Below are 71,199 nucleotides of genomic sequence, written 5' to 3' on the forward strand. Positions count from 1 at the left end.
TCGTAGAAATAGTCCACGTGAGTGTCGACCGTGCCTTATAAGACCGTCAGTGTCTAAGTCAGCGATTTCTAGCCAAAATTGATCGAAATGACTTAATTGATAAATTGGCAAAATTTTTGTGGATAAATTGGTCAAATTAAAAAGTCAATGACTGAATTGGCATCCGTATAACAGGTTTAGAACTTTTTGATAATTTTTCCTCTTTCTCTATGTATGATTATATCTAGCAAAATAGGCATTGTATATAACTGAAAACGAAAATTAATAGAAGCATGACAAAGTGAAATTTGTCTTATTTCAATAAATTAAAATAGTTAATAATTCAAAGTACCATTAAATTCTAAAATTGTAAGAGATTAATGTGATTTTATGGTTATTATAGGGAAAAGGATATTAGAAGTGTTATAACTTTTATATGGCGCTCTCTTGGGTGTCATAACTATTCAATTGATCACTAGAGTATTGTAACTTTTAAAAAAAAGTTGACGCGGTCTCATAATATTTACTGCCATGTAAAATTTTTGGTAAGGGAAATTGCCAATGTCACTCAAATAAGCATTTTTTCTTTTGTGAAAAAGTATATCATTCAAAAAATTTATGTAACCAAAGTGAACGTTGTACAAAAATTAGGACACTTCTAATCATCTTTTCCCATTGTTATGTATGTGGATCCTTTTGAATTATTACCTTTATGCATTGTTTAAAAATATGTGGTCATGATTCATTATGATGTTACCAGAACTTTTTCCACAAAAGTTTGAGATTTAAAACCGTGTTGTATTTGCTTTATAATAAAAGAAGATAGATAGAGATATGCTCGGTTAACATGACCATCGTCTTGGAAAGCTGAAAGAAACTATTGATATACATTAGATGCCATCACAAGGTTCGCATTCTAGTTTTGTAATGTAGCTCGAAAATCATGTTATAGTAAATTGTTTCGAGATAATCGCTTCGATATTAGATTCTAAAGTCTCTCGATAATTTTTTTTCTTGTATTCACATTGTTAGATTGTGTTATTTTTTGATGCCCACTTTCAATAGATGACCACAAGAAGAACACAAACCTCAACAAAGATTTGATGGGCTCAATGTGCAATTTCACACAAAAAGTCATTTAGAGTTTGTTTTCTGACCATGGCATTTAGCTAGACGGGGCGAGCAGAGATGGTTCGGTGGGCAATATAACGTCATTTTTGTGTATATGCCAAAGACATTCTTTAATTTGTTTTTTGTACAATAAGCATATGACAAAGAATATCATTAGTTTGATAAAGTCAACTTTTCTTGTTAGAGAATATGATGAGAATAGCTGCTTTGTGACAAAGTTTATCATAGATTGAATTTGCTGGAGGTGCCGAAACTTTTTATTTTATTTTAATTTTGTACTTTTGTTCCCTTTTTTATTTCTTCGTAAAATTCTTTGTTTTCTTTTTTCTCAACTAACATAAGATTTTTTCTACAACTTTATTAATTTATTGATATTTCCTCTTTAGTTTGTTAATCCAATCAAAGAAAAAATAAACCTTTCAATTTTGCCAGTATAAAAAAAATTATGCCAATATAATTCTAAACATTTTGACGATTTGCCAATTTTGTCCTAGACCTTTTAACAATCTGTCAATATAGTCATTTCGGCTAATTATCCAAATAATAAATTTAGGACTTAATTGGCAAAACTTGCAAAATTTAGAACTAAACTGGCAAATTGTAAAAAAATTTAGACTAAATTGACACAATTAAAATGTTTAGGGCTGAATGGCCGCTGTATAATAGGTTTATGATTTTTTGGACAAGTATCCTGTTGTTTTGTCACTTCTCGGTAAAATTTTGTCTTTTCTTTTCTTCTCAACTAACATAAGATTTCCTACGACTTTTTTTCTTTATTTGTTTTCCTCTTTAGTTTGTTAATCGGTCAAAGAAATAATAATCTTTTTCTTTTTACTTTGTTGATAGCCCTTCGAAAGTATTGTGCAATTGAATTCAAATACAAAACGGTCATTTCGATTTTGTTGAATGCACTTATGTGTGACAAAACGAAATTAGGACAATAAACAAATACTTTCGTATTATTGTCACAATAATATTCATCCCAATTAACATGTATTCCAGTGACGGGTGTCTACGTGTCAATTTTGTATTTCTCTTGAAACCGCTAACAATTAAAGTGTTAATGTATTCTTTTAATATACGGTCTAAATAACAGGATGAAGCTCATACTTTTGTATAAATTATTTTTTTTTACACAATTGATTTTCTCTTATCCAATCAGTTCATTTTATCAAACTAAAGCAAAAAACAAAAACAAAACAAAATATAAGTAAATCTTTTTAACTTACTTTAATTAACTCGCTGATAAAAAAAATTAGTTCCCTTCACCTAATTAGTTTACTTTACTTTTTTTTTTTATCGAATCATGCAAATGTCTTTCTATATGAGTAAATCTTTTTAACTTACTTCAAATCATTTTTGATATCACATCTGATACAACATGGGAAAGAAATCCTAGAGTTTAGTTTTTTATTTATGGAAAGAAAACATTAAGATAGTCTCTTTGAATAATAGGGCTATTAAATTCTATTGTGTCATTGTAATTGCATATATGTTACATTTTAAATCTAATTATAATATGGCTTACATGTCACTCAGATTTTACCTTAGTTCATCGATGCATATTTGCCACCGGCATCGCATATTGCTTGTCAGTGGCTTAAGGTTAATTCAAAAATATTTTTGAAATAAAATAAAATAATCCGAAAGGGCCTTATATTTATCTTGTGTAATCAAGTTCTCATATTCATGAAATCTTTAGTTTGCAAAAGTAAAATATTATCTCACATTTTAATTGGGTTTCTAATTGATCTATGATAGATTCGTGGCGACTCCAAAATGAATTGATTTTCATGTTTAAGTATGTAAATAAGAACTCCAAAGTTATAATTGGTATGGACTTGAGAGTATTTGTGTTAAGTGTTTGCTTCGTAATCATTGGCTTTCTCTTAGTAGTTCACCACTAGGAAGGTAGCAACACGAAGGCCCTAGGCGATGGAAAAATATTTGAATAGGATTTTTTGATAGTTTTCCCTCTTTCTCTGTGTATGATTTACACAAGATAATATATATATATATATATATATATATATATATATATATATATATATATGTATATGTATATAGGCACATAGCAAAAAAGGCATTGTATATAACCGAAAAAAGAAAATGAATAGATGCATGACAAAGTGAAATTTGTCTTATTTCAATAAATAAATTTAAATAGTTGATAATTTGAAGTAATCTTAAATTCTAACATTTTAAGAGATTTATGTGATTGTATGATTGTTTTAGGGTTAAGGACGCCAAAAGTAACAACAACACTCTTTTTTTTTTGTCAAATATAGCACTCTTTTGGGTGTCATAATTTTTCAATCGATCATTTGAATCCCGTAACTTTTAAAAAATTATTCAAGTGAAAAATTATAGTATTTAAGTGATCGATTGAAAAAATATGTAACCAAAGTAAGCGTTGTACAAAAGTTATGGCACTTGTAGTCACTTTTCCCCTTATTATATATGTTGACCTTTTAAATCACCATTTTATGCATTGTTTAGGAATACGTGGTCACGATTGATTATAATGTTACCAGAAGTTTTTCCACAAAAGTTTGAGATGTAAAATTATGTTGTATTCGCTTTATAATAAAAAGAATAGAGATAGATAAATGCATGGTTAACATGATCATCGTCTTGGAAAGCTAGAGAAAACCATCAATATACATTAGAAGCCATCACAAGGGTTGCATTCGTTTCCTCCCGCGAAATCATGCGAACATTTTAATCTAGTATTACGGAAAGCAAGATTCTCTTTTCTAGGTTTGTAATGTAGCTCGGAAATCATGTTCCGGTAATTTGTTTCGGGATAATCACTTCAATATCAGATTCTAAAGCCTCTCAACAATTTTACTTCTTGTATTCACCTTGTTAGATCGTGTTATTTTGTGAAGCCCACTTTCAATTGATGACCGCGAGAAGAACACAAGCCTCAACAAAGATTTGATGGGTTCAATGTGTAATGTCGTACAAGAAGGGTCATTTAGTTAGACGGGGCGAGCAGAAAAGGTTTGGTCGGATATATGACGTTATTCTTGTGTATATGCCTAAGACATTCTTTAATTTGTTTTTTGTACAATAAGCATATGACAAAGAATATCATTAAGTTTGATAAAGTCAAATTTGGTTGTTAGAGAATATGATGAGAATAGCTGCTTTGGTACAAAGTTTATCCTCGGTTTAGATTGAATTTGCTGGAGGTGCCGAAACTTTTTTATTTATTAATTTTGTACTGTCGTTTTTTTTTATTTCTTTGTCTTTTTTATTTTTTAACTGACACAGGATTTTTCCTACAACTTTATTTATTTATTTATTTATCCTCTTTAGTTTGTTAATCCAATCAAAGCAAAAATTTGTCTTTTGTTTTCGGCCAACTTATCTATATCATGCGTCTTTTATGGTTTTGGATTTTGCTTTGTCGACAGCACTAAAAAGTATTGTGCAGTTGAATCCAAATATGCAAAAATAATTTCGATTTTGTTGAATGTACTTATGCGTACAAATCAAATTTAGGACAATAAACAAATACTTTAATATTATCGTCGCAATAATTTTTATCCCAATTAATATGTATCCACTAACGGATGCATCATATAGAATGGGCTGCCGTGTACGTGCCACGTGTCGATTTTCTTTTATTTCTCTTGAAACCGGTAACAATAAAGTGCGTATTTATTCTTTTAATAGTCGATCTAAATAAGAAGATAAAGTTCATACTTTTGTAGAAATTAGTTTTATTCTTATATGATTGATTTTCTCTTATCAAATTAGTTCATTATACGAAACTAAAGCAAAGAAGAAGAAGAAGAAGAAGAAGAAGGATTAGTCTGATAAATGAGTATCAGCAAAAACATTTAAATTAAATTGCCGAGAAAAATTTAGTTTTCTTCGCCAAATTAGTTTGTCTTATGTTTTTCTTATCGATTTATACAAATGTGTGTCTACACAAGTAAATCTTTTGAACTTACTTTTGTCCGCACCCATATCACTTTCGTCGTCACGTCTAACACAACATGGAAAAGAAACACTTTCATAGGAGGGCCGAGATAAATTATCGGGGAAATTTATCGTTTTTAAATAATTTTTATCTTTTTCTTTTTCTTCTCTTTCTTTTTTATCCTCCCTCCTTCTTCCTCCAGCCGGTTGGCGGGCTTGGGCAATAGCCGGTGATCAGCCAAAGGAAACAACTGACAAGGGTCGCCCTTGCCAAAGGCCAATGCATGCAAGACCGGCCCTTGCCGGCCTTCGACAAGGATTGCCCTTGCCAGAGGCTAGCAAGGGTAGCCTTGCCAAAGGCTAGCGAGGATTGCCTCGCCAGATTTGTCGAGGTCAAGCCTTGCCCCAAGCGGGCAAGGCCGACCCACACTGAGCATCGGCAAGGGGCGACCTCGCTTGGGCCTGACGACAGACTGGAGGAAGAAGAAGGGAGCAAAAGGAAAGAAAAAAAATAATTCGAAAAATATTTAAAATATTGCTAAAAATTATTCACGCGCCACGTAGGACAACCGGCCGTGTCGCGTAGGACAGTTGGCGTCTACATCAGCAATTTCCGGTCAAAATTGGCCGAATGCACTCAATTGACAAAACGTGAAAATGATTAGGACTCATTTAACAAGATTAAAAGTTTTAGAACTGAATTGGCAAAAGTTCAATAGGTTTATGACTTTTCTCGAGACAATTTTCCCTAAATCATCGAATGTCGCGAAAAACTCAAAGATCTCCGTCCGGTACGTAACCTGAAAAGGGCGCGTAGCCCGAGAGGCGACACATTTTCTTAGCAAGCAAGCCAATGTTCTCCGAATCATACATTGAAACCTCGACAAGGCCCCTTCAAACCTCGACACATTTACGCTTTGTTTTTCCTCACCAAGCTAATGCTGCTTCCCGTTTGGACATTAGGAAGCTTCCCCATATGCCCAAATCCGGGGCGGGCCCCGCTTCACGAGCCAATGACCGGACGGTTGTTTAGCTGCTTTCCCCAGAACACCGAAAAAGAACTATATTATTCCTAGAATTGGGTTTTTTCCTTCCTTCGGTCACCAACTTTCCATCACCCAATAAGCTAAATTTTCCAAGTTCTTTAATGGTAGATTCCTCAGCAGATTCCTCGGAATCATCCGCTTTCAACCTCAGTGCTGCTCCGAACAACGTGACGGGAACGCTTTCCTCACGGCCGCCACCCCGCCGGATCGGGGGGGGGGGGGAGGGCGCGGGCCGACGGCGAGCCACGGGCGCCGTGACCCGAGCGGCGGAGGCAGGTTTGGGGCCCGGTTCGAATTGTCGTCGTTTCACGACGGCCCGAGGAAAAGTCGTTCGGTTCCTCGCGTTCCTACTCCTGTTGTTCCGGTCGTAAAGCGCGACTCTCTAGGAACCGAATATGCTGGGGAATTCTCTGACTTCAACGACTCGCATTTATGCCTTTTTCTACTCGCCACTTCATCACGCCAAGCATATGCCCTCCAAATATTCTACTAAACCATCCAGCTTAATATATATAAAAAAAAAAAACACACCCACTTCTCGTCCTCTCTCTCCCTCTCTCTCTCTCTCTCTCCTGCATTCGCACGTACCCGAGAAACTCTCGCTCTCCTTCCCTTTGATCCATAGCTTGGGTCGATCCCTCTTGGTGGGTTTCAGTTGACAGGAGTCCCTTGTCTTCTTAGATTGGTTTATCCATGAAATTTGGCAAGTGGCTGAAGCAGCAGATCCAAGAGACATTGCCCGGATGGTGCGACAAGTTCCTGTCCTACAAGGAACTGAAGAAGCTGGTGAGGCTCATCTCCTCGGCGCCCCCCCGCGGCGGCGCCGGCGCCGGACACCCGGCGTACGGCAGGGCCGAGGCCGAGTTCATGTACCTGCTGCACGGCGAGATCGAGAAGTTCAACTCCTTCTTCGTGGAGAAGGAGGAGGACTTCATCATCCGGCACAGGGTGAGTTCCCTCTCCCTCCCCTTCTCTGCTCTCCTGATTTTCCAAAGTTCATGCAGCGCAAATTTGGACATAGGCGTGTCCAGTTTGCGAAAGGAAAGCCAATATTTTTTTTTTGGGGCACACGAGTTGGCTGAGTCAGCTGTGAGTTGACCCATCGGGAAACTCGGTGACTAGGTTCGATTTGGTTGCATTTCGAACTTAGTGAAGCGCTGGCCGTGTTGAAATTGGTTCTTGGGGGTTGGCCAAGATATAGGGGGAGCGAATTAGGTGAGCCGATTCTATTAATCTACACTATTTTTAGGCAGTCCATCTCCGCCGTCGAAAGTGCGATGCGACGTCACGACATGTATGAGTGGACCCCGCAACGCGTACTCGGATCATCGATGGGTCCCGCGTATAGAGTAGGTATGAGCTAAATTAATGATCATGTGAGTTTATACGTGTTTGGCAAAACTGATGTTGGCACTTCGATCGATGTTAGATGCAACGATTTGGGTCGCGTGCATGCGAGGTTGGGCATAGGAGAAAACGCGTCGTCTCGGTTTATGACCCTAGAATATCCGACTTTGGTTAACGGTCTAACTTGACAGCCGAGATAAAATAAATCCCGATTCGACGGCCGAATCATACGTGAGATCCATAGAATCAATAAGGTAGACCGAGTTGACTCGTTGACTGTAGAGGTCTGTCGTATGAATCTAACTTGACAGCGCAGGTGTACAAGTCTTATTCGACGGCTAAGTCGTGCGTGGGACCCACCGCGCGATACCGTCGGCTGAGTTGACTCGTTGACTATAGAGGTCCGCCGTATGGGGCCCAATGTACATGCGAATCCGTGTTCTATGCTTCGGGGAGCAAAAACATGTCAAGAAGGTTAGAGATTAAACTACTATAAACCCAACGAGACAATTTTCTTGGTTTCAAAACCCACCTAACGAGTGTATCACATTCACAAACTCAAGTGTACTTTACAGCACTTGGTGAAAACGCCCATCAGAAACATGTACTACCACGTCAAGAAGATGAAGAATGTTAGGGATGTTTTGCGACTTGGGAGAGGATGAGCGTAGCAGCAGCACAAGTTAGATATCCCTGTTGTCAAAGCTTTGGCGAAACTAAGATTTCCCGCGTCCTGTTACGAAAATCTCTCCGATCTTTCTCTATTCGCTGAACCGTCGGAGTCGTTTTGTTTCAATAGCCGATCTGCAGAGAAGGTTTCGATTGGACAAACTAAGTCGAGTCCGACGATCCTGACCGGATATGTCCGAGCTGAAATGCCTAGTTCCTGTTCAAGTCCCTTGTAAGCAATGTCTATACTGAATATGAGACCAAATCTCCATTCTTGCCCACTTGAGAACGATATGACAGCATTCAATCTGGTTTTTTTCTCATAGAGGGTGTGCGAGCACGGGGCGATCTTCGCATCGAGAGATGGCGACTGCCGACATGTATGAGTTTAGCAAAAGTAGTAATCATCTCAAGGTGATTGAATTCGCAGGAGCTTCAGCAGAGGATCCAGAAAGTGGTTAGCACCTGGGGAGACAAAGGAAGTCACCCTTCAGAGAAGCTTTACAAGGAGGAGATGACCAAGATCAGGAAGGACATCGTCGACTTCCACGGCGAGATGGTGCTGCTGATGAACTACAGCAACATCAACTACACAGGTAGGTACTCAAATCCGACATGGCCCTTGTCGTCGAGAAGCAATCACGCGAATTAGAAACACATCGCCGCGATACCAATCGTTAAATCCACTGGACTTTCGTTTTCGCAGGGCTCGCCAAAATACTCAAGAAGTATGACAAGCGGACGGGCGGGCTGCTGCGCCTGCCGTTCATACAGAAGGTCCTGCAGCAACCCTTCTTCACAACCGACCTCGTGTCAAAGCTGATCAAGGAATGCGAGGGCACGATCGACGCGGTTTTCCCTATGGAGGAGCGCAAGAAGGCGAGACCCGAAGAGGAGGCAGGAGTCTCCGACCCCGTGGCTGGAGACGGGATCTTCCGGAACACCGTGGTCGCGCTGAGGACGATGCAGGAGATGAGGAAAGGGAGCTCGACGATCAGCCAATTCTCTCTGCCCCCTCTCAACCTGCCGGACTCCGATCTCGCCCGATTCTTGCAGCTTAATTCTCCTATACAGATTTCTTGATGGCTGGGACACTTTGTCATTACCGCTATACGTATGATGCTAGTAGAAATCAGCGACGTCGCGTGACGCGTTCTTATGTGCCGTTCAAGATGCGTACCATCCGCGACGAGTAAGCTACAGGCATTTTTATAAGTAGAGATCAGAGAGAAACTGACTTGTATGATCCGAACCTTTGCCACAATCTAAGGGGTATTGATAATTAAGTCGTGCTATCATCAAACCCGTCCATTAATTTCGTTTATCGCCTCTAAACTGGACCCGAAAAGTTAGAAATTAAGGCGTGTCATAGTTTAGATTCTATCTCTCAACCTTCACTTGGAGCTTAGCTAGGCCCGGCATTCTAAATGCTCGAGCTTGACTTCAATTCGGCTTGATTAGTAAAAGCTCAAATATACACGTAAATCCGAGCACCAATTTAAATCGGCATAAGGAAAAAAAAAAAACAGGGAAATTCGTATACATATGTAATCTGCACGCAATTCCAAGTACTCGGGAGCTTCTCCCAGATTTCCTTCCATTTGTCCCAGCTCATCCTAATTCTTAAAAATTATTCTTGATTAATCATGTCATGTTAGCAAAGCATATTGTTAATAAATTAGACAATAATTGTTCAAAAGAGAATTTCTATTCTATATGCGGGTAATATGTATTTTGACTTAATTTTTTTTTTATGACTCTACCAAACTTTCCGTATATGGTTTCCGGTGGAGGAATTTGAATCCCAACTTTCAAAATCCCGAACTTCTCATTTTTAGGGTAGCATAGAAGACCAAATTGCTCTTCCTCCGAGCTGGGATTAGAAGATGGTAGGGGTCTTCATGATAAGAAAAGCGTCAATTCGGTCCAATCCGACTCTTGATGATAAAACTCGAGGTGCAAATCGAAAACGTTTTCGAAGGTAAGGGATGCAATTGCAAATTTATAGGTGGACAAAAGTGAAACGGGAAACAAACTTGAGTAACCATTTTGTAGTTTTTTCTCACCATGATGGGAGAATTAAGGAAGGCTATTATATATAAAACGTACAAGTCGAAGCCGCAAGTACAGAGCAGGTTGCTGAAGTCTGACCGGGGAGCTCCAGCCTTCTGCTCCAAAACTCCAAGAGACGCAGCTATCCAGAGCGAGGTGAGTCCGAATTGAATCTTGTGACCTCCAATTCATAAACCCTTTTCTCCTCTGCTCTTCTTTGCACTCTGCTTCGTTGTGGAGGATCGATGTGAGAGTACTCTTTGCTCTGTCGTCAATTAGGTTCTGTTTTTGCTCTTTTCTGTCTTGGGTATGACAATCTGCTAGCGCTTGAGATTTGGAATTCTTATTCGTTTTCTTGAAAGTAGGTGCTCTTTGTCCATTTCAGTTTTATGATTAGTACAAGCTCTGCCTCATCAATCCACAGTAAATAAAATAAATTATGTTTGTTGGGTCTGAGACAGAGTCATTACCAAGGTGATGACATTGGATTTCATGGTCAGATAAGGAATTTGTTGCCTACATCAATTGGTGAAGCTTGCTGAATCATTCATACAAGAAGAAACAAATGATTGAAACGTGATATAATGGCGATTAGTGCCTTCCAGGCTCATATTGCTTCATGCGTTTTAAGTTCGCCTTACCCTGTCTTCATCGATGGTCGATGAAATAATTGCTAGTGTTATTGAGGTGCTTAGCTGACCTGTAAGGCAGAACTGGCGATTGTTTGTTATCGGCTTATATTGTGTTCATATATTTTAGCATTCGAGGATTTTTTAAACTCTGATGATTGCGAGTCGTGTGCCTGTGTATTTCTAGATCTGAAATTTCACTTCATGTTCACACTGGACTTGTCAATATTAGGCCTTTGAGATCAAGCGGGTAGCTGCAAGAAAAACTGTGAAGATCCAACTAAGATTCAAAACTATGAATCAAGGAGCAGCGATTTTAGCTCACGGTCCATCTGCTATGTCTACTGCTGCAGTCAGAACCCATTCTCAGAGATGGAAATGTTTGAGCTTGAAATCATCATGTCTTCTCCATATTCGTGGCTTCTGTCTTCCAGGTAAATTTCCCGTTATCCGCTGTCAAAAGACGTCTCAGTGGGAACCTTCGCCAAATATTTATTCACCGAGAGAGGATGGAGATAACCTTGTTACTAAAACCACCAACTTATTTGAAAACTTGAGCTCCGAGAGCGCGTCTGAGGCACTGGAAGTGAAAAAGGCGGAGGAGCTTTCTGGCACGAATAATCAGAATTTGTTAAAGACTATGTTTTTTAGATGGCCAATGTGGCTTCTGGGTCCTTCTGTCCTCCTTTTGACAGGCATGATGCCAACGTTATGGCTGCCGATATCTTCAGTCTTCCAAGGCCCTAACATCGCCAGCTTGCTTTCATTGGTTGGGCTGGATTGCATCTTTAACTTGGGTGCTACGCTTTTTTTCCTCATGGCCGATTCTTGTGCCCAGCCGACAAAATTGGTGCAGGAGCGGTACAGCAAGGTTCCTTTTAGCTATCAATTCTGGAATGTGGTTGCTGCTATTGTGGGAGTTACTGTTCCCTCGATGATACTCTTTGGATGTCAAAAGGGCTTGTTCCAACCTCAACTGCCACTCATCTCATTCACAGTACTGTTGGGCCCATACATGTTGCTTTTGTTTGTGCAAATTCTGACTGAGATGCTGACGTGGCATTGGCAATCTCCTGTTTGGCTAGTGACACCGGTTGTTTATGAGGCTTACCGGGTATTACAGCTGATGAGGGGTTTGAAGCTTGGGACTGAAATGAATGCTCCTGGGTGGATGTTGCATACGCTTAGGGGCCTGGTGTGTTGGTGGGTGCTTATACTTGGTGTGCAGCTCATGAGGGTTGCTTGGTTCGCTGGTGCCTCTGATCAAACACGTTGGAGAGGATCTGCTTCTGCTGATGGTTAGGTTGTATATAGTTAGTCATGGTTGGATGGTAAGTTCTCACAATCAAACATGTAGATAACTCAGCATATTATCAACTATATTGCGTTGGAACTTGAAAATATGTGGTTCATTGGCATTCTTCGTGTTTTCTGGTGTATATCTGCTGACATATTACCAATACAATCAAAGATTCTTGTGCCTTAAGGTTCAAGCCAGTTGCTTTTCTACAGTTCATCCCAAGAACAGGTTGTTTGTCTTTGTCCTGCAGATGTGTGTTATGTTATTCCAATGAGTAGAAGGGCAAATGGGCAATTTTATTTTGGTTCTTGAGTATAAATGACTTTTTTTCGTATCTTTTCCATTCTATACCCCGCGTCCCAATTCAAGTGTGGCCTGTCAACCAATTGTGCCCGACTCGAAATTCAATCTTGGGTCCTGTCTTGGACTGTCGTATGTCGTGCCATTTCACCACGCCCCCACTGTGGTGAAAGAACAAAGGAGGCATGTTATCCCTTCTAAGGCTTACATTGCTCACAACAGGACAGATGTGACTTATATTCCTTAAGGAATACATTGCCCCCTTCTGTCTCAGTGGTAAAGAAAAAAGATGACTATTCAGGTTAAAACTTGATCTTTGACAGTCTGCATGACGGGTACTTATAGTCCTCGGCATTGTGCATGCCCTGCAGTCTCACCAGGATAATCATGATTAGGCAGGTGCTAAACCATTGTTTAGCCTCTAAGTCGAAGCTGACTTGATGTTAGTCACCTTACTCCTTGGAAAAAAAAAAGGTGACTTCTGCCGGCAATCTGTTAAGCTTTAGATACAGTGTTCTTCTGCTTTGCATCGGTCTTGTCTTGGCATATGGCGTCCCCTTTTCTACTCGTAGCTTGAATTGAGTCATGGCCACATCTGTGAGATGCCGTTTCGATTTGTTTGGAAATAGCCATTCATTCGGTGCAAAGTCGCGTTCTGATATCACTGCAGTGCACAAAGCCGGCAACATATGATCCACAATTTTATCAGAATTAATGTGCAATCACCCGTTTCGCTGTACTGTGATTAATGATTATTCTGCACAGGTAATCCTTTGACTGTCTTGCTCTTGAGTTTATCTGAAATGTTGGTGCGATAATATAAAGTTGTAAGTGTGATATTCGTCCGATTTGCCACCTTGATTAAAAACAAAGCTCGGTGATGCTGTTACTGATAAGAGAGATTTGTATTGTTGGCCAAAACCTGCCTTGGCGTATGCATGACTGCTTGAAAATGTTCTGTACTGGAACCAAATCAGAATCGACTCTCAAGCCTTCGAACCGGATATTGCGATCGGATTAGAAACACACTTCCCTGTGATCTCAACCTTATCGTTTGCCCATATTTGAAAATGCTTACCACATGTGTCGATTTCGGTTGTTTTTGATAGAAGTAACATGGGGCAATCTCAGGTGTGACAAGATTGATTAGGAAAATTACCAAAAAAGTCCTAAACCAAATTCAGTCCTAAATCTTTTAATTGTGTCAGTTGAGTCCTCAACCTTTTTACGTTTTGTTAATTGAGTCTATCCGGCCAATTTTAACTGGAAATTACTGAAGTGGATGCATGTCGTCCTAGGGGCATGACCGGCATTGACATGGACAATTTTAATAATATTTTGATATTTTTCTCGATTTATTTTTTTTCATTTATTTTTTATTTTCTTCTCTTTCCTTTTTTTCCTTTTTTTTTAATTGTAGCCGGCGAGGGTCACAGCCCTCGCCTGCAGCCTCGTGGCCCTTGCCAAGTCTAGGCAAGGGCTGCCATGGTATAGGCTAGGGCCGTGAAGCCCTCGCCAATAGCAAGCGAGGGCTGCGACCCTCCAACGTGTGACCCTCGCAACTGGCAAGGGCTTCGCAGCCCTGACCTAGTGGCCGCAGTGGGTTGGACAAAAGAAAAAAAGGGAAAAAAAGAAGAAAATTTAAAAAATTAATAAAAAAAATTGGAAAAAAATATATTAAAATATTATTAAAATTGTCCACGTCAGCATCGATTGGGTCGCGTAAGACAGTCGGCATCCACGTCAATAATTTCCGGCCAAAACTGACTTGATGGACTCAATTGGCAAAACGTGAAAAAGTTTATAACTCAATTAACACAATTAAAATGTTTAGGACTAAATTGGCAAAAATGCAATAAGTGTATGATATTTTGGTAATTTTCCATTTGTTCATTTTAATTGTTTGTGCACCTGTGCATATCACATTTTACATGATAGTTAATTTAGAGATAATAACACCGATGAACATTGCATGCCCCTTCAGATAAAGAGAGGAGATTTTGAATTGCTCACCATACGTCAAAGCAAACCTTTTCGCAAAAGAGAAAAAAGTACGGAAATGACGTTAAATTAATATAGCGTGATCAAATCCCCAAAATTCGTGATCCTGTACACTCTCCAAAAGCATTTATTAGTCTTGGATGCTTTTAAAGAGTCGGCAAGCGAACTAGATTTAGGATTTTAGATTCTCGGGAAATCCCTTATGTTTAATACCTCTAGGATCGCGAAATCAATCCCTCGATATGGAACGGATTTCGGATCGAAACGAATTTCCGGTTGAACCTCTTGACGTTCACATGTATGATTCTAGGAATGACATTATTAAGAATCTCAAATGAAAACTGCCTATAAAATTTGGTAGACCTCCTGGACGTAGTCAAAGCACTGGCGTGATAAACCCTAGCCCGCCGGAACCCAAAGTTTGTGTCCAAATATTTTTACGTCGAGTCAAAATCCGATGAGGCTTACAAACGTTGCCATCCTACTCCGGCGTTGTGTCTCTCTCTGCTCTTTCGCTCTCGGTCGCTGCAGAGAAAAGCTCGGGGTTCGCCTCCGATCCCTCCCTCTGATCCCGCCATGAGCACCGGCGATCTCCTCAGCATCGAACCTTAGGAGCTTCAGTTCTCTTGTAAGCCTCATCGGGTTCTTTAATCTTTGAACTGCCACGTTGCCTTTTCGATCTCTGTTCGTTAGAGTCAACTCTTGCTCTTCTTCTTCTTTTTCCGAATCCCATGTCTGATTTTGCTAATGTTTGCTCAGTCGAGTTGAGGAAGGAGATCTCTTGCTCTCTCCGGCAGTCGAACAAGACCGACGACTATGTAGCTTTCAAGGTATAATTTGATCTTCCACGGCTCGGCGAATCTCTTGCATGTCCTTTCACTTTCCGTTTCCTCGCTGCGCTCTTTTCTTCTTCCTGAATTTGAGTGCTCTTTGCATGCGTCCTCTATGGTGTTTGCAGGTGATGACGACGAAACCGAAGAACTACGGCGTCAGGCCTAATCGTGGAATCGTGTTGCCTAGGTCTACCTGTGATGTTGTAGGTCTCTCTCTCTTGCTCGACTTTCGCTTATATGCGAGCATTCGCATCTTGAGAGACAATCCTCAATTGTTCTCTCGTGTTCATGATTGATCGACTTCCAAGTCTTTAATCAAACTCAATCTTTATGCCCTTATAAGTGCTATCATGCTTACCATGCAGTTACAATGCAAGCTCAAAGGAAGCACCTCTCGACATGCGGTGCAATGATAAGTTTCTCATTCGAAGTGTAACTGCAAGTCCGGGGGCGACCGCGAAGGATATCACGCGAGAAATGGTAATGGGTATCACAGAGACTCGACTTAGGTTCTGCTGATGCAGATATTAAACTAGCAGAGTTTGTCGGTGTCGGATTCCAGTTCAATGAAGAACCGGGCTGCAACATCGAAAAGGGCAAGATGAGGGTTGTTTATGTGGCTCCCCCTCGGCCTCCATCCCGAGCTCGAGAAGTATCTTCACCACCAGCATCCATTTCAGACAGCAGAAACTTGAACATCCTGGGATTCACAGCTGTGAGTGCTTGATTTATTCTTAGTTCTATTGGCATCTGCAAATAAATCACGATGTTACCACGCTTGCTTCTTCGGCAATAGTTTATAATTCAATGGTCAGTGGTTTCAGCCTTCTTCAGCTGTGGTTTCGATTCTCTAAAGAGTCGTATCTATAGTTTTGTCATTCCAGTCACGCGATCTGTGGCACTCTCCACAAGCATTTGGCCATGGATCTCTAGAGAACTTGCAAGTGATCTAGGTTTTAGATCCTCGGGAAACCCCATTTCTTAATACCTATATTGTTCAGCCTGTCTTCGGTTCGTTCTTCTGGGAACAGCATAGCGGTCACCTCTAGGACCGCGAAATCGTTCCTTGATGTGGAATGGATTGGATCAAGACGAATTTTGCGTCGATATATGTAGAAGGAATGTGATTATTAAGAATCTTAGGTAAACTGCTTAGTGCTTACAATGTTTGGTTGCATGCCCTCCTAAGTTGGCAAGGAAGGAACTCAAATATACCACATTATATATGGCTAGCAAAATGAGGCTATAATTGAATTAAAAAGAAAAAAAAAGAGAAAAGAAAAGTATAAATACCAATAAAAAAAACTAAAATATTATTAAAAACTATCAACACCGACGTCAGCCGTACCATGTAAGATAGCCGGTGTCCACATCAGCAATTTCCGGTTAAATTTCCGTTTAAAATTGACCGGATGAACTCAATTGGAAAAATTTAAAAAGATTTAGGATTCAATTGGTAAAATTAAAAGATTTAGAACTCGAATTGACAAAATCGCAATAAGTTTATAACTTTTTAGACAATTTTTTCGGTACCATTAATGACAAGGAAAACACACCGATTTGTCTTTTTTTTTTTTTTTGCCAAGTAAAACACACAACCCGCTTGTGTCCTTCTCATTTTCAATTCTCTATTTGGTATTTTGAAGGTTCAAGAACGAACTTACTTTCACCACTAACAAGTGTCAGGGGGTTAGTCTAAACCGAACCGAACAATCGCATTCCTTGTTTCGACAGTCCTAAACAGAAACTAGCTCGACCATAACCGAACCGGCTCGAGGATTTCGGTTCTAGTCGGGTCCGGTCGAGCTGTTTGGTCGAGTAGTTTTGGTACCTCATCTTCTGTCCCGCTATCCGCTAAGCATGGCCCATTTCTGTGGGCAGCAAGTTATAATCGGGTTCACAATTTGCGTCAAATACAGAATATCATAGTTTTGATTCTACACGTCAAATAATTAATTTACAATTCGGGCCCGTTTGGTAACGTGCCAAACAGTGAAAATTTATGTTCTTTTGTTCTCAGAAATAGTTTAGGAACAGAAATGTGTTTGGTAAACTTTTTGTTCCTGGGCATATTTTTGCAAATATTTGTGCCGAGAAACAGTTTTGGAAGAGAAATAAGAAGTAAAAAAAAGTTACTTCTTGTTTCTCGGCACAATTTTGAGATTCAGTTTTTTTTCTTCTTTTTCTTTTTTTTCTTTTCTTCTTTTTGTGTTGCTCTCCTTGGGTTGTGGCCAGTCGCTAGCGACCGGCGGCCGGTGACCGACCACAGCCCAGGGCCGGCGAGGGCGTCACGGCCCTCGCCGGCCAACGGCAGAGGCGAGGGTCCCCCCTGCCGGCGAGGGCGAGGGCTGGACCCTCGCCGCCTGGGCGAGGCGGCTCACCGTCGGTCATGGTGAGGTCGGCCTCGCCGCAACCCACGGCGAAACCGAGCCTCGCCGTGGGTCGCAACTTCGCCGTGGGTCGCGACGGCGAGGCTCGGCCTCGCCGATCCGGCGAGGTCGTCACGACCCACGGCGAGGCTCGGCCTCCCAAACCGGGCGAGGTCGCCACGACCACTCGCCAGGTCGGCCTTCCCCATCCGGCGAGGCCGAGCCTCGCCGTGGGTTGCGACGGCGAGCCGCCTACCCAGCGGCGAGGGTCCGCCTCGCCCTCGCCGCGCAGGGGGACCTCGCCTCGCCGGCGCCGGCGAGGGCCGTGACGCCCTCGCCGGCCCTAGGGCTGGCTCAGGTCGCCGCCATGGCCTGAGTAGAAAGAAAAAAATAAACAATTCAAAATATTATTAATAAAAAGAATTTTGTGTGTAGTTACCAAACGCATTTACGTTCTTTTCTATTCGAGGAATATAAATTTTGACAGCTTTACCAAACGCCTTCAAATGCAGAAATTGTTTCCGCAGAGAATAAAAAAAAATCGTTTATTCGGAAATAGTTAGAGCTGAGAATGGTTGTCATGCGCACCCTTCGTGTCATGTTCTGAAATTTTTTTTTCTTTCCCCCTCAATGATTTTTCTTTTTTTTCAATAGGGGAATAAATATAGAAAAAAAGGAAGGAGGAGGAGGAGGAGGAGGAGGAGGAGAAGAAGAAGACGACGCCGTATCGAGGTGGAACCGTGCCCATATCAGAGGAGACACTAGCCAGAAGCGGACGTCAAATTGGAATCGGGCACAAACGTCGCCGTCCCGCTCCCTCTCCCTCTCCCTCTCCCTCCCCCTTTCTCGCTCTCGCCGCCGCTCGCCGCCGCCGCCGCCGTCGGGGAAGGTTCCGCCCCGCAGCCGCCGCCGACGACTCCCGATCCGCCCCCGCGATTCCGCCATGAGTACCGGCGATCTCCTCAGGATCGAGCCTCAGGAGCTTCAGTTCCCCTGTAAGCCTCGTCGGATTCCCTCCGATCTTGGAGCCCGCCGCCGCCGGCGACGTTGCTCTCCGCGCCCGTCCGGATCTCTGTCCGGCGCCGATTCCTGCTGTTCTTCTTCTTTCTGTTTTTTGAAAATCCCGGTGCCTGATTTTTGCTGATTGTTTTGGTCAGTCGAGCTGAGGAGGCAGATCTCGTGCTCTCTCCAGCTGTCGAATAAGACCGACAGCTATGTAGCTTTCAAGGTGAAATTTTGAATTTTTCTACGGCACTGGGGAGTCTCTTGCGCGCCGATTCGCTTTGCGATTCCTCGCTGTGCTCTCTTTTCTTGCTGAATTTTGAGCGTTTTTTTTTTCTTTTTTGCATGCGTCGTTGATGGTGTTTGCAGGTGAAGACGACGAATCCGAAGAAGTACTGCGTCAGGCCTAACACTGGAATCGTGTTGCCTAGGTCTACCTGTGATGTTATAGGTCTCTCTCTCTCTCTCTCTCTCTTTCATTTTCATGGTCGATCGACTTCTTAGTCTTTAATTAAGCTCAAGCTTTATGTCCTTATGAGTGATGCCATGCCATGCGTACTGTGCAGTTACAATGCAAGCTCAAAAGGAAGCACCTCTCGACATGCACTGCAAGGATAAGTTCCTCCTTCAAAGCGTAACCGCGAGTCCGGGGGCGACCACGAAGGAAATCACGCCGGAAATGGTAATGGGTGTTACGGAGACTTTGCTAACAGCGCTGGGCTCGGGTTCGATTAGTGTAGAAAATTAACCTAGTCGAGGTTGTTGGTGTTGGATTCCAGTTCAATAAAGAGTCGGGCCATAATGTCGAAGAGTGTAAGCTGAGGGTTGTTTATGTGGCTCCCCCTCGGCCTCCATCCCCAGTTCGAGAAGGATCGGAAGAAGGCTCCTCACCACGAGGCTCCATTTCGGACAATGGAAACTCGAATAACTTTGAATTTACAGCTGTAAGTGCTTGATATATTCTTGATTTTATTGGTATCTGAAATTTATCATGATATTAGAATGCTGGTTTCGCCTGCAATAGATTATAATACAGCGGTCAATTGTGGTTTCAGGCTTCAAAGACATTTGCTGAGTCGCAGGACAATGCACCCGAGGTACTTATATGTTTTATGCACGCATTAAGAATCGCCAAAAAGTTAGACCTTTTGTTTTGTCATTCGGCAATTGCATATAAGTTTGTGATGGTTTACAGTTAAATCAGAAACTGCAACCTTGAGTTGGTCACCTTTACTATTAGGGATTGGCTAACTGTCCTCATTGACAACCAAACTCGAAAAGCGAAAAAGGATTTCAGATTTGATGAATGAAAAAGACAATTATGATTCTTCTTTGGTTCTTATTCCACTGGCTTATTGGCAATGTCCTATGTCTGACATTATCCATCATTTAGCTTGAGAGTTCATGGAAGGTAATATGATCTTTACCTTTTCAAGATTCTTATTCATGGTTTTTCTTTTTCATTTGAATGAAGTGGATAATGAAGAACTAATTTAAAGGAGTTTTTTTTTATGGAAATAAAAGTGTTAGTCTGGTTGTGACGGAGAGAGTTTATTTCTCTATGGGCATATAATATATGTGGACGTGGACAAAGTTGTCGCCCATTAAAAAAGTAATTTTTGGGGTCATGATGAAATAATTATGCAGATATGACTTGGTATAGCAATTTTGAATTTTGGCTTTTTCAAGGTTTGATCACTCATAAGTAGATTGTGGATATTTAGGAGCACATCTTTCTTATTCTTTCAAAAGGACAATGAGGTAATGTGAAGGTTAGGTATGCAGAAGTTTCCATCGTCAATGCAGTATCATCGAGAAAAAGTATTATGCATGAATGTATTTTACATTTTGTAATGTCAAGAAAGGGGAGAGGTTTGTTGTAGTGGATGGAATGGAGTAATAATAGGGAGATTTCGTTTCCATGATGAAGAAGAATATTTTAAAGCATTTCTCATTATCAAACATGGTGGAAAGGTTATGCGATTGTGGGTGGATTATATTATTACAGTTAGCTAATTCGTGAGTATGTGGAAATGCTAAAATAATACTAATATGACTTGTCTTCTGTGGAGGCCGATTAAAGAATGTGGAGTTAGGTTCATGAATAAAGGAAATAACTTGACATTGGATGTGTTCATTCACAGGAGTGTGACGTGGATGTAGCTTAAGTTGAGGCTAGTGTAGTCAAACGTAAAAGGCGCTAAGACTCTAAAACGCCGGATCCCAAGAGCACAACAGTTGCTTGCCTGAGTGAAGTAAGGCGTCGACTTTTTTAGCATCAATAATCAAACAAGAATAGACTTTAAAATCGTATCAAATCAAAGTACATGGATAGATGGTGGGCAAGAAAAACATGCACTCTAAGGATGGAATGAAGAATAGTCCAATCATAATGCCATATAAATTAAGAAGAATATAGAATTTGCAACGCAGTGAAATATCATGCTACGTTTAGCCAAAAACAAGCAAACGGACAAGATAATTTCTCAGTTTCGTCTCATCATCCATCATTCTCACATCACCCAAATCTGCATCTCTTTCTTTCCATCCACTCACGTAGTCTTCTACATTTTCCTCATTCCTCACTATTAACTTCTTCCTCAAAATGTGATTTTGAAGATAAGGCCTCTGTTCTTGTCTTGATCTGGATTGAGATCAGATTTTTGTTCTTGATGAGTTCTCCAACTTGAGCTGCTCATGCAACTTCACCTCAACTCATCGTCATTAAACACCAATTCATCTTCCACCATTGCAAAAGAATCAATTCCATTTTCCAATGACTACCCATTGCCTTTGTTGATTTGTCCATATAAACTGGATCAATCACATCACATCGATCATATCATTATTTAAGAGCTAGATCTGAAATTGTTTGGTCGTTTTTTTACCAGTCCTTAACTCCGTTTTATGTGAATTTGCAAATGTAGACTGAGATAATGAAGTATGGAATTAGATTTACAGAATAATGCTAATTGGCAATTTTTTTGTCTAATTATCTTTAGCGACTTCCTAAAGAATGCTTTGGTTTCTTTCTCACCTGGATGAATTGCTTGTCAAACTTAAAATCTTGATGGTGACCCTTTGTACATCTGGAGCTGGCATTGCTAAAATTTCCCATCATTTAGCTAGGTAATTTATTTAAAGAGAGCTACTAATAACTATTTGGGAAAAAAATTGGAGGAAACACTGACCAAATGTAAGTTCTATAGCCAAGTGCAATATTACCTAGTTATTCTTTTACAGCAAGGTCCAAGCCAAATAGGTCGGCGATTCTTTTATATGATGACAACTCATCCATAATTTTGTCTCGCATGTCTACACTTGGAGTTAGAGACGATCTCCTTATACTCTTATATCATCCTTGAACTACTACAGCAAACCCCAAATTCAGATTGTCATTGATGTATTGAAAATTCAACAAGTGACCAGCTGCACATAAAGGGTGGTGTAGCTGACAATTCCCATCTTCCATCAGTCATTTCAAATTTCTCCAGATACTTATTTTCATTCACATTGAATGCTTTCCATGGAGCTTCCTTGTCTCTATATGTATCCCATAGCCTGTTTTTCTCACTATCCGCAAGCTACAAGATACGTTCCAAAGGATTCAGAACTTTCAATATGTGTTCTTATGTTATTTCAAACAGCGACCTTGGTTTCTTCTTCCAAATTCCATTGGCTCTTCTTTGAAATGCTAGTTCTCCAGATGATGTTCTTTAGGCTACGAAAAGTCTTTATTGGCATCGCTTTTCATGATTGATTCTCGCCTCCAATGTACTTGCTAGTATATTAGGCATATGCTTTACATTAATTACGCCAATTAAGTAGGGTACTCCTGTATATATTTGAGCCTTTTGAACTTGCTTATATAAATTTGTAACCTCTTCATTGTTTTTTCGTAATTCACTCATTCTAATAGTTGGTGAAGGATGGATGCTTTCTTTTATAGTAAGTACTCGGTCAACTTCCAACCAGATGTTCTCTTGGGTCATCGCAAGCTATAAATAGGCTCTGTTTGAAAGTCTAGTCTATTGATAAGTAATAAAATCTTACCAAGCAAACTCCCCAGTACATCACAAATGTACAGAAGCAAGAAGAAGAAGAAAACAGAAAAAGCATAATATACTAAATTAAGCCAACATTTGGCTACTATTAGCTAGTGCTTATTGGTCTTTGCTCAGTGATAACAGATAGCATATGTGTAGTATGGATTAAGAGGCTTGCTTTAGACTGTTGAACTTGATGAGGTGAAAAGCTGCACCTGAGTGAGGATATAATAGGACTTGGATGGATTACATCTGGCCTTGTTGGTTATTTGTGGCTTTGTTGGTGATAGCAACTTGCAGGAATCTGGAATGTTCCTTGAATTGTATTATGACTGGATTCATCCTTGGGGATGTTGTGAATGCAAGTAGGAGTTTATTGCATTTGTTAGATTAGACATGTCGTTTGTACATTACTTCGAAGACTACTTCTTTAGCCTGTCCCCAGCAAAGTCTTTAGTGTACCTTATTCAATTACTCTTACATTGCTAGCAATAGTTGCTATCCAGGATTCAAGGATGAATTGCCTTAGTCACCATATCAACTTCATAGTTCTGCATAAATCAGTCTGTTCATTTGGAGTCTGAGATTTTGCTGCAACAGCATCATCTACCTCATATTTAACACTTCGCCATTTGAAAAGCATGCTTCTGATGCATGTGCATCTAATGAGACTAACAACAAGACTTTGATATGCCAATTTGTGTATAGGATACCACTGGAAAGAAAAACTTATGTATTGATTCATCAACCTAATAAATTTTTACTAGATGTACAAAGAACTTATATTAAAACATGTATGGTAAGTGATTGGGCAGGTTCATATTCGATATTTAAAAGTTGGGACCCAGACGCCAAATTCCAATCTAATCTGGTTGAATCACTTAGTAAATGAGTTTTTGTAAAGCGTCTTCAGCATTTCTCTATTAACCATGCCCTCTTGGTGCAATTTTGCTCCTATTCATTTTCTGTCCCTTGAGCTTTTTACCATCATGTAGATTGTTGTTGGAGACTTATGAGTTGTGTCCACTTCATTAGATGAAGGTTCTAGTTGACAAAAACTTTGATGGCTGTAATTTATTATGGGTGGTTTATTTTGAGGTCATTACATCTACAAATACTAAACCAGGATGTGGAGAGATTGACATAGGTTTCACTTTGCTTGATAATATGTAAATTAATTTGTTTTCAACCCCTAAAAGGAGAAGGAAGGTATGGATCTTAAATTGTATCATAGTGTAAGGAAAGCATATGTTTGAAATATTGTGCTGGGATTGTCTTGGAGCAGAGGACTCCTGATTATTGCTATGGTCTTGTATGGAGCCTCCTCAATGGAAACCTTTTTCATGTTACAGCAAATGACTTAAACTGTCTACTTTATTGCTGGATTAATAGATCCTTCAAAACTGCTGTTGTTTCATTTGATGGCCCATTAGTGTGATTATGTATCCTTTCTTTTGTGATGCCAGTCTCAATCTGAATATAAATCCTTTGTGTTTCACTCACCAAGAAATCAAAGCCTGTAACTTGGATACCTTGTTATTTAATTAAGGAATTACAATTTATATGAATTGCCTGATCTCTTAGTTTGATATATTTCCTCTGGTTCCAGGCAAAGGCTCTAATTTTGAAATTGACCGAGGAGAAAAACTCAGCTATTCAGCTAAAAAACAAGCTTCAGCAGGAATTGGTAAGTGGTAATGTGAATGACTTTGATTGTTTTGTTTGTTGTCTGATGCAATGCTTTGCACTCGCTGTAAGGTTCAGTTTGCTTCCCTTCTCGTTTCAATGGAATTTCACTAGAAATGATACTGTCTATGGAGACATAATGCTTAAACCAAGAGTGGCATAATTGAGCAACAGTCTGAAGATGCAACTGGACAAGGTTAACTGGGCTGGTTACTACCTAGGGGTACAGTCGTGATTTTATGGTGAAATGTGGTGCTTAGTTGACAGTTGTGATTTAATGGCAAAATGGTGGTGCTTGTAACCTTTAAATTGGCAAGTAAAATCTATTCTAGGAAAAACAATGGGAGCTTGTTCTGCCGATGCAAATGTCAACCACTTAAAGAGGGTATAGTATTGTGAAAAAAAGAGGGTATAGTTATGATCCAAAAAAAAAAACGGAGAGAGGGTATAGTGGCTGCAAACCACTATCTTAAGGTACAATGCTGGAATTCTATCAAGCTGGAAGCCAGTCTGTTTATGGGGTAAAGCATGGGAAGATCCTTGTTCCATATTCTAAATCAATAAAAAATACTTGATATAGGTGACCAGCATTCATAGGACAGTTCAAAAGGAGTCGGGAATTTGACAAGGAATTATGAGTATTTGAACTTTTTTAGGACATGATACTGAATGGAGCACAATGATTTGAGAGAATCTATATTGTCGGCCTCTTGGCAGGAAAAGGCAATGTCGTTCTTTGCTAAGTGGAAGGGCTTCATTGTCCTCTGCTGTCTACGCGTAGTGAATCTATTTCACGTGACTTTGCCACACTGTCCTATTCATTGCTACTTCATATCTGTAAAGAGGGAACTGGTATGAACTTGTGGAATAGCTGGTGGTCAATTCCCAGTTATAACAATGAGAATGGACCGAAGAATTTGGGAAGCATGCTTGAATAGAACATGGATAATGGTTTAAGTGTTGGAGAGAGCCAGTGAAACAGCCTATGCTGAATGGACCGAAGAATTTGGGAAGCATGCTTGAATAGAACATGGATAATGGTTTAAGTGTTGGAGAGAGCCAGTGAAACAGCCTATGCTGATCAGATTAAGGAGATAAGATCACTGCTTTAAAATTTGAATTAAGATGTGTCCAAGTAGGATTATTCTGGCCATTTTGGAGGCGAGCACAATGTAGATCTTCTTGATGGACCCCAAAGAAATATATGCCGACCGTATCAGTAAATCAGCCATTTGTCAGTTGAGTTGCTGGGTCATGATTTTCACTTTGTCTCCTAACTTGACTTTCTACAATTGTTAGAAGATACAGTTAGGATTGGCATATGCATGCACGGTTATGACCTAATGTTTGACAGAATATGGCAAATTATGTGGTTAAAGGGAAACAAGAAAGAAAAAAGACATTACGCAATGCGGAGCATGTTTATAGATGCACTCCACCGTGTGATGGGCAATTGAAATGGTTACTTCTGCGAGCAACACACTGTTGCCTTTATCGGTCTTGCACTGATGTCTTGATAAATTTCAACAGGAGCTTATGAGGCAACAAACCAAGAGAGGCCATGGCGGTATTTCGTTTATATACGTCGTTCTCATCGGCTTGCTTGGCCTCGTCTTGGGGTATCTCATGAAGAGGACGTGACGCCTTTGCTCAAGAAAGTTGTAGGACGGAAGAGGCAAACGAACGATACTTGTTCTCAAGAACCAGGGACTGCAATTTCGGTGTGCGGGCATTCTGTACCAAAGTCAGATGTATTTATCATATTTATCCAGTTCTCGAACGGTACGATGGCGTGCTAACATTACAGAGAGTTCTCTGGTAGTTTAATAGGACCTTTGTTGATGCAAAAGCAAGATTCATGACCAATTGTTTTCGGTGTGACGTAGTGACGTTCATCTCTTTACCCGGTTTGTTTTGTCGACTCTTTCTTACCCCCACCATAGAAGTCTAAAAAGTTGTTCGGACATTGGCATTGATCCTTCATTTGATTTGATCCTCTTCCTTGCCGAGTATCATATGAAGTTGGTTGTTTCGAAGTTGGTTGTTTCATAAAAAATGAATGATTTGAAAATTATATTTTTAAATATTTTCATAAATGATGAAAATGATTTTCATTTATTTTTGTAAGAGATATAAGTAATCGATTTTAAAAATTTAATTTTTAAATTATTTATTTTCTACAAAAAAAAAAACGGAGCCTAACTTGAAAGGCTTAAGGATTATTTCTAATCTTAGGCCTGGCGAATTCGCAAGCTAACACATCATTTAGACCGACGGGTCATGCGTCTGTCAATTGGGTCCAGGCTTCCAGCATAACCTGATCCGAATTTAAGAAATTTTAGTTTGGGCAAGGGTTGGCGAGTTGATAATGTTATCTTTGTAGGGTTTGGTTCGTGGAAGGTTGAGCTTCTGTATATTCTTCTGCGAAATTTTTTTGTATATTTTGATTGGTATGTTAGGTCGTTATCTTATCGTTCAATTTGATTCTTAAACTTTAATTTTGATCTGAGTTGGTCTTTATATCTCACGAATCGAACTAATTTGATTCTTTTAGCCGACTTGCAATCCAACTTAACCGTATGAAGTGGGAAACACCTCGTATAGATTGTCTTCGAACTCAATGAATTCCCCTGCAGCCATTTATTATATTTAAAGCTTGATATCCACCAAACCATCTTTTGCCCTAGCTTTCATGGTATTGATTTAAAGTAGACCTGTTAAACGGGTGGATCCAATTGGGTTTGGGTCGAGTCATAAATTATTCGACCCAAATTGACCCATCAACCCTTTTATGACTTATTTATTTGTAATGTAAATACTCCGACTCATACCCGACCCGACCCGACCCGACCCGATTCGACCCATATTACTAAAACACTTTTGTATTTAACTCAATATAGGAAAACTTGTTTCTTATGATTTTTTTTAAAAATTATACTACTAAAATATTTTCATACAAAATACAAAGCTAGTTAACAATTTTTATAATTTTTTTAAAATTGAGGTTCTGTTTTTTTCGTTAAAAATGCAACATTTTTATAAAATATTTTCTATGAAGTCACTTTCCAAGAAAATAAAAAAAATTTCCAGTGTTTGGCTGAAACCTGAAAATGAACTAGAAAATATTTTTCGACGTTTGGTATATAAAATCTGATTTGATTTTACTTCATGCAATCATTTTAATGATTTTAATATTTTTTAATATTTTTAAAATCGAATTTTTAATTATTTTTTTCTATTTCCTTTATTTTTTTTAAAATCTCACCCCTCCCACAAGTGAGGACAAGCTTGTTGGCTTCGGGCTTGCCGGAATCAGGGGAACTCGGCCTCGCCGACCTTGGGTGACGCTCTAGCCTCACCGGATCGGGCGAGGCCGGCGAGGCTGGAGCCTCGCCCAAGGTCGGCAAGGCCGAGCTCCCCCGATTCTGGCGAGCTTGAGGCCTCGCCGCCTCCGGCGAGGTCGTCCCTCTCCTGTGATCGGTGGCCGGTCGCCAGCCATCGTCGTGGCCAACCACCGGCCGAAAATAAAGAAAGAAAAGAAAAGAAAAAAAGGAAAAAAAATCGATTTTCTTAAAAATTATTTTTGAAAAAGAGGGAAAATGTGTATGAGCTTAATGGGTGGGTTGAAAATGGGTTCCACACTCAACCCATTAAAATCCATTTATGATAGGCTTAAAAATTTAAGACCCATTTAAGATGGGCTCTTCAAAGTATATGATCCTTTTATTTTTTAAATGGATCATGTATGGTTTAAGACCCATTTAACAGGCCTAATTTAAAGTATAAGATCTTTCCTTTCTTCATTCGCATTATGGGGTCAGTATATCTTTCAAGATTTGCATGGGATTTGACGTGATCGGTTCTCCATAAAGAAAAAGTAAAATGTTTTTCTCAAGAGATTCTCGTGTGTGCTTTCTTCCGTTTCGAGGAGGTTTCTGTCCCGATCTAATCTAGATTTGGAGATTTTTGTGTGTATGATCTTGGGGTTTCGCTTCCCTCAAGTTTTGTTGATGTACAAGTTCACTTTTAAAGGAGATCGGAGGAGCTTTGTAAAGATTTCACTCTCACAAGTATTAGATCTGTGCTCGTTCAACCTTGTTACTCTAAACGGTGATGATGTTGACGCGTGCATCGCCGAAAGGCCCATGTTTAATAAATGAAAGTGGGACGGATAGTGACTAAAGGTAAGCAAGATGGGTTTGGGACTACTTGCTTTAAACATTTTAAGATTTGGGTGGATTTGGGATTTTGTAGTTGAAAATTATGTCGAATATATAGTTGTTAACAAGCCCTTATTTCCTTTATATTTTTGTCCTTTTGTTTAGTAAATATATATAATTATTAACTCTATTGGTATTCGGAATGGTTTTCGGGATTTACTAAAATTGCCTTACTTAAATATTAAAAAAAAAAAACCACTGGGGTTGCCCCAGTGGCCACCCTTCCCTCATGGGAAGGGGAAGGTGGGGAGTTCGAATCCCCACCTTTTCAGGAGGCTAAGGGTGAGGATGTTTAGGTTGCGCATGACAACCATTCTGTGCCTAGAATCTGATTCTGGGCAGAAATGATTCTTTTTTATTCCGTGTTCGAAAAAAATTTCTAAGCATTTGAAGGCGTTTGGTAACTGCCCAAAATTTTTGTTCTTAGAATAGAAAAAGAACAGAAATACGTTTGGTAACTACACAAAATTTCTTTTTATTAATAATATTTTGAATATTTTAATATTTATTTATTTATTTTTTTCTTTCTTTCCCCTTCCTTTCTTGGCCATGGTTGGCCGCCCATGCCGGCGACTGGCCACAGGCTAGGGCCGGCGAGGTTGGCCTCTCCGTTGCCACCCAGGCGACGGACCTGGGTGTCGACGGCGAGGTCGGCCTCGCCTTAGCTGAGCGAGGCCGCAAGCCGCCCTCGCCGGCCACCGGCGAGGGCCGCGATGCCCTCGCCGGTCCTGGCCTATGGCCGGTCGCCGGCGGCCGGTGGCTAGCGGGTGGCGGGGCCGAAGAACAACAACAACCAAAAAAAAGAAAAAAAAACCAAGAAGAATCAATTGTGAAAAAATTGTTCAAGAGTAAAAAAACTACTTATTTTTTATTCTTGATTCTGTTCCAAAACTGATTCTGGACATAATTTTTTGCAAAATTGTGCCCGGGCACAAAAAATTTAACAAACGGATTTCTGTTCCCAAACTGATTCTGGAAACAAAAAAATAGAATCAATCACTATTTGGCAAGTTGCTAAACGGGCCCTTAGTTTTAGGTGTGGGTTCGACTTCGACGCTCTGCAAAGAGGTAAAGCAAAAATCCGAAAGTAAGTTGAAAGTTAGAGTAAGACAAGACCAAAAAAAAAAAAATTAAAAAAAACCAAGATTATATAGAAAATTCTCTGAATCCTAAAAACATAATTTAGTATAATTGGACACTTTTGAGCAACAATCACCATTTAAGACTTAACTTCTCATAATTGATCTTTAAAGGTTTTTCAATCTTAAATTTTTAGGCTCTCAAATTTTCTAATTGAAGATCTACAATGTAAACCCGCGCAATCGAGCGGGTATAGTTCTTGTTTCCTATAATCATGATGCTAAATATGATATGTGAAGTTTTTTACGACGTATTATTTGGAATTGACTGATAACCATAGTAGATTATACAAGGTTTTTTTTTTTTGCCGATTTCGAAAAATTAGAGTTGATGCTCGAATTGTATTATCCTTCTATTTCTTCATTTTTGCAGTTTCCGATCCTTGCATTACAAAATCAAAATGGTTGATTTGCGACGGGAAATCTATAGTAGGTTTAAGGACAAAATAAGTCTATCAAAGGGAATCCTAAAATAAAAATATCTTTATATCATTCTCACAAAAAAGAGAAAATGAGACATTTCATCTTCAAGATATGATAAAGAGAGATCTTTAGAACAAATATTTTTCCATTGGCCTATTACCAAGAATATTGTAGTAGTTGATTTTTTGCCATCTTGAATTGACTAATTGTATTAAATATCAAAGACCATAGTCTAATCGTCTATGAGCGAGAACTATGACTCCTATGTATATACATATTTTTAGGGAAAATTATCCAAAAAGTCCTAAACCTCTTACACTTTTGCCAATTGAGTCTTAAATCTTTCAATTTTGTCAATTGAGTCCTAAATCTATTAACTTCTTGCCAATTGAGTTGCTGACGTGGATGCCAGCCGTGCCATGTAAGACCGCTGACGCTGACGTGGACATTTTTAAATAATATTTTGAATGTTTTGTGCTTTTTTTTCTTCTTTTTTTTATTTTCTATATTTTTTTGGGCTTTTGGAGTTAGGTCGCTAGCCACAGCCGAGGGCCACCGACCCTCGCCGGCTTTGGGCGAGGGTCGGCCGGCCACCCTTGCCGGCCCTAACTCCAAAAATGAAAAAAAAAAAAAAAGCAAAGAAAGGGTAAAAAGAAGTCAAATGGAAATACATGGCTTGTATGCCTTTTGGAAGTTTTGAAATTTGGATCAAGTATTAAAAATTTGGAAGATTGAAATATGAAATAAAGTAGAGTCAGCATGTTAAAACAAAAGTCCATGAGAAGAAATTGATTGTGCTCGTGTTATTATAGGGAAGTTTTATATGTAATTCGTGAACATCGTTATAATTTTGACAGACGATAATGGCATTTTACAAGAAAATACTAGGTAGGAAGAGTTGCGGGAATAATTGCTAATATGCAAGATTTTACTCTTGGTAATTATTTAACAAAACGAATGTTATTGAATGAGGCAAGCACAACATTAATTTTTTTTTAAGGAAACACTTAGTAATAAGAGTTACGAGCAATGCTAGAATTTTCCATCCATAATGGCTAATTCGAAACACTAAGGGTGCGTTCGTTTCGCGAAAAATGAGTGATTTGAAAAATATTTTCCGAAAAATGATCGCTTATATCGTTTAGAAAAATAAATGAATGGAAAATTTTTCCGTTGCCCACGAACATAGTTAGGCATAGATTGTCATTGATGACGAAAAGATTTTCCTTTGGCTAATTTTGCTAAACGATATAAATAATCATTTTTCGGAAAATATTTTCGAAATCACTCATTTTCTGCTAAACGAATACTCCCATAAACTCATGATTTTTTTTTCTTCAAAATACATAGTACCGAATGAGGTAAGCCTAGCATCCTAATCGAAAGCAAAATGAGTGGAGAGTGCAATACACACGCTTATATATATAAATTAGATGTCCGCATGGCACTCATTAGAACGATAATATGGATTAGTCTTTAATTAAATATTTATATAGATGTGACACAATTTGGTTACTAAAAAAAATTTATGGTGGGCTACAAATACCGGGTACCAAATTATTTCAATATATAGGTTTGAGATGTTGCGTTAATACCCGTAACAGGTTTGGGATACTTATGAGCTTTCAAATGAACATTTTATTTGTACATTAAGTTTTGTGATGGAGTGAAAAGGATAATGAATGCATGGGCGGAGTAAGCACGTCATTCATCCATCAAATCAATTCCCAAAGTTGGTAACTTGACTGATTATTTCAAAGTATGGGCTAAACTTAAAAAGACTAGTAAAAGTGTAGGCCTTTTTGTGAAAGTAGGCCAAAGTCAACATTAAAGGGGACAAAACAATCAATTTGAACACTTTAGGGAGCAAATTGTAAAATACTAAATAGTCGTGAATTACTTGCAACAAGTGCCAAAACCCGGGAGTCTAAATGCACGCTTTTATTTTAGGATAGAATTTGCTATATGTAAAAGGAACTAATTAGTCATGTGACAAGCACATGACCGAAGCTCGGGTTAAAAAATAGTTGGAGTCTCCATTAAGGGGAACGGACATTGCAATCTGATTTCAAATCTCCTAAAAAATTGAAAAATGCAGATAACAATTCACAACAAGTGTTAAAAAAATTTGCAGCACTCGACTGGGCAAGAGATATAAAATAAGAAGGGCGAAGGAAGGGAGGAAGAAAGCGCGGGTTGAAGCAGCAGAGATGCCATGGCGACAACGGAGTCTGACCCGATCGAGGCTGCTCGACTTTCGCAAGACACGTGAAAACGAAGCTCTTCCCCCAAATCCCCAACCCCCGAATCCCCAAGCAAAGCAAGCCTCGTCCACCGAGCCTGTCTCGCCGTCGCATATCCCCACCCCACCTCAACGAAGAACATCCTCCGCATGTGCAGACAAACCGGGAACATGCCACATCCACAGGCCACTCCACAAACATTCATTAATGAAGACTCAAAAAGGTTTCATAAAGCGTAGAAACATCATCTGGGGAAAGGGGTCGGTTCTTCCACAAGCTTTTGGGCGACGGAGCATTCCAAATTGACCAGATGCAGGAGTCTGTGGCTGCGTGATGGGCGCCTTGCCTTCTCTTTAAGCTTTTCTTTTTGCTGCCCTCTTTTCTGTTGTATTGGCTTGTGATGATTTCAGTATTCTCTTTTGGCCAGAGGTGTAGTGTTTCTAATTTGGAAACTAATAGAAGGGTGTATACGTGTGAATCAAAAAGAAAGTAAGATGCTAAGTGCCGTCGCTTCCTCGCGCACCACATCCATCACCGCCTCCCCCTTGGCTTTAGGCAAACGGCCTACGCTTGTCCAAAAGATACACATCTTTCTATCATTTGTGCCATTCGTGTTCAAAACCAACGAAGGGTTTTGACCTCCATAAAAAAACATATGTTAACGGATGGCCTCTGCACATGCAATTTGAAAACCCTACTTTGATACTGTTTTTTAAGGTTCAGTTTGACGGGAGTGGGGAAATGTCAGATTGTAACATTTATATCATGTGGAAGAAAGGTGGGGCGGGTCATCCGTATACAACTGGTTAGAATTAATGCCGCTCTCCTTATAATGGCGCCAAGCTAAAACCTATGTTTATGTTAAATCAAGATGCATACTCCGTTCGGTACACGAGATACCCAAGTAAAAGGGAGACGTGATACAATCAGTCCAAATGAGGCATTCCACGATATATGTCATGGAAACAATTTGTAGAATGGAAGGCTAGCCCGGTTAATCGTCTCATAGACTAGCCTAATGGCAAATGCTCACCTAGCAGAATGTGTCACTCGTTGTCGCTTCCTCGTGTACCGCACCATCACTGCCTCTCCCTTGGCTTTATGTGAATGACATAGCCTTGCCCAACACGAACACATTTTCTGTCTTTCCTACCGGTCGTGCTTAAAACCAATTAAGGGATTTGACGTCTATTGCAAGATCGTAACAGATGGCAACTGGACATATAATTCAAAACCCTACTCTAAAATCATTTGTCACGGTCTAGGCTGATTGGCTTCAGTCATTGATCGTGGGTGCGCAGCTTCGTGGCAGCCATGATTTGAGGCATGTGTTTGTTTTGAAAGAAGATGCATTGACACTGTTAGCACTTGTACTTATTCATTTTTCACTAAAGTAGGCTAAACTTCTTTTTGTTCAATCAAGTACCTCAATATTTTGATTTGCGCTCAATATAAAACCTCAGTTAAATTCGTGCCTAGAAGATGCCGATGTGGCGCTAACACCGTTTAGTAATCATCAATTTCTCAATCACCATAGGCCGCCATTATTGCCAACAAATACCACCCTAAACGACTTCAAAATCACCACATGGATCGACCATCAGTCGGCACCATTGCCACCGCTCAACGACCTCATCGCCACCAATCATGTTTCAACTCGCCCACAACCATCACCCACCGCTCGATCTCCACAGATCCGCCTCACTGCCACTAAACCATGCTCTTGCTCTCTCTCCAAGCCTAACAGCTTTGGCAATGTGACGACATCCAAATCTGAGGTGGGGCAACCCAGGATATAAAGCCGTGGAGATCATGTAACTAGATATGTCAAATCAATCAAAATCCCACTTTTTAACTCATATTTAATGGATTAAGTCATATATGAATCAGTTATAATTTAAAGAAAGGGTTGTTATGGATTCATAATAGAAAATTCCAATCAGACATGGGATTAGACCACACCCACCTTCGATCTATGTTGACCTGTTAGAAGTGCAGCAACTAATGACAAGACTGAGGCCTTGCAGGGCAAACATGCTAAAGTCACCTTTCGAAGCTGAAGAAGCAAACGAGTCAAGAGTCAGTCGGGCATCTTTCTCGACAATCATCCAATTATCATCTGATGAGAGACCACTATAAGTTGGACGGAAAATCCTTATGAACGAGGAACTAGCAGAGATCAGTTTTTGGTACGTCTTGTCAGTCTGTCGTGTCCATAAGGAGATGAACACCCCCGAGACTGCCCTCGATTCCGAGAGGCGACGAGCATGAGATTTTGGCGGCAGGCAAGCGGGGCCCAGGCCACCGTGGCAAGCGGGATTTGGTGACATGGATGTCGCCCCGTGTTCAATCGCATGGGGCCGCCGCTGTCGGTTTTTGCTTTGTGCACTCCTCGTTGTTCCTCCTTGCGTTTCGAAACAGGAAGGAGAGGTGTCCCATGGGCAACATCGAACGAGAGAAACATCGTATGAGAACGTCATGATAAGTCGAGATATATGTGCACATGACGAGTAGTTTTCCGTTAGTAAAGTTAATCAAAATAAACTTATGTCGTTAGGAGGAAAAGTAAGATGAGTTCATAGCTAACATGGATAATAGCACAAATAGTTCCTGAACTTTAATTCAATCTGCGCTATCGTTTATGAACTTTTAATTTACTTTGGCTCAATGTGCAATGTCGTCCATGGATTTTTAATTTGTTAGATTTGGTTCTTGAACTATTAGTAATTGTTCATGTAGTCTAAAAATGTTTAAAAGTTCGGGAATTATAATGAATATTTGACTAAAGTTTAAAGACCATATTGAACAAATTAAAAGTTCAAAGACGACATCCTTTCTTCCAGCACTAACAACTTTAGACCAAAGGTTGAATAGATCACGAGTGACAACTTTTTATGGCGACATCAGATCCCACCATACTATAATACTAATAAGCCTCGGTATCTCTCTTATATTACACTCCCAATTATGCTTAAAAAAATACTTCATGATTTACAATTCAAGTATAACTAAATAGAATTATGATTCTAAGTACAAGAGATAAATGAATAATCAAGAAAATTTGATAAGTTCATATATGAATTGATAAATATAATGTGTTTTTAAGAGAGACTATTAAAAGTTGGCAAACCATAACAAAAGTTGATAAATTAAGAAAACCAAATGTTTGTAAGAAACTCAATTGAGAGTTGGTAACCCAAATTTAGTCGGTAATATAATAAGAAAATAATTGGTAATTCACTCAAATAGTGACTAAATTAAGTTGGTAAATTTTAAAGTGGCATGTAAAAAAGATAAATAAATTTAGTAAAGATAAGAAAAGTTGGTATCAAGGTGATTTAGTACTTTCATAAAAATGTATTAACAAGTTACCGGTAAATCAAATTATTTATAACAATTTTTACCAACAGTTTTTGACACTTACCAACTGTTTTAGAAATCTACCTATAGTGACCAAATCATTTTTTAAAAGAATAGTACAATCGTCTTCTAACACGGTATCAAAGCAAAGCTTCTGCCCCAGATTCCTTTTGCATATGAGGTTCCCAATTAGGCAATTCCACATGGCATTCTCGATATGGTTTGCACGTGAAAGACAATGTTAAAGTATGCTAGAGCACTTGTCTATAAAATTTTAATGGATTTTGTGTAAATATAGTCTTCTTTTCATTTAATAGTTCAAATTTTTAGATCAAACTTCCAAAGGAGAAAACTGAAAGGAACTCATCAAGATTTGGGGAAAGTATAAAAAAATCCTAATTTATGCCAATTCAGTCCTAAATATTTCAATTGTACCAATTGAGTCCTAATTTTTTTGACAATTTTTCAATGTAATACATCCGATCAATTTTGGCCGGAAATCGCTAACATGGATGCTAGTTGGCCTAGGCCCGTTTGGTTCAACTTTCCAAATGCTATTTGGGATAATGCAAATACCTTTAGGTTAAAGCCCCTTGAGGAAATACAAATGGCATTTGGTAAAAAATCATTTGTAAAGCTACTTTGGACCAAATAGTGTTTGGCAAATTTTTTTTTGCAAAAGCGCTTTGGAAATTATTCTTTTTATTAAAAAAAATAAACCTACCATACCCTTCGCCTGAGCCAGCGAAGGCCTACGGCCGCCGATGAGCTAAATCTAGCTTGCCAGCCTGTCGCCCGAGGTACGGGCCCCGGGCGAGCTGTATTTGCTCGCCGACGACCGTTTGCCCGAGGCCGGAGCCGGGCCAGATGGCTTTGCGCGACCGCGAGCCGGGCGGCGCCCGGGTGGTCGCACGACCTCGTGCGGCCGTCGCCTAGGTCGTATGACCTCGCTGGCCTTTCGCCGACCCGATCCGATGTCGGCTGCCCTCGCCGGCCGCCTCACGAAGAAGATGAACAGTAACAAGAGGGGCAAAATTGGAATAAGCCAAAATAAGTGAGAGTAGTTCGGGGACAAAAAATTTGGGTTCAACATTTGTGGAATGCCGAAAGCCCAAAGCTGGTCTAAACCAGCTTTGGGCCTTTGGCATTCCAAATGCTAGGCCGAAAGCTGAACCAAACGGTTTAGCACTTTGGGAAGGGGCTTTCGAGGCCGAAAGCCCCTTCCCAAAGCTGAACCAAACGGGGCTTTAGCATGACTGGCGGTGACATGGACAAATTTTTATAATTTTTAAATATTTTTTCTTGAATTTTTATATAATTTTTTCTTTTTCTCATTGTGGCTGGCGAGGCGACCCTTGGCTAGGCCATCGCTAGCCACATGGAAGGGCTGCCAAGTAGAGGTGGCCACGGGCCGATTTTGGCCCGGAACCGGACCGGAACTGACCCGGTCAAACCTGGGCCCGGCCCGTTGACCGGGCTCAGCGGTTGGAACCGGAACCGCCCGTGGCATACGGGCCCGGTTCGGCCTGAAAAATTTGAACCGGCCCGAACCGCCGGTTCTGCGAAAAAAAAAAAAAAAAAAAGGCAGCGGCCGTTGCCGTGCAACGGCCAAACCCAAAAAAAAAAAAAAATTTATCCGCAGCAGGGCTGCAGACGTGTAGGCCCGCGCGGCTTGCACCTTGCGGCCCGTTGGGGGCAACGGCTACGCCCCAACGGGCGTTTTTATAAAAAAAAAAAACACATAACCGTTGCAATTTTGCAACGGTTATGTTTTATTTTTTTTAATTCTAAATTTTCTTCTATTTTTTCCTATAAATTCTCTCAAATTCTCACAATACACACACAATTCTCTCAAATTCTCTCCAATTCTCTTCTCTCAAGTCTCAAATTTTCTCAATACTCGAAATTCTCTCAAATTCTCTGAAATTCTCTCAATTTTCTCAATCCACGCAATTCTTTCTTAATTCTCCCAATTAATCCGCTCAATTCTCTCAATCCATTCGAAAAATGGCAAGTGGAAGTCGAGTGCCAACCGGCAAAGGTAAGAATATCGCGAGAATCCCATCATTCTTTTGATCCTCGTGAATATGCAGATTTTCAAGATGATGAAATCAACATTTTTCGCGATGTGGAGCGGCCCCGACGCAAGAAAGTTTTCATCCTCCTGCTGAAATATCTACAACAAAGGAAGCGGAACGGGAATTTACATCTGACATTTGGAATCACTTCACGAAAATGGAAAGGTTTGATATTGGTCAAAAAAGGTATGATATAATTTGTAAATATTATGGAAAAATATATAAATATACAGGTGAATAAGGATATGGAACATTTAAACGACATCTTATGAGCAAACATCCAACCGAAACGGGAATCGATATCGGGCAACAACAAATTTCCGGGTACGTCAATCCTAACACTTCCCCTTTATTTCGTTTTAATGAAAAAACTTATAAGGAAGAATTAGGCAAATTTATTTCCGTTGAGCATTTAGCATTTAATTTTGGAGAAAGATTTGGTTTTAATGAATTTGTACAAAAGCATGTGCTCCACAAGCAAAACGTGTTCCTAGAAATTCAATTAAACGAGTAATTAAAGATCTTTACAAAAATGGAAAAAATGATTTACAAAACTTTTTTATGCAATTTAATGGATGCGTGCATATAGGTAGTGATATTTGGAGTGATCATTGGCAAAATCATTCTTACATGGGCATAACATGTCATTGGATAGATGACGAGTGGACTATTCAAAAAGAGTTATTGCATTTAGAGTTTTCGATGATCATCATACGGCAAATAATATTTATAGAATAATTAGGCAAGTTTTAGAAGAATATTATTTGCTTAACAAAATTTTTTCAATTGGTTTTGATAATGCCGCAACAAATACCGCTTCAATTGCCGAGTTAGAAAATATTTGTAAACCCGCTTTTGGCGGAAATTTTTTTCACATTAGATATGCTTGTCATGTTTTAAATTTATGTGTACAAGATGGTTTGAAAACTCATGATATTTTTCTTCAACCAATAAAAACGGCGATTCAATTTTTATGGAAACATCCCAAAAAATAAAAGAATGGGGTAAATTTTGTAGAGATAATGGCACAAAGCCAAAAAGATTTCCAAGAGATGTTCCAACTCGTTGGAATTCTACTTTCCACTTGCTTAATGAATCTTTAGCATATAAAGATTTATTATGTGCATTCATTTCTAATAATATACCTCAGATTAATTTATACCCACAAGAGTGGCATATTTGCCAAAAAAATTTAGATCTTTTAAAGGTTTTTAATGATGCAATTTATACTTTGTCTGGTGTTTATTATCCTACTACACATTTATTTTTAGTAGAGTGTACTAATATTGTCGGAACTTTTGATGAATATGAAAATGATGTTGAATTATAACATACTATAGTTGCAATGAAAATGAAATGGCTTCATTATTATAGTGAAATTCCCATGATTTATTTAGTTGCTTGTGTTTTTTATCCGCGTTGCAAATTGGATGGCTTAAATGATTTTTTGCGTGCGTATTATCAATGTTTACATTATGATGTGACAAATGTTACAACCATAGTACGTGAGGTTAAAAACGTAGTAATAGAATTATATAATGAATTTTATACTAAATATAATTTAGGTGATATTAGATCTTCTCAATCTACCTGAGATACAAAATGACAATACAGTAAAATTAGTAGAGGGTACCAACTTTTATTACATAGACAAAAAAAACAAAAGGGAGTAATAGGAAATATTTCTGAATTAAAGAGTTATCTAACCATTTTATTTGAGTTTGCTGAAGCCGAAGGTGGTACAGATTTTTTTATTTTGGATTGGTGGAAGAGGCACGCAAGCCAATACCCAATCCTTTCTCTTATTGCTAGACAGATTTTTTTCAACCCCTTGTTCCACGGTTGCGGTCGAACAAGCATTCATCGGAGGTAATATTTTGAACGAACATCGTTCAAGATTAGATCCGAGAATCGTGGAGATGCAAGTTTGTGTTGCTAATTGGACGAAGGCTCAATACCGGCAACAAGAGATAGATCGGACTAATGAATCCGAATTCTTTAACGACGGAGATACTACCGCTACCGGTATCGGTCTTGGAACGGGTAGTGACGATTGAGGGTAAAAGAACTATTGGAGTTGGCAAATATTTCGGGAACTCTTGTTTCTCATACCGGGTACGCCCACGTGAGCTTAGGGAAACCGAAATATAATCCGACGATATGTGACCTCTGGTCCCGCGCACGGAATGCTTAGGTTTTGGGATAATTTTAGGGTATATATATTGTACTCCTTTTTTTTAAGATCGTTGTAACGAATTGTAATGTGCTTAATGATAATTTATTAAGTTGAAGCCCTTTCTTTCTCTCTTGTCTTTTTGTCCCCAAATTTGAGTACAATTTACATTTTAATCACAATTTATATTGAATAATGTTCTATCACAAGAATAGTATTTTTTTAATTTTTTATATTTTCATTTCTGTTTTTCCTTTTCTGTTTTTCCTTTTTCTCTTTTGTCTTTTTTCCTTGTTTCTGTTTTTTAAAATTATAATTTATATTATAATATTTTTTTCTTCCTCCGCGGCCGGCCATGGCCGGGCCGCGCGGAGGTCGCGGCCGGCGCGGGCGGCCCTCGCCCGGGCCGGGAGAGGCCGGCCTCGCGGCAACTAGCGAGGCTCGACCTCGCCGGCGTCGGGCGAGGCCGGCGACCTCCGTGCCGGCCCCGGCTATCTCCGCGCCAGCCCCGGCTATGGCCGACCGCGGAGGAAGAAAAAAAAAAGAAAAGGAAAAGGAAAAGAAAAAAAATAGAAAAAAAAAAATCGGAACCGGCCGGTTCCGGTTCACACTTGGCCACGAACCGGAACCAGTCGGTTCCGAACCGTGGCCACCTCTACTGCCAAGTCCTCATCAGACCTGGCGAGGGGCGGCCCTTTGTTGGCCCTTGCGGCCTCTAGCGAGGGCGGCCCTCGCTTTGGGTGAGGGCTCGACCCTTGCGGCCTGGGTGAGGGCCACCCTCGTGGCCTTTGACGAGGGCTCGCCGGCCCTTGCCCACGTTCGGCGAAGGCCTGGGCAGGGTCGAGACCCTCACCTGCCCTCACACAATGAAAAATAACAAACAAAAGGAAGAAAATATATTTAAAAAATTATAAAATTTGTCCACGTCGATGTCGATTGTGTTACATAGGACAACCAGCGTAGATTTTCAGCCAAAATTGGCCGGATAAATTAGATTGGTAAAATCATCAAAAGATTTAGGGAAAATACCACCAAAAACCCAAAACTATGCCATATGTGACAAATTTACCTGAATTTTTTTTTGTGACACGAAAAATCCCAAACTATGCCACTCATGATAAATTTACCCTGAACTTTTTTTTGTGACACGAAAAATCTCAAATTATGTCACTTGTGATAAAATTACCCCACAATACTTTGGCCCATGGGCATTTTTGTCTTTTTCCTTTTTCTATTTTTTTTCCTTTTTTTTTCTTTTCTTCTCCGTGAGGGCGGCCTCGCCTCGGAAGTCGCTCCGGGCGTCATAGTCGCCGGATCCGGGCGAGGGCGGTTTTTTTGGCGAGGGCGACCCAATGCCAACAAGGGGCGTCCCTCGCATCCCGGCGAGGGCCGCCCTCAAGATGTCCGGGAGGCGCCAGAAGAAAAGCAAACAAAAAAAGGGAAAAAAGCAGAAAAAGGAAAAAGACGAAAATGCCCATGGGCCAAAGTAATGTGGGGTAAATATGTCACAAGTGGCATAGTTTGGGGTTTTTCGTGTCACAAAAAAAAGTTCAGGGTAAATTTGTCACAAGTGGCATAGTTTGGGGTTTTTTGTGGTATTTTCCCAAAGATTTATAACTCAATTGGGACAATTAAAATGTTTAGAACTGAATTGACACAATTACAACAAAATTAGAACTCTTTTGGTATTTGTCTCCAAGATTCGTTGAGATCATAAACCTAGAGTTGAAATCTTGTTGATTGCTTTTGCAAAAAGTTGGCTGAAGAATGTCACACATTGGCAGTAAGTTCAGAAGAGTTTTTTATTTTTTATTTTGGTTGAAAAGTTCAGATGAGGTTTTTGTTTTTGGTCGGTAAAAGTTCAGAAGAGTTGGAATGTAAGGAAAGTGCGAAGATTGATGGAGACAGCTGTAGAGACTCATTGTCGGTGATTGCACAAAAGAATTATCATATCAACAACTTTTTTCTGAGGTACGAGAATAGAACTATATATTTTAATTCAAAAAATAATTAATTCGAACGTATTCTAGAATATATATCCATCTAATATTGATAAAGAGTACAGAATAGATTCAGCAGCGGAAATCGGACCCAAGTCATTGCCTAGGAAGTTTAAGGTAACAGTTGACTCGACTCGTTTACTAATTTCGCAACCACAATGCACATATAGATAAAGATTATTGTAATTAAGCTTAGGAAGCCATTTATTTCAATGTTCGGGCAAAATTGGGGAATGGGATTTTTTTTAACGCGAGATTGGAAAATAAATCCACATACATTAGTAAGAAACTCTCTGAGATCAAAGGTCTCTTTCGTTTCGCAAAAAATGAATAATTTGAAAAATATCTTTCTAAAAATGATTATTTGTATCACTTAAAAAAATGAACGAAAATTGTCTTTAACGTCTATGAAAAAGTTTAGACATAAATTATTGTCAATGATGAAAATATTTTTATTGAGTAATGATTTCAAGCGATTATTTTTACAATAATGTTTCCCAAACCATTTATTTTTCACGGAACAAATGGTTCCGTCGCAATTAGTGTGTGGATTCTTTCTCTTGCAATCATGCTATCTCACTTCAAAAGATTGATTTCTCAAAAGAAAAAAAGTTGCATTCAATATTATAGATCAATCTTGCACTCATGTGGGGGTAATATTAAATCAATCTAGAAATTTGGAGTGGTCCTGGTGAGGCCATCAAAAGACCAAAACTAGGACTACAACCATTACAAAATTTACAAATCCCCAGGACATGAAACTATTGTGGGGATGCGAAAACAGAAAAGGATAAACAAAGGGTTGGTGTTTGGGGGAATTCAAGGCATGTTCCTGAACTTTACCAATGCGATTCGCCTCTTTCTTCGCTCTCCGATCTGTCTGATTTCGCTTTAGCAGGACGCCTCCCACCGCTTATTCTTTCCCAACATCGAAAGGTCAGCGGTTTTTCAATCCCTTGTAAAGTTCAGACTATTATAAAGCATGTAAAGTACATAATTCATGAGGTTATTTTGTTTAAAATAAGATCAAGTTTTTGCAAGTAACAGTAAGGGAGAATTTCCATTTCTGCTCCCCCAAGTCTGGAGTTAATATATGTTAAACTCCACGCTTTTTTTTTATTTAGAAAAGTAGCATTTTATCCTTTCGAATTTGTAATTTTGTTATATTGGTTAACACCGTTAACCCCTTTCAGCTAGCACGCACCGCTCACATGATTTTCGGGGGTAAAACTTATGACCTATTTGTCCCACCAATTTTGACTATTTTGGCCACCTCTCTTGTGGCCTTCTTGTGTACATCAATTGCACCTATCTGTCACCACATACATGATTCATATAAATTATACACAAAACCACAGTTTGTGCATCCATGTGTGTGTGTGTGTGTGTGTGTGTGTGTGTGTGTGTGGCTGGGTAGAGAGAGAGAGAGGGGGGGAGGTGTGTTGGGTTTGTAGGCTGACCGGATTAAACATGTTTGGAGAAAGGAGCCGCATAGAAACACTGGCTGATCCACACTTCCCCATGGATGACTATTTCAAAAACCCTCATATTAATTGTTTATAGATTTTCAACCCTAAATCAACCCTATAAAATCACACAAGAAAAATATATTTTTTTTCTAAAGATTTGTTAACGAGTGTTCCGGACATTTGTTACATATGTTTAACGAAAAATATTCAAAGTCTACAAAATTAATCATGAATAGTCAGTTTACTAATTATTTATAAATCTAAATTTTTAATAAAGGTTTCTAGAGTATTTCTTTTTTTATAACAAAACTTCTTTTTAAAAATAGGAGTTTTAGAGATGCTAAATTCATGTCCTTGCTCGGAGTGCAAGATGTGCGGTAAAACGTGCATTTCCCTATGACATTGCCGAGAACCTCAAGTAATTAACAACATTGTCATTAAAAGGGCTTCCTACTTTTTGCCACATAGTCAAATTGCACACAAGATGATAATATTAAATTCTTTGCAAGAATTCTTTAAACTATAATAAAGACAGGGGATGGAGACAACCCAGGGTAGTAAACAATAGGCAGGCACTAGCATGTAGGCCTTCCATCTCTTGTTTCACTTTCCTCTTAAATAATATTCTAATAAATTGGTCTTTGCTCTTAATTAATGGAGTCAAATGATCTCTTCTTCTTGAACACTAACACATGCTATTTATCTGAGAGAGAGAGGAGTCTCGAGTCTCTTCTCTTTTTCCCTGTTTAAGGTTCTTTCCTGGGAACCCATTGCTTGCAGTGTCAAGACAGTAGGGAAGACACATCCCATGATCTCCACTGTCTTCCTCCTATTCTCTCTGTACCTGCCTCAAACCGCATGTTCTGCCCGGAGGAACAGACCTTCAACCTCTCCTTAGACTGCATTTAATTCTTTGTTTTCTCTCTTCAACTACAGCTAAGACCATTACCTTATTTGTATGCGAAAAGGGGACTTCTTGGGGATTAAAATTCGTCATCTGTATTGCCTGTACTCATAAACCTAGGGCTTCCACAAACTTTTCCTCCTCATCTTGTGTTAGCATGTCAATCACGTATTGCCTTCTCGTCTTCATCGTCATGGGCCTTTCTTTGCATATATGCGATGGCCGACACCTCACGGACATGGACAAGAAGCCGGTGAAGAGAACTACCTCATCTAGCAAGGTTAGTGATGAGAATCATTACTGATGTTGTCATCAGGAAAGCTATTGATGTTAGAGATTTCTTCCAAGGTTGAGCCAATCCACAAAAAGAAAGTTTAGAAAACCAAGACGCATTGATCTGCATACTACATGATGAAATGCCAGTTTAAACTTCGAATGTTCGGTTTAGTATTTATGCAGTCAAATTTTAATTTGCCACCAGTTATGATTATAGCTGGGTGTTTGACATATCGTAGGTGCACATGATGAATTGAAAAAAGAGTTTGATATATCTTTATGCATGCATGAAAGTTTTTTCTTGTTTTCCTTATTCTAAAAAGAAGTTATTTTTTGGTTTTTCTGGAAAATCCTTAGAAATCACACCTGAATAATTGCAGAGCGGCGTGAAGACAGGACTTGATAGAGTCAATACCACCTCAAATTTCAAGTCCATGCAAAGAAATACCAGCTTCAATAATGAAGGCAGCAATGCAGAAACCCCAGTGGCCAAAAAACCTGAAAAGGCGATGGTTCAGACGAGAACAACTCAGAAGCTGATGACGATGAGGAAAGATGCGAAAGGAAAGATAAGAGGTCCATCTCATCATCATCAAAATGTGTCGTCTCTCGTGTCGGTTTCATGGCGTGTGCCTCGGAAGATACCGACCGAGAAACATCCTGGGCTAGATTCCGATTACTGCCCGCCGAAGACGCACCCTCCATCTCACAATTGACCAATTTTTGGCTAGTTTGATGTCGAATCTCCCGGAGCTTCTTCGCGGTATCACCAAGCAATCGCTGCATTTTGGCACTATAATGAGTATGTTACGTTGTTAATGCGCAGAGACGAGACCATATGAGTAAGCATTCAGGCTAGCTTATCGGCTAAGGGTACGACTGTTTCTGCCATTACGTATGTGTTGACTTTGTAAAATGTAATATACAACACAAGCGTAGGACTATTATTCATATATATTGACAAGTTTTTATGATCCATTCCTATGGAGCCTGAAGGATTCCTCATGTTAGAAATTGCAGATGAAGTTCGTCCAGATATCATGATCTCATGTCCTCTCGCTCCTTAATATAACTTATTCAATCCAAAACTCATAGAGTTTCTTCTTTTTTGGCTTCATATATATATATATATATATATATGGAAGATTAAACTGATTTCATAGCTGATGAGTGAGGACCAATCACATAAAATAAAACCCGAGTATCAATATCATTTTTTTTCCATTGGATCTTGGGAAGGTTTTACGGGTTTCTAAGTTTCTAATTCATAATTGACTTAATCTATATTAATATATCTTTATCATGCTTTGGTTTTAATTGGTACAATAAGAGAGACTACATAGAAAACTTAATGATAGTCTAGGTGTGGGTTTACTTGATAAAAGTAATGGTATTATGCAACTCAATCTCCTAAATCATTGCATCAATGTATGTACGTATGCATGTGAATTGCTTGAATAAGCTACCTTATGCAATCTCTTGAATAATGCTAGGTAATTACTGTATCAAGTTAAGTGCCAAACTCTGATCGAGTATAATTATGGCCCACTTTATATAAATTGCCTATTTGTAATACATCCTATCACTTGACATATCAATTTTGTTTGACCGAGCATCGCTCAGTCTCTTAAAAATGCATGAAAAACCGATATGGGTGAAGAATTCGCATCTCTTAATGCAAGGCTGGTCCTGATCAGGAAGAGGTATTGTGAATCTCAACTCCTTAGGAGGTTTGCTTCTTTGATTGTTAGTTCATCCAGCCATTACTTTTCTGTTTTTACCACTCACTTCATTCGCTTTTCCTGTTTGGCCACCCATCCCTTGGAAAACATAAATAACATGTGATTCAAGATGAACATCTTCTGATCTTGATTAGGTTTACGTAGCTGGAATGCATCCTTATCAGTAAGGTCTTGAATGCTTTTCCTGCTTTGTTCCCTTCTTTCTCGATTTAGCTTCGCTTAATGTGATGAGGTAGGAAGATTTGCTTTGCTCCTTTGTGTCGACACATTCTCTGCGAACATCTATATACAACAGCTAGAAAATGTTGTCGTCCATTGTAATCGATTCCCAAAATGCTTGCTCGTGTTTATTGGCGTAGGAGCTAGTCTAAATTTCAGGAGATAAAATTATATCCTAAATTTGTTACGTTCTTGATAGTTAGACATGTACGTCGAATGTCGATTCAACTGTTCAGATGAAGTCATATCAACTTATTTCGCTCGAGTATGCTAAAACTATTCTCACAATGTTTGAAATATTCATACACCCTCCGATCCAAACCCTAATCGCAAAATCCCTTTCTGTTCGCTCTCTAGCCTACACCTTCACCTCAATTGTGCCCGCAAAGCCTCTCTCAGCCGTTGTCAGTATTCGAGCCACGGTCACCAGACCCTCGTTGTTGCCACCTCTCTCTCTCTCTCTCTCTCTCTCTCTCTCTCTCTCTCTGCACGAGGGAAGGAAGAGAGAGCCGCTTCTTGCAATGGTTTGTTGTGTGAATGATTCAGGCAGGGGGTCGATTGTTCCAAGCAACCTTACAGTCTGGATCACCGGAGGCTAGTGAGTTTCGACCTAGTAAGCGACCTTAGTTGGGAAGCGCCACGTGCGCACTTAGACACGCACACGTACACAGAGCGGGAGAGAGACCCTAAGGGCGAATTGAGTGATGGCGGCTACATCCAGAGCCATGACACCACGACTGGCGAGCAGCGTCTACGATCATGGATGGAGGTAGAGGTGTTGCGGATGAAGAAGAAACAAAAATAATAAGACAAAAAAAAAAGAGTAAAAGAATATCTCGATTGTTATAATCCGGTGGGTTAATGTGTTTGCTGCCACCGGAAATTTTGCCCCTCATTTTCCGAATATCATTAAGATTGACCTAGGGTCGATTGAGAGTTGATCAAAAGTTGACTGGAGATACAAGACCTAGAAAACGTCTTAAACCTCAAAATTGGATTTTACTGGTCAAAACGAGAACCTTATTAACGCCCGAATCTGACAGTTAATTTTGACAAGCGGAACCAAAACAAGTATATTGACACCCATATTACCACCTGAATCCGATGGTCATTTTTTGACCTCACAAAACCGGTCGCACTCATTTGCAATGTCGGGACGGCTGCGAATTCCTGACTTTCAGTGCACGTGCTGAGACTAGAGATCAAGCATCCCAACGCCAAAAAGACCAGCTTGGACAGATGTTGAACGAAGGAGTAACCGCCGGTCAAATTTCGATATAAACCTTTCTACACTCGAAAAAAAAGATCTTAGAGCCCAAAACCGCACTCTAGATTCAAGCATTTCTCCGAATCCTCCGCACCGGGACATGGCTTGAAGATTCAAAGAACCTCTAGATTCAAAGTGTTCCTCAAATCCCCACACGGAGCGATGGCATGAAGGTTCGAGGACCCCCTCTGTATTCAAGCATTTCTCAGATCCCCACACAGGAGCACAGCACGTTCACTTCAGGATTCTCTATATTCAAACACTCTCATGTTCCTACATCGGAGGATGACGTGAGGACAGGTTCATTGACGCTCTTCCGTGATTCCATTTATAAATCACTTGGTTCAAATTTTCCTTTCAAAGACATTTGCTCTCGAAAGAGAATTTTCCTTTCTCCATATCCGTACGATCTGATTTCAAAGTCATCCTTCGAATGGTTCCTGATCCCACGACTTGAAGGCATCTCTATCGCAATGACCTCTTTACTAGCAAACATCTTTTATAGTTTGAGCGAAGTGTTTGTTGAGTATGCATTCTAAGTAAGACTTCCAACTCTAGGATGAAAGCTTTTCAAGAATCAACTCAAAAAATGCCTTCTTCGAAATGGATTTCATATATCCTTTAACGATTCTTGAGTAATTGGGCCAAGACTTGTCTCTTGACATGCATTCATACTTTTTCAAGAGTAATCGAATTTGTTTTGATATTCGAATTTCGATGTATCAATGTATCATGTCTCGATTTTCAAATTCGTTTCATTTGCGTTCGAACTTTTTTTGAATGAGAATTTAATTCAAACTCTTCTAAGTATTCGACATGCCCGATGTCATTTCTATGCGTATCTCTTACACATATTAGAATATTTGAATATTAAATCACGCATTTATTAATAGCTTAAACTTTTATAACATGTAGAAGATCTTATATAATACCAGAGTAGGAGTTTTCGAGTTCAAATATTTCCAATTACATTTTTCCACGCTTTAGGCTCAGACCAAAGTTCGTCATTTAATAATTTAATCTTTTAGGATAGTTAGCAGTAATCCCACAAAATCCCACACACGACCTCTCTATTTGTCATTTCTCACATGCATAATCAACCTGTGTTCGCATAGTCACTATGCTATATCTACAAAGTCTGAATTCTTACAAATGTACCCTAGTTCGACACAATTTTTGTTTTCGAATACATACATACAAACATATAGACATGTTATGCTCGTAGATAATTGGTAAATTGTTAGTTTCTCTTCTAACAATATATAGTCATCCAAGTTAGGGTACGACTGTGTCTTCATCTGATAACTTTAGTTTTTAGAACAATTAACAATGGTCCTACAAAAGCGAGAAAAATACCAAATTAGTCATAAACCTATTGTGCAGATTCTAATTCAGTCCAAAATTTATCAAATTTGCCAATTAAGTCTTAAACCTTTGCGCGAAATTCCAATATAATTTTTCTAGTCATTTTTTGTGGGAAATCGGGTTTAGAACTGATTAGACAATTTCCTCCACAAAGAATCTTACTTGGTATTAGAGCAGGAGATTCCGAGTTCAAATTTTTGTAGGCATTTATTCATCTTTCCAATTATATATTTTTTACGTTTTGGGCTTATGTTAAAGTTTAATGTACGCGTGAGGAGGAGCGTTACAATATTTAAATATTAAAGTACGCCTTCATCTAACACGACCTTGATAATTTTGGACCTTGTTTTGGGCCAAAAAATTTAACGTTTTCATTTATCGAGCGAGGCAAATTCTTTTGGAATATGATCAATTAATAAATTAATTTCACCTATATGTTAATAATCCCCCATTTTCACTGGATATGGAACAAATCATCAAGCCAGTGAAGACGGTGGGAAGTTTAATATTCAATAATTATTAAGAATATATGCAATTGAACCGACATTTTCGTATCCCAATTGTTTCTCCATTCAATGAAAAATATAAAATAATGTTCGAAGCAACGAAACAAAAATCCCTAAATTCCCTTAAATAGTGGCATTTCCGAGGATGATTCAATGGATGATATGTTGATCATCTTCTTATTTGTATCTCCAATTCCGAGCACATTTATGATTATTATTATGATTATTATTATTATTATTATTATTATAGGGGGGCGCAATAAATAAAATATAGTCGACATTGAAACAAAATCGAATCAAATCCCAAGCTTCATGTTGTTGCGATCTCTTTACGACCACGAATTGCAATTTGTCAACTAGAGGGGAAAATCACCGAAAGGTCACTAAGCTTTGTACTCACATAAACACAAGCAAATTCGAAAGTATTTTTTTTTCTTTGCTGTATACTTTTAAGTTATAATTCAAGTTCCAAAAAAATTATAAGAAATCACATGCATAATGATGTGTAAATACTTATATACTTTGTTTCGAGTGTTTCGCATGAACAAAGTCAATTCAGATGCGCTCATTTAGTTTGGTCTAGTTATGTTTTCTCTCTATCTGCTATGTTTTCATGCATTGCATACTTTAAAAAGTACGCGATCATGTAGGCAAATGGAGTCATTTCCGTGCGCAATGTGATATAATTAAATTTACTGATTGCGAGCCAACGATAATCTATTTTTCCAAATTTTCCCCTTTTTCAAATTTTAGAAAATGCTTGATGAATAATACTCTATAGTGAGTGTAGGACCTTTATGATTCAGCCTAGAAAGGAGTCGCTAGGGCCGTCGCCTCTTCCTACCATTTTCACCGATAGACAAAACTCGAAAATTTAGGAAAAAATGTTTTTTTTTATTATTAACAACAATTTATATCTAAATATTTTCGTGGACAATGAGAATATTTTCCATCTATTCATTTTTGTCAGCGACACAAACAATGGTTCTAGCAAAATGTTTTTAACAATTATTCATTTTTCGCGAAACAAACGGATCCTAAAAAGTAGGACGAATATCCCTACTTTGATAAAAAAAAAATTAGGTAATTTTTCTTTTTAATTTCAAAAATATTATCAATATTAAACGCGAAGCCCCGCCCCCCTAACTTGTTCTCCCTTTGGTTTGGCTAGTCCCCCAATTTCTAACTTTTTTGCAATTGGACCCCTCCTCGGGTTTCGGTTCGCAAAGGCCCCCCTGAATCCCTCACAAAAGCTCAAATGCTTGCCGCCAAAAAACCACTCCTTTGGGATTCAAATCATCCCCAAAACAGAGAGAGAGAGAGAGAGAGAGAGAGAGAGAGAGAGAGAGAGAGAGAGAGAGAGAGAGATGGAGGCGAAGCAAGCCGGGGCGTCGCTGGACGCCCTCATCGCCACCTTCAACACCCGAGTCGCCGAGCTCCAGGAGCTCGTCATCGCCCGAAACAGTGAGTCCCCGAGCTCGATCTCGATTCGTGATTTTCTTTTCCGGGTTCTTGATCCAATTGGTTCGGGCAGTGTATCCGGGGAGCAGCATCGCCGATCTGTCGGCGGTCGACACGTCGCTGAAGGCGATGGAGCTTCAGGTGCAGGCCATCAAGGACCGGTTGCGCGACGAGACCGAAGCCATCCCTAAAGCCAAAGTATGTCTCCCCTCATCTTCCCTCCTTAAAAGATGTAGCCCCCTTTGAAATCGTCCGCTAATCGGGAAATTAGTCTTGATCTTGGGGTTTTGGTTGCCTGTTGAAGTTGGGTCTGTTGGGAATTGCTCTTGTTTCCTTCCTCCTGCTAGTTTATGGTTGGCGAGGTGATTGCTTCAGTGGAAATGTAGAATGGTGGGCAAGCTCGTGAATTTCCTGATTTGGGTGGTGGAAAGGTTGTTCTCGAAGTCGAAATTACATCTCTCAATCGCGGGGTTTCTTTCTTTAGTCGTGATTCTCGGGTGCTTACCTTCTGGTTTGAGGAAACTGGAATGCTACCATAATGACCCACGAATCCAATTATGTCGTGTCTAAAATCTCTCTATTCAATTTGGAGGAACAGTCCCTTCCTTTTGACTTGTTTTTGGCTGAGATATGGAATGGCAGAGGATGCAAGTGGAGGGAACATTATTTGCCAGCATGCGACAATTCGGATGTCGATTTTCTTCCTTCTGTTTCAATTTGCTCAAATCTCTCCATTGCATCCAGAAAAAAAAAAGTTGAACTGCTGGAGGATCTGTGGTTCTTTGCCTTCCTTTTACCCCCCTCTGTCCAACTCATTACGTCATCGCTTTTAACTGCAGAAGCTTATTGAGGCATCACTAAGGCAGAAGAAGAAGTTGCAGAGTTTATCCATCCATGTTCCATCTCTCGCGCTGGAGAAAGTGACAATGTTAAATGCAGATACAAGTAGCTGGTGGTTAAATAAACTGTCTTCTGTATCAAGATCTTTAGATTTATAATCGTGTGCTGCATAGAAAATAGTTGCAGTTCTCACTGGCTTTTGTATACAGTGGGCTGCATGATGCTGGTAACCAACATCCTGGTGTTGGGAATATGAAACTTGAGGAAGAGCCTGTTGCAATACCCAAGGTAAATGCAATAATGTGCTGAAAGATCAGGGAAAAAAGGCTGATCAAATTGAAAAGCTGTTACTCATTAAATTAGGCGAGGCATGTAGGCTGGAGCGTGCTCATTTGGGTATACTGAAGTCAATCTCCTAGAGAGAAATCGGTAGAACACAAACACATGGTATGCTGACGTCTGAACTAACTTGCAGAGCACTAGAAGTCTCATATTGTCCAAATTAACTACCCATGACATTCCAGTTAAAAACTTAGCAGATTATCTGGCATGTATGCGGTTTGAAGAATGAGCTTAGTGTATCTGTTGGATTCAAGCATGGTTTTCGTGCTTTAAGTTAATGACAATAGTGATTGAAATGGCCATCATTTGAATGTTAAAAATAGCAGTGAAAAAGTTCCTCCGGGTGATCTTGGTAACACCTTTGCTTGTGTATATATATGCAAACTTTTAATGCTCTCTCTACATCTAGGTAACAACCAATGACGTGATCGTGAGGTTTGCAATTGCATGCATTTTAAACTGGCTGGGGCAGCCTCCTAAATTCAAAACAAAGAGATGCCAAAACCCAATTTGCGACCCCCCTTCGAAATTTGATGGAATAACTAAATTAGCAAATAAAATAGATCATTGATAGCAGATAAATGATCTTATACATTCGAGAACTCTTCACGATACACTTTCCACATAACTACCAAGTTAAAAGTCTGCAATCTACTGTGCTTGTTTTGATGGGTTTTGGATTCCACTGGTATTGTTGAAATTTTAGGTTCTCTTATTCTAAAAATAGCCTGATGGCACAATCTTCATTTGGTTGCTCCACTTTAATCATCTTTGAAAATGACTTGATGGGTTTCTCTTTTTCTTTAGTTAGTTCTCGTTGCAATATATGTCATTTACCACGTATAAGGCACTTCTTACGATCACCTTTTATATATTGGCATTTTTCAGGAGAAAAAGGGACGTGCTCCTCCACCGTTGTGGTATATTTCAGCAGATGAACTGGATTCACTGGCATCGTAAGTAGCTGCCGGTCCATTGCTATTTTAGGGTTTGCTGTTAGAGGGGTCTCATTTCAGTGTCATTTGGCAGCGTCATTTGGCTATTGCAGTTGCTTATAAAGGCATAGAGTATAATAGGGCAAAGCACTGCTTAGTATACACCTTAACGACAAAAAGGACTATTATTCAGAGAAGTCAGGTCCAATTGTGAATTTCCGCCAAATATTGCCAAATCTTAGCTTGAATATTCAGGAAGAGTCATTCCACCTATGTTGTGCTCTTCTTGTTTGCCTGTTTCTTATTACTGGCTAAATGGTTGGGGAAGGGGACTACAATGAGTAATGTGACTAATGTTCACTAGTCTCGTTTTCGAAGATTCCCTTTTACTCATAGATGATTAAAATGCCCAAATTTTCTCTCTAATTGCAGGTACATGAGAGGAAGACTCACATTAGAGAAGGTCAATGCAGCTATTAATGACATGGCTGCTTATGCTGAGGCGAATGCACAACTTATTCTGGCCCCAAAAAGGAAGGTATCCTTACTTGTGACTCTCGTATTTCGATGTCTGGTGTTGCTTATAATCTCACTGTTCATTTTTTGTTGTTAAGGTGGGAGAAAATCTTTGGGAGAAGGCACTGGTAAGTATATTTCACTGGACAGACTGCATAAACCATCTCAACTATCTGTTCTCGTTGCGGTTGACCCTTGTACCTTTTAGAGTTGAAATTAACCTTCCTAACTTGTTTCTAGCAGTTGCTTTTAGAACACATGATTTTGAGATTGGAACAATGTGTAACATGAAAGAACAGGCTATGGTCGAGTGTACTGACCAGTAGTCAAATTTACAGACTGTCATTTTTGATCTTTAGTTTTCTTTATTCTCATTAATCGTGCAGGAATTAAGAGACATCGCAATGACAGAAGGCATAAAAGGAAAACATTTCTTTCTTGAGTCTGACATAAAAGGACCAAATCTGAAGCTTGACAACACAGGGAAAGCGATACTGACTGTGAGTAACCAACTTCGATTTTTCCACCTCAATAATTCCTTGTTTAAGGTCTTTGACTACGTGCATGATCATATGTAGTCGATACTGAATTTGGATGAACTTAGATTTCCTCTATTGTGTCTTTTGGCTGGTGTGAGGTTTTTGGGGGTTCCATGTTTGAAGATATTTATATGTGACAGCTTCTGTTCACCTCAAACAACTTAAAACCCGGCTTTTGGAAATTGGAGTTTATTTGAACATAAGGTACTTTTGGCATAACTTCATAAGAGGGATGCATAAGGCTTTCCAGTTATGTTTGTTGGAAACCTGCAATAGATTGAGTGTTTATTGCCAAAATCATCAATTCTTATGAACTACTAGGCTTCCATGGAGGAAGATATTGTTGGAGATGGTTCTAGTAAACTCAGAACTTTTTGGTTGCTGCAGAAAATGGTAGTCACCATTAATCATCTGCTGCTTCAGCCTCAGTACCACGTGTAGCCAAGCACACATTTCATTACCATTAGCAGAACTATAATTGATTATTCAATATCCATACAGAGCAAAAGGGTCTTCCCCGAAATCTGGTTCTGTTACTAATTTTGGTAATGAAAGAAATAACTTACTGCATTGGTTTTTTTGGTCTAGCTCACTGAGATTTGCCAACCTTTTTTCATGTCATAGGCTGAAATTCTCATGGGGTTGTCATTAAAGTTGTGTTTACTAATGAATGGCCTCTCATTTTATTAACTTATCATCCCTGCGCATTTCATTCTTGTAGGTTCTTCGGCACCTTGCTCGGATAAGTGAGATTAGGAGTGGTCATAACCGGGTTATTATATTACTGAAGCCTCATTGAAGGCTACCACATGACCAACCTGATGATCAATTGCTCGTCTCTGTTCATCTAATTTTAGTTACTCACTTCCTCTGTATGGCGTGAGATCTCGTTCCTGAAATTTGTTGCCATGTACACAGAACATGATTGATGGTCTTTATCAAGATAAATTTTGTTTCTCTTTCTTTTTTCCCTAGTTATGTCCCTGTTCTGGGAGCTGGCTCTCCTGCCTGTCTTGTGAACTGTTATTTTTATTATTTTTTTGGAATGATTAGACCTCACACATGTAGCTTTGAAGAATGAAAGGGTATCAGGCATTGAAATTTTCTTGGTAATCTGTTGCTTCATGTTAACACCGACTTTGCTTAGATGCCAGTTGATAAGCCATGCCAACAAGATGCTGCAATTTATCTACTCTGAGGTGTATATCTGTATCATTGCAGAGAACTATTTACCTCACCGTGCACAAACAGCACTTTATCATTTATTTTCAATTTCCACTTGCCGATTGATTTGGGAAAGTTTTTTTCCAAATTCCGAGACGGGTGAACTGGCTGAAACATTAGTAGTTTTATCTTTTTAACCCATAATTGTTTCACCAGAACTAGGGAATGTTCGTTCAGAAAGAATAAACCCATGTGCTCTCAACAATTATTTCTTATCATCTTCCAAGTAAATGTCAATCTAACTATCTTATTTAATTGAAATTCGACAAAACGGACACCAGTACCATCGATTATTAAGCGCTAGGTGTCGATGTCTTGTTGTTAAGATAAACCAATTTAAATTGGAGAGAGAGAGCGTTTGACACTGCCTGGAAAAAGCTGTCCTTTTGTATTTTGGTGGTAGATGCACAATGGATCTGCTAAACTCCAAGGCTGAATCATGGCTTATTCTCTAAGTTGCACTGCCCGCTAGGGTGGTTTCTGATACAGAGGCCAATATGCTCACATGGGTCTGAATCAGATCTCTGTGTGTTCCTGGTCGTAAGTACCTGTTAGCGGAAGTTTTCTTTCTTCTATATAAAGCTGAGCCAAGATTACGAGTCACAAGCAAGCCTAGAGCCTTTCTTAATTACAGTCCTTCGACAACTGATTTCCATTGAAATGGCTTCTAAAACTGTTGCAACGGGCGCTATCCTCCTTGTCAACCTCCTCTTCTTCACCATGGTGAGCTCGACTCACGTTCCCTGCCCACCTCCGCCTCCAAAGACACCCAAGCCATCCCCGGCTGCTGCCACTTGCCCGAAGGACACACTCAAGCTTGGGGTGTGCGCCAACTTGCTGAACGACTTGTTGCACCTAGTTGTGGGGACCCCACCAAAGACTCCTTGCTGCAGTCTCATCGAAGGGCTCGCTGACCTTGAGGCCGCGGTCTGCCTCTGCACTGCCATCAAGGCCAACATCTTGGGGATCAACCTTAACGTCCCCGTTTCTCTGAGCTTGCTCCTGAACTACTGTGGGAAGGGTGTCCCAGAAGGCTTCCAATGTGCTTAGAGCACATCGTTCTCACTCCCACCACTTTGATTTTCCTTCTTTTCTTCAGTTGGGTCTGATCATTGTTTTGTTCATTCTTGTCCATCTTGATTGGAATTAAATTGTGGCCTTCTTCAGCAGCTGGTTGATTTGTTGGTCAAAATGTAATGTGATTACATCAGTCAATACAACCTCAATAAGAGTACGTTGTTGCTCGTGTTATTCTGATGCTAGTGTACATTTTTTTCATTTCCTTCTTATTTAGCATATAAGAACGAGTCGTAAGAAAAACTTGTCCCAGCTGCTCGAGACGACTGGACCAGCCTGCTCTTCCTGTCTTATAGCAAGATGCCTATATCTTTGCACACACATCAATGATTCCTCGAGGGCACACACATTGACGATCCCTCTGGGGAAATGCTTCTGGAAAATCGGTAGCCACTGGATTATCTCAGCTGCGCTGCTGATAAAAAAGAACGTAAGTTTTTGCATGTTAATAAACTTTGATAGTAGTTACGATCAAATGCTCGGGAATGGACCCATCTGATAGAACACTCTCTCCCCACATCGATATAAACCATTCCTGTTTCTCAAATTTCAGTCTTTCTTTGCCTGCAGCTACGGCTATTGCCTCGTGGTGGTCGTATAATGAGTAAAGTTATAGTCTTCATACGACAAGCGGTTCTGTTTTTGGATAATTACATCTCAGTTCGAGTAATCATGATGTAAGACTTCACGTGAGGATTGATTTGGTGGAGGTACTTGTTATCAACCATCTTATAAACGTGTGATGTTTGAGGTGATGACAGTTTTTATTTTATAAGATAGAATTTACTATATATTTTAATTCTGCGAGTCTCAAGTAAAACTCACATGATCTAATGGTCACCCACCGAGTTCATATGTCGATGGATCAAATAATGGCCATTATTCTCGGGCATTGGAAATACCCTTTCCGCCAACAAAACAAAACGAAAAACAAAGTTAAAGAAATGAAACTAATGCAGTAGAAGAGCGATGGCCGTGAATGATCAGGTTACTCCTCATCCACTATGAAACAAAGAGAAATCTCCTTAGCCACAATTGGATAACCAACCTCTGGCATTGGAACTATGCCTGCCTCTCTCTCTCTCTCTCCGTGAGTGTGTGATGGCCAGTCAGTCTCTCCTATAAAGATCTTGCTACAAATCCATTGCATGGCCTAACAAGTTCCACTAGTCCTACTTATTTGTCCTCTGGTGCTGTACTGTCTATAAAAACAACATGATTGATTGAATTGAACCATTCTAACACTAGGTACTTCTCACTTTCCCCATAGTATTCACCCTGTTTCATTTCTTGAAAATGGCTCCCAAGTGTCCTAAGACCATGGTAACCATTTTGGTTCTGCTCAACATCTTCTTCTTCACCTGCGTCTCGTCCCACAACCTCCCGTGCCCGCCAAAAGTCTCGTTGCCATCTCCGCCGTCAGCCCCAGAAAAGCCGGGAAAGTGCCCCAAGGATACGCTGAAATTTCGGGGTCTGCGGAAGCTGGCTTGGACTGGTCACTGAGAACATCGGCGCCAAACCCAGCAAGGAGTGCTGCACCCTTGTGGCAGGGGTTGCAGATCTTGAAGCTGCATTGTGCTTGTGCACTGCAATCAAGGCCAATGTGCTGGGCCTCGTGAAGATCAAAGTTCCTGTTGCTCTTAGCTTGCTTGTGAATGGGTGTGGGAAGAAGGTTCCCGAAGGATTTGTGTGCGCTTGAAATTGAGGTTTAGCACTGTGTTTGCGCGCTCGCGCGTAGTTGCTGATGTGCTCTTCAAAACATCCGTTGTTCTAGTTCAAATGAAATGAAGCATCTTCATTTAGTATACTCATCAAAGCATTTTTATGCTCTTTGTTTCTTTAACTACGAAAAGAAAGAAGTTACTCTGGGTTTACTCTCAAGATAAGAAACTGTTTACGTTGATATATTATCAGAAAATATGTCCACATCGTAAATAGCTTGTTGTAGCCATCCCAAGTCGCACTCCCACATTGCATCGAAGAGGCTCTTTATGAAAGTGATTCATAAAAAAACATACCTTAATTTTACGGTATGATAATTGTAAATCTTGTTGGTAAAATCGTGTTCTAGACGACTTGTCGGTCAAGTGTGTCGATAAGAGGTTGACGTCAGGGTTTTGCTCTTTTCTCTTTTTGTCGGCAAATGCTCTCATCTCCCAAAAACTCTTCCCTCTTTTGAAGCAGAGAGTCTACTTAGTCTTTGATTTTCCTTTTCTTTGCTTTGATTGTTCGTTCTTTTCTCTCCCAATTTATTTTGGGAGTTTGTGTGTCTGAATAAATTTCTCTAGCTAATCTTTGAGTGAATGTGGAGACCGGTTCAGCCATTCGTGACGTGGCTCCACAACTTCTCTGTGATTAGGCTACTTTCCTTTCCCGATTTAGATTTAAGTCTAGATCTAGGAGTTCCTTAGATGTTTTTGATCTGTGTTCTTTAAACATATTGATGTTGGTATCTCTACGCTGTGATGGTGATGAGTACGTTGAATTAAGATGCGCACCACAAGCTGTTGCAAATGGAGGAGGAGATTTTGGTGTGTGTTCATCATTGAATTTGGTGATCAGCCGTCGAATGTTTACGGTAACAGATATGTTCTTGAGGGATGAGAGTATTCTTTTAGCTGCAGACTGTGCTTTGTTATTTACATTATGGCATTTGCTTTGTTTTGCAGTCGTTTGTGATATGTTAGGCTTGAAAGCCTCCTATGTACTTCTAGAGTATTATTACGAGAAATGAATGGAATCTTTATTATTATGAGAAATGAATGGAATCTTTCTTTCGACAAAAAAAAAATGCATTGATGGTATTTTACCGGTAATATTAGCAATTTGCCAACTTTAAATGTGATAATAAGTTATCACCTATCTTAAAAATTGGCCAAACATAACAAAAACTTAACGATATAAATAAAAACTTACTAGTGAAATTAATAACTTACCAACGTAGATTTGCTTATATGGTAGTAAATTACTAGCAAAGTAAAGAAGTTAGTTATTGTAATTGGAATGGAAATTATTCTTTAATTCATAAATTTACCACTCAAAAACAAAAACTATATATAGTAGCACGTTGTGTCTATCATTAGGAGGAGGAAATCTATGTGAAAATGTTACAAAAGAGGAGGAAGAAGACGATCAATGCAGCAGGAACTGTTTGTTTATGACAAAAAGCGCACATCTCTATCCTACTTAGGTTAATTTAATTATTTTGGCTAAGCTTAATTAATTATTTTGACTAAGATTAAATCTAGACAAAATCTTTCTTTAGCATTTGCAGATGCTTTAAATATTGACTTACTCTATTATTGGCATTTAAAAATTACATATAAGAGCGCAGGATTACATGCAAATAATCGATAAACTTGGTGGGCCAATACCAAGTGTCATGCTACGTGGCAAGAACAGCGCTAAAGAGAAGTGGCACGTGGCAAGTATACGGGCAAACACTCTTTCAGCTCCATTTCATCTACATATATATTAGAATTGACATGTAAAAGTAAGAGGTTCGGTTGGATTGTATTCACTTAGATGCTTGACGCCGCGCGGCTATTTTTTCCATGAAATCATGACAATTCTAGCAAGATAGGATGTCCCATGGGTTGAGTGGTAAGTCCATTACCGTCTTTAAACAGTGTACTAATGTCAAGCAACGTCAAGCAACAATACATCTCATACGCGATATCGTTGGTCGACCAGCTAAATATACCTTAATTACTTACAATAATAATGTGCACTACTATTAATTATGTAATTAGTTTAATGAATGAGGATGTTATGCACATATCGATATGTCACATAATATAAACTTCAAAGAGAAAAGCTACCAAAAATCCTAAACTATATCCGACGTGACACATTTTTCCTAAACTTTTTTCCAATGACACAAAAAATCCCAAACTCGTACTTGTGTGATACATGTATCCTCTGTCAAAGTTCTGTCAATGAGAATCGTTAAAAATCTACCTTTATGGACTCCGGAAGGTAAATAGTATTGACATGGTACCCACATGGGTTAGGTAAAATAATATGCGCACATCGATATTTCATGACTGTAACGTTGTTCAATTAAATTAACGTTAATCTTTGCATCATAAGAGATTGCAGTGAAATTTCGAGGTAAAAACATGGCTATTTAGGTCGCGCATGACAACGATTCCGTTCCCAGAATGCATTCCGCTCATAAATGATTCTTTTTGATTCTCAGGCCGGAATTGATTCCGAGCATTTTAAGGCGTTTGTTAACGGCCCAAAATTCCATCCCGGAATAGAAAAAGAATGTAAATGTGTTTTGTAACGCTACAAAATTTCTTTTTATTAATAATATTTTTAAATATTTTAATATTTCTTTCTTTTTTTCTTTTCTTTTTTTCTTTTCCTCCTTGGCCATGGCCTCGCTTCACGCCATGATCGGTAAAATATTTTTTTATTAATAATATTTTTATTAAAAGTATTTTTTTTTTTTTTGGCCATGGCCGTCGCCGGCCATGACCGGTAAAATATTTTTTTTATTAATAATATTTTTTATTAAAATATTTTTTTTTTTTTGTCCATGGCGGGTAAAATATTTTTTTATTAATAATATTTTTTATTAAAAATATATATTTTTATTTTTTTTTGCCATGGCCTGGTCGTCATGGCATGGCGGTAAAATATTTTTTATTAAAATATTTTTATTAAAAATATATATTTTTCTTTTTTTGGCCATGGCTTCGATGGCCATGGCCTCGTAAAATATTTTTTTATTAATAATATTTTTTATTAAAAATATACATTTTTATTTTTTTTTGGCCATGGTCTGGTCGTTGGTCATGGCCGGTAAAATATTTTTTTATTAATAATATTTTTTATTAAAATATTTTTATTAAAAATATACATTTTTATTTTTTTTTGCCATGGCCGGTAAAATATTTTTTTTCTTAATAATAATTTTTTTATTAAAAATATATATTTTTTCTTTTTTGCCATGGCCTGGTCATCGGCCATGGCAGGTAAAATTTTTTTTATTAATAATATTTTTTATTAAAATATTTTTATTTAAAATATATTTTTTTCTTTTTTTGGGCCATGGCCTGGTCGCCGGCCATGGCCGGTAAAATATTTTTTATTTTAATAATATTTTTTATTAAAATATTTTATTCTCGTAAGATCCGCGAGGGCGGTCCCTGGGCCTGACATTAGAAGCTACATTAAAAATCAAGAAAAGGAAGAAGAAAAAAAAAATTGATTCTCAAAATTGTTCCTAAAATCAAGAAGCTACTTTTTTTTTATTCTTGAAAACTGATTCTAGGAACAATTTTTGACAAAATTGTGTCCAGAATCAAAAAATTAAAGCGCGGCGATACCATACTTAAGAGATCATTATCGGGTGCATTGGGTTCACGTAAGTCCAATGCACTCTTACCTTAAAATCACGTGCATCGCATGCACGACCCACCAAAATCGAAGGTTGGGGCGCATTGAGCTTAAATTAAGTTCAACAAGTGCGGTTGCACCGAGAAATTGTTCTTTCTGAATTAGATCTGTCAGTTATTTCTATCGAGCCAATAGTACAAAAACAAAGAAAAATTTGCCAATTGTGTCGTGTCGCTTCGGCTTGGAAAGTAACTCGAGAGAATTACCAAAACAGTCATAAACCTATTGCAATTATGTTAATTCAATCCTAAATTTTTGTTTTAGTCAATTCAGTCTTAAACCTTTGTATTTGTGCCAATTTAGTTCATCTAACTAATTTTGGCCTATCGGCGCTAACATCGACGCCGGCCCTCCAGCTAATGTTGACGTGACAATTTTTAAATATATATATTTTTCGATTTTATTTTTATTTTTTTTCCTTTTCTTCTTTCCCTGGCCGGTCCTCGCTGGACCAGCTAGGGGAAGAAGAAAAGGAAAAAAAATAAAAAAATATTTAAAAATTGCCACGTCAACATCTGCTGGAGGGCTCCCGTCAGCGCTGACCGGCCAAAATTAGCCTAATGGATTGAATTGACACGAATACAAAAGATTTAGGGCTGAATTAATAAAAAAAATGTTTAGAACTGAATTAGCACAATTGCAATACATTTAGGACTGTTTTGGTAATTTTCTCAAGTTACTTGATTGATTCTAGCAAAATGGAATTGCCCATCACATGGCTAAACAGACAGCCCATCACATGGCTAAACAGACAGCCAATCCTGTGGGCCTAAACACTGAGAACTAGGAGACTAATCACAAATCCAAACGCCTGTCGAGTCGGTGAAAAAAAAAAGGCAAGGTCGAATTCAATTTGCATTTGTCAAGTGATTTGGAATTTTGTGCGTGAGCCATCTTTTAACTTTTTTTGACAAGTAAGAAACGTGAGAAGGGGCGACCGGTACAATTATCCCCTCTAGGCATTAGCAGAAAGATGTCGCACCCGTTATTAAATGTTCGGTCTAAAGCCATAATTACTCAATCTATCTATAAATACATGAGACGCAGCCGTGTACCATGTCAATGTGTGCGACGGAAGTTGGCAAATCTCTCACCAAATGCCCAAAAACTAAATTGGTCCGAGATTTGTGCAAGACACGTGTTCAAACTTATGATCTTGCGAAAGACAGAGCGACCTTTTTTTAATTGTGCTACCACTCTTGATGACTTACATTCATCATACGTGATATCGTTGGTCGAGCAGCTAAATGTACCTTACTTACAATAATCATATGCACTACTGTTAATCGTGTAATTCGTTTCACGAGTGAGGATGTTATGTGCACATCGATATGTCACATAATATAAACTTCAAAGAGAAAAGTTACCAAAAATCCTAAACTATATCCGACGTGACACATTTACCCTAAACTTTTTTCCATGACACAAAAAATCCAAAAACTCGTATTTGTGTGATACATGTATCCTCTGTCAAAGTTCTGTCAATGAGAACCGTTAAAAATCTACCTTTATGGACTCCGGAAGGTAAATTGTGTTGACATGGTACCCACATGGGTTAGGTGAAATAAAAACGACATTGCTTTGACTAAAAAATCATCTAACGGAACATTGATAGAGGGTAAACATGTCACATAAATATAAGTTTAGAGGTTTTTTTTATGTCACAAGAAAAAAGTTTAAGGTAAATGTGTCATAATGGACAGAGTTTGTTGTGTTCTGTGCCACAAAAAAAAAAACGTGCAAGATAAATGTGTCGGATATAATTTAGGGTCTTAAAGGCTTTTTTCCAACTTAAAAAATAGTATTCATCGGGAAAAAAGAAAAAAGAAAACATAGTGTCAGATAACCAATGACGAAACGTCGTCTTCTAATGTCTACCTCAATGAATAAGAATAAATAATAATCAAAGTATAGTAAAATATTGAACTTGGAGAAGGGGCAAATGTGCATTGACCTGGTCCCCCACGGGCGCTTGGGCAACACGAAACTCCCCACATTTGTCTACGATTTTTCGTCCAACTTATAAATAAGGCCACCCTTGATCTAATTGTCTCAATCCAAGCTTTCAAACTCATCCCCCCCACAACAATTTCTTCTCCAGCTTCTCTTATTGCGGTTTGAGGCAGACCGATCGGATCTCCGAGACGAGCATGATGATGAGGCCCGTCGCCGCCTTCGCACTGGGAACCCTGTTCGGAGTGTTCGTGAGCCGAGGGTTCCACCACCGCCACGACCACCACCACCGCGAGTGGAGCAAGAGAGGGTGGCCGTGCCCCCGCCGAGCCGATCAGGAGGACAAGGCTTCTCCCGCCGATTCCGGGACGATGGAGGCCACGGCGACGGCGATGGCGATGGCGCCACGCGTCGCTGTGCAGGGCGCCTAGAGAACAGATGCTTAGCTCTGGTTTCCGGTGGAGATGTGCGTTAATCCTCTCGTGGCATGGATTTCTTATCTTGAGTGAAGCCGTGTTGCTTCAGTCCCTATACTAATATTTTACTAAGGTTGTTCTACTAATGATTTTAGTGTTAGTACTGTGTTGCCTATGAGAGTTTACACTTGTAATTTCACCTTCCTACGTGTACCTCAGCACATATATTTATATGGTGTCTTAGTGTCACTTTCGGGTCCATGACTGTAACGTTGTTCGATTAAATTAACGTTAATCTTTGCTTCATAAGAGATTACGGTGAAATTTCGAGGTAAAAGCATGGCTATTTACTGGTTCTTCGAAAGAAGCGCGGCGATACCATACTTAAGAGATCATTATCGGGTGCATCGGGTTCGCGTAAGTCCAATGCACTCTTACCTTAAAATCGTGTGCATCGCATGCACGACCCACCAAAATCGAAGGTTGTGGCGCATTGAGCTTAAATTAAGTTGAACACGTGCGGTTGCACCAAGAAATTTTTCGCTCTGAATTAGATCTGTCAATTATTTCTATCGAGCCAATAGTACAAAAACAAAGAAAAATTTGCCAATTGTGTCGCGTTGTTTCGGCTTGGAAAGTAACTCGAGAAAATTACCAAAACAGTCCTAAATCTATTGCAATTGTGCCAATTCAGTCATAAACCTTTATATTTGTACCAATTTAGTTCATCTAACCAATTTTGGCCTGCCGGCGCTAACGTGGACGCCAGCCCTCCGGCCGACGTTGACGTGGTAATTTTTAAATATATATATTTTCAATTTTTTTTTTCCTTTTCTTCTTCCCCTGGTCGGTCCAACGACTGGCGACCGGCTAGGGAAATAAGAAAAGGAAAAAAAATAAAAAATATTTAAAAATTACCACGTCAGCGTCGGCTGGAGGGCCCACGTCAGCGCCGGCTAGCCAAAATTTGTCGGATGGATTGAATTGGCACAAATACAAAATGTTTAGGAATGAATTGATCAAAAAAAAAGATTTAGAACTGAATTGGCACAATTACAATAAATTTAAGGCTGTTTTGGTAATTTTCTCAAGTTACTTCGTTGATTCTAGCAAAATGGAATTGCCGGTCACATGGCTAAACAGATAGCCAATCCTGTGGGCCTAAACAGTGAGAACTAGGAGACTAATCACAAATCCAAACGCCTGTCGAGTCGGTGAATAAAAAAAGGCGAGGTCGAATTCAATTTGCATTTGTCAAGTGCTTTGGAATTTTGTGCGTTAGTCATCTTTTAACTTTTTTTGACAAGTAAGAAACGTGAGAAGGGGCGACCGGTACAATTATCCCCTCTAGGCATTAGCAGAAAGATGTCGCACCCGTTATTAAATGTTCGGTCCAAAGCCATAATTACTCAATCTATCTATAAGTACATGAGACGCAGCCGTGTACCATGTCAATGTGTGCGACGGAAGTTGGCAAATCTCTCACCAAATGCCCAAAAACTAAATGGGTCCGAGATTTGTGCAAGACACGTGTTCAAACTTATGATCTTGCGAAAGACAGAGCGACCTTTTTATAATTGTGCTACCACTCTTGATGACTTAGATTCATCATACGTTATATCGTTGGTCGAGCAGCCACTACCAAAAAACATGTTCTTTGCGACGGATTTTGCGAAGAAAAAATCGCAAAAATCCGTCGCAAATCGATTTTGCGACGAATTTAGCGACGGAAAAAATTCCGTCACTACTAGGTCGTCGCAAATATTTGCGACGGAAAAAAAATTCGTCGCAAAATTCGTCGCAAAATGTATTGGACGGAAATTAGGCACGAACTTGATTCGTCGCTACTTATTCGTCGCAAATTAGCCACGAACTGTAATGGTCGCAAAATTCGTATGTAAATATTCGTCGCAAATTTTACAGCATTTCGGCCATCAAATCTTGTCCATATCAATTGCTACGCATTATTGAACATCATGTAATACATTGAAAACAGTCAAAGGACACGAGAAAACCGTAGATTCCGCTTCAGAAACAGAAAACGAACAAACCAGACACAAAGCCATATAATTGAAAAATGTAACTGAAGGAAAGATGCTAGTCCGCAAAAAATAATGATATATGTCAAGTTGCAAAGCCTGACACGATGATATTTGATATCTAATTTTATAATACATTCAAAACATTCATAGGAGGCGGGACAACCATAGATATGCTTAGAAAACGAAAAATCGACAAACCAGACACAAGATTGGGCAGCTGTGGTACTCGGCAGGACACCAAAAGCAGTCACTTTTGTGGACACCTGATGAAATGTGGATACATAAATAAAGATATTCAGTCAGTACAGAATATAAAAGAAGTGCTTATGCATGGATGTGGAACTAGGTATAAAAAAACAAGTAAGAGGGTTAACAAAAAAACGTTTCAGGACGAACATCAATGTTCTTACGTATGAGTATGAGTCAACTTTGACATCCACTGTAGTTTTTTCACCCTTGTAAACCGTATTTCTGTCACATAGGAAAAATTAGATCCTTGAACCTAGTTGTGAGAAAGTTGTGCACAAAAAGTAATTGTAGGGTAGGAACAAATTGGGTGAAACTGCACTTATGTCATAAAAGAGTGTGAAGCAAGCTTACCCCGATTTTGGCAATTTCAACTAGAAAGGACCGAGAAAATCATCAGCATCATCATCAATGTCAGCATCATTGTGCTCATCACCTATTGGATTGGCAGGATGTACACGAGGAACCTGACCGCGATTGATGTTGAGGTGTTGCATAACGATTTGCATTTGCTGTTTCAAGTCATTTATTTCTTCGTCCCTCTCTACAATTATATTTTTCAGGTGGTTCACTTCTTGGGTCAATTGCTCGCCATGTCGTGTCCTCTTTCGACCAGTCGCACTGGATGATGAAGTTCCAGCTTGATTCGGCATGAACATCCTTGACAAGGATCCCATCCCAAATATTTTTCCTTTTTTCACCCCACCCGTTGCCTCCACCCATAATGCCATACTGTCAGCTGATGGCTCAGACGCACTTGCAGAACCATCACTACCACTAGCATTGCCCATTAAAAGTTCATCATATTTTTCCTACATTAACAATATAGATGAAAATAAAATAAATTCATATATATCTCTACCATAAATATTAAAAGCATTCACGATTTTCATTCTAGTTTCCATAAAGTCCAAAGTATAACCTTACATACCTTAACAGCTTTTGCTCGATCGCCAATCCATGTCTTATCTTTCTTTTGAAATGTGCGTTTAAATGTAGCTGCAAATGTCGGTTCCGTCCCCAATTCTCGTGCCTACAAAATGTAAACATGAGTAATTGAATTAAATTAACTTATAACTTATTTAACATACTTACCAGTCGTTTGCGATGCTCCCCAATGTTGATACAGCCCCCAGCATATGTGGCAGACCCTTCACTAGAACTAGAAGATCGATTCTTTTTATTCTGCTCACTGATTTGCTGACTCTTCTTAGTTTCCCAAATTCTGTTAATTTCCGCCCAATTGTCAGCTGTAATGAAAGCTGGCTTCACTCTCCTGCTCTTTGCTCTATTCATCACATTTCGTATGTGATCACTGACTTTCTTCTGAAAAATTCTTCTCACTTCATTCTCGAGCTGGTCATCCCACCTGAACTTCCGCTACAATCAATACAAGCAAAACTGAAAGTTATTATGATGGTCACATATCCATTACCATGCACCAGACAATTCGGCGATAGACTTTGTAAAGTTCATCTCGGGGAAAATATTCTTTCCCCTTTAGTACCGAAAACTAAAGAGCTATTCTGGTCCCTTTACATCATTCTTGACCATCAATATACTACACCGAACTTAGTTGGTAAGAAAATAGAATATCTGAAACTTACCTTGAACTCATTCCACCACAAATCTTTCACCTCTTGTGGAACACTTCTGTAATTAACATACTCTCCCATCCAATAGTTTTTGATTATTTTATTCATTTCCCTCACAACAAATGTAGCATCCGTGAATCTGCAAACATACGGATATTGTGCAACATCGACAATTCAGTTGACATCCATATCGAAAGCCATAAATATTACATATACTAAAAAAAAAATTGAAGTACTTACGAATCTCCAAATGGGCATATCAGGATTCGGTTATCTTCTTGACCTTCGTTTCCGTCATTATGTGAATGTTGCGCTGAATAATAAGGTGAAACGGAAGGAGAGGGAGCCAAAGGTGATTGAACTGGAGGAGATTGAGTTGGCATGTGGCCAAGTCCCATAACATGTTCTTGAGCGTTGGAGGAAGGACCAACGTGTCCATATTGTCCATCAGCATATCGTGGTTGCGGGTTAGATGAAAGGACAGGAGACGAGGAAAGGGCGGGGGACGAGGACGTTGAAGAGGCTGGTCTTCTATGCACGTGACCTCCACGTTTAAACTGACAAGTAGGAAGGTTAGACAAATATGTAAAAAAATATGAACACGTATTACGGAGACATAATGACGTACATGACGAAGCTTACCATTTTGATAGGCTGCAGAAAATGTTCCCTCTTAATTAGCCAATGCCGAGTGTTTATGACGTGCAATTTCCTACGAACAAATATACTATGAATCGCACTCATTTTAATATCAAACATCAATATATGAGCACGATATGCCATGCTAAGCCGACATTAGCCATAATTAACCACACGATAATTCATCAAGTACAAGAACAACCATGAAACATCAATTTCAGCCACATGATCTTCGTTCTCGGCCACACGATCATCAATCAAAGTGGCTGGCCACAGGCATTATGAGCCTTTAATTTTTTGGCCATCTAAAAAAATTTAAATTTCACTCAAAGTGGGTGGCCACAGGTATTATAAGCAATTCTGAGAAGTTTTCAAATTTTTTACATATTTAATTTTTTTTGGCCACCTAAAAAAATTATTTTTCACTCAAAATCGATGGCCACGTGTATTCTAAGCCATTCTGTGAAGTTTTGAAATTTTTTATTTTATTATTATTTTTACATTTTTCGTGCACCTAAAAAATTTACAATTTCTCTCAAAATGGTTGGCCACAAGTATTTTAAGCCATTTTATAGTTTTTTGAAAATTTTGAATTTTTTATTATTATTCTTTTTTCGAGCACCTAAAAAAAATTAAATTTCACTCAAAGTGGGTGGCTACAGTTATTTTTTTCCATTTTGTGATATTTTGAAATTTTAGTTTTTTTAATTTTAAAAAAACATTCACCAAATTTAATATTTTCCCAAAATATGACTTTTTTTAAATTTTCACGAAATTTTTCGGAATTTTTCAAGAATTGTTCAATTTTAATGCATTTTCTGAATAAACGTTTAATCAATCACTCGATGATCATTAAACGGTTAATCGGCGATATAATGAACAAATTAACCAGTCGAACATCGATCAAAGCCACATGCAATCCTCAAATCGACTCCTAACTTAGCCAACCAATCAGACACTAAACAATCCCTAAACAAGTCCGATTAATACTCATTATAATAGGTAGCATTTAGAGAGTTGCTTACTTGGTTCAAGGCCAAGAAAAACCCAACAATATTTAGATTTTTGAAGGTTAATAATGGCGGGCTCGGCACGGGCGGCGACCGGGCGGCGGCGGGTGGGCGGCGGCCGGGTGGCGGCTACGGCGGCAGCAGGTGGCGGGCGGACGGCGGCGACCTAGGTGGCGACGATCGCGGCGACAGCTTGGGCGGCCGGGCTGTGGCTAGGCGGCGGCGGCTAGACGGCGGCGAGCCGGGCGGCGGCGGCGAGCCGGGCGGCGGCGGCTAGACGGCGGCGAGCCGGGCGGCGGCGGCGAGCCGGCGGCGGCGGCTAGAGGGCGGCGTAGCCGGGCGGCGGCGGCGAGGACGGCGGCGAGCCGGGCGGCGGTTAGACGGCGGCGGCGGCGGCCGGGCGGCGTAGCCGGGCGGCGATGGCGAGCCGGCAAGGCCGGGCGCCGCGGCTGGGCGACGGACCGGGCGGGCGGCCGGGCGTGGACGAACCGGGCGGGCCGGGCGGCTGGGCCGGGCAAGGGACGGTGAGCCTTGTGGGCTGGGCGGCGGGCCGGGCTGGGCGGACCGGCCAGTTGGGCCGGGCGAGCCGACGTTGGGCGACAATGGTGAGCTCGGCGAGGCTGGTCGACGACGGCTTCAGGCTGCTGCGAGGCGGGCCGACGAGGTGCGCGGGCGAGCGAGGAGGCGGCGAGCAACGATCCCACGCGTGGGCAGACGACGACGGGGATGGCGGCGACGGCGACGGGGGCGACGGGGACGGCGGCTGCGGCGACGGAGCAAAGAGGCGAAGAAGACGGCGAGCTCGGTTAGCCGGGCCGGCGCTGCTGGCGGCGACGGTTGGGCGGCGACGGGGAGCCTTCGGGCGAGGCCGGGCGTCGCCGGGCGGCGACGGGAGCCCGGCGAGGCCTGGACGGCCCTGGGCCGGGCGGCGACGGTTGGGCGGCGGGGCCGGGCGGCGACGGCGAGCTCGGGCGAGGCTGGTCGACGACGGCTTCAGGCGGCTGCGAGGCGGGCCGGCGAGGTGCGCGGGCGAGCGAGGAGGCTGCGAGTGGAGACCCCACGTGCGGGCAGACGACGACGGGGACGGCGGAGACGGCGACGGGGGCGACGGCGACGGCGGCTGTGGCGACGGAGCAAAGAGATAAAGAAGACGGCGTCGACGGCGACGGTAGTGCACTCGGCGAAGAAGACGAAGAAGAAGAAGAATAATAATAAGAGGCGAAAAACAACAAAAAATGTCAGAGAGGA

The 71,199-nt window shown here is 39.8% G+C and overlaps 5 protein-coding genes and 2 pseudogenes across 6 annotated transcripts; all 7 read left to right on the plus strand.

Annotated features, from left to right (window-relative positions):
* Positions 1–6,371: 6,371 nt before the first annotated feature.
* Positions 6,372–9,400, plus strand: LOC115687204 (SPX domain-containing protein 3). The gene is made up of 3 exons (XM_030612684.2): positions 6,372–7,037; positions 8,536–8,701; positions 8,812–9,400. Exons 1-3 carry the CDS (start codon positions 6,783–6,785, stop codon positions 9,186–9,188), a joined length of 798 nt encoding a protein of 265 aa, XP_030468544.2. The 5' UTR covers positions 6,372–6,782; the 3' UTR covers positions 9,189–9,400.
* Positions 9,401–10,160: 760 nt separating this feature from the next.
* LOC115687203 (uncharacterized) lies at positions 10,161–12,272 on the plus strand. The gene is made up of 2 exons (XM_030612681.2): positions 10,161–10,313; positions 11,019–12,272. The coding sequence occupies exons 1-2, from the start codon at positions 10,173–10,175 to the stop codon at positions 12,087–12,089; spliced, it is 1,212 nt and encodes a 403-aa protein (XP_030468541.2). The 5' UTR covers positions 10,161–10,172; the 3' UTR covers positions 12,090–12,272.
* A 2,691-nt stretch (positions 12,273–14,963) lies between these two features.
* LOC115687194 (vesicle-associated protein 1-1-like) lies at positions 14,964–26,189 on the plus strand (annotated as a pseudogene).
* Positions 26,190–43,966: 17,777 nt separating this feature from the next.
* On the plus strand, positions 43,967–45,324 carry LOC115687167 (root meristem growth factor 10). The gene is made up of 3 exons (XM_030612642.2): positions 43,967–43,982; positions 44,365–44,612; positions 44,989–45,324. The coding sequence occupies exons 1-3, from the start codon at positions 43,967–43,969 to the stop codon at positions 45,322–45,324; spliced, it is 600 nt and encodes a 199-aa protein (XP_030468502.2).
* Positions 45,325–51,017: 5,693 nt separating this feature from the next.
* LOC115687187 (spindle and kinetochore-associated protein 1 homolog) lies at positions 51,018–55,299 on the plus strand. Of its 2 annotated transcripts, none has more exons than XM_056318482.1 (9): positions 51,018–51,171; positions 51,242–51,366; positions 52,008–52,123; positions 52,218–52,296; positions 53,239–53,306; positions 53,718–53,823; positions 53,900–53,929; positions 54,188–54,301; positions 55,062–55,299. In XM_056318482.1, the coding sequence occupies exons 1-9, from the start codon at positions 51,075–51,077 to the stop codon at positions 55,137–55,139; spliced, it is 813 nt and encodes a 270-aa protein (XP_056174457.1). In that variant the 5' UTR covers positions 51,018–51,074; the 3' UTR covers positions 55,140–55,299. The 2 variants fall into 2 exon arrangements, with proteins under 2 accessions (XP_056174457.1, XP_030468527.1); XM_030612667.2 differs by having other exon boundaries at positions 52,008–52,120.
* Positions 55,300–55,824: 525 nt separating this feature from the next.
* LOC115687207 (14 kDa proline-rich protein DC2.15-like) lies at positions 55,825–56,790 on the plus strand. The gene has a single exon (XM_030612687.2). The coding sequence runs from the start codon at positions 56,225–56,227 to the stop codon at positions 56,612–56,614; it is 390 nt and encodes a 129-aa protein (XP_030468547.1). The 5' UTR covers positions 55,825–56,224; the 3' UTR covers positions 56,615–56,790.
* Positions 56,791–57,860: 1,070 nt separating this feature from the next.
* Positions 57,861–58,448, plus strand: LOC115687205 (putative lipid-binding protein At4g00165; annotated as a pseudogene).
* The last annotated feature ends 12,751 nt before the right edge of the window (positions 58,449–71,199 follow it).

This window comes from Syzygium oleosum, unplaced genomic scaffold (genome assembly GCF_021117445.2).
Source record: "Syzygium oleosum isolate NSW1041296 unplaced genomic scaffold, Sole_v2.1 Sole_v2.15, whole genome shotgun sequence".
Taxonomy (NCBI): domain Eukaryota; kingdom Viridiplantae; phylum Streptophyta; class Magnoliopsida; order Myrtales; family Myrtaceae; genus Syzygium; species Syzygium oleosum.

What these genes read in the sequence shown, in the direction of transcription:
- LOC115687204 (XM_030612684.2), top strand. Translation starts at nt 6,783, where the DNA reads ATGAAATTTGGCAAGTGGCTGAAGCAGCAGATCCAAGAGACATTGCCC. An exon ending in ACTTCATCATCCGGCACAGG is followed by an intron (nt 7,038 to 8,535) that starts GTGAGTTCCCTC and finishes TTGAATTCGCAG; the next exon opens with GAGCTTCAGCAGAGGATCCA. An exon ending in CAGCAACATCAACTACACAG is followed by an intron (nt 8,702 to 8,811) that starts GTAGGTACTCAA and finishes TCGTTTTCGCAG; the next exon opens with GGCTCGCCAAAATACTCAAG.
- LOC115687203 (XM_030612681.2), top strand. Translation starts at nt 10,173, where the DNA reads ATGATGGGAGAATTAAGGAAGGCTATTATATATAAAACGTACAAGTCG. An exon ending in ACGCAGCTATCCAGAGCGAG is followed by an intron (nt 10,314 to 11,018) that starts GTGAGTCCGAAT and finishes TGTCAATATTAG; the next exon opens with GCCTTTGAGATCAAGCGGGT.
- LOC115687167 (XM_030612642.2), top strand. An exon ending in GAACTACCTCATCTAGCAAG is followed by an intron (nt 44,613 to 44,988) that starts GTTAGTGATGAG and finishes GAATAATTGCAG; the next exon opens with AGCGGCGTGAAGACAGGACT.
- LOC115687187 (XM_056318482.1), top strand. Translation starts at nt 51,075, where the DNA reads ATGGAGGCGAAGCAAGCCGGGGCGTCGCTGGACGCCCTCATCGCCACC. An exon ending in AAGCCATCCCTAAAGCCAAA is followed by an intron (nt 51,367 to 52,007) that starts GTATGTCTCCCC and finishes TTTTAACTGCAG; the next exon opens with AAGCTTATTGAGGCATCACT. An exon ending in GCAGATACAAGTAGCTGGTG is followed by an intron (nt 52,124 to 52,217) that starts GTTAAATAAACT and finishes TTTTGTATACAG; the next exon opens with TGGGCTGCATGATGCTGGTA.
- LOC115687207 (XM_030612687.2), top strand. Translation starts at nt 56,225, where the DNA reads ATGGCTTCTAAAACTGTTGCAACGGGCGCTATCCTCCTTGTCAACCTC.